This window comes from Triticum dicoccoides, chromosome 3A (assembly GCF_002162155.2).
Source record: "Triticum dicoccoides isolate Atlit2015 ecotype Zavitan chromosome 3A, WEW_v2.0, whole genome shotgun sequence".
NCBI lineage: Eukaryota > Viridiplantae > Streptophyta > Magnoliopsida > Poales > Poaceae > Triticum > Triticum dicoccoides.
In genome coordinates this window covers 491076001-491148089 of record NC_041384.1, presented here as the reverse complement: position 1 = coordinate 491148089, position 72089 = coordinate 491076001, and positions in this window count along the sequence as shown.

The following is a 72089-nucleotide window of genomic DNA, read 5'->3' as shown; positions in this document are numbered from 1 at the left end:
ATGCTAAATTCGGGGTGCCGAACTATACTGTAAAAGTGTTCAGAATTGTTGCCATAGTGTGGGGCGCAATAATGCCCCTAGTGGATTACAACGTACCAAGGTGTATGAATGAAAATTAAAATAGCAAAAATAAAAATAAAGAAGAAGAAAGTGTCCTGTATTTCACTACAAAAAAAATACACATCCGTGACATTTTGGGCCAAACGAAAAAAAATATGTCATACATATGACACTTCTATGACGATAATTGTGACAAAACCCGGTATCATCATAGATGTGGTGGGCTCCTACTTCTATGACAAAAAATCATGACAGAAAATGGGCTTTTCGTCCTGGGCGGGCCGGAGACGCAGCTGCATGACATTCTTTGGGCTGTTCATGATAGAAAAAACCATGGTAGAAGTGAGGGGGAGGAAAATTTTGGGGAGTTCCCGGCTACGGTGGGAGGTCGGGGGCCGAGCGATGGGCGTTTCTCTCATACACGTACGCGCATGTGTGCGAGGCGTTGGCCCTAACTGAACCCGAGCGAGGCATTGGGCTCTAACTGAACCCGAGCGATTGCACTGCAGGCTACGTGTTACTGAACCCGAGCGATGGATCGATGGCTGTTAACTGAACTCGATCGAGCGATTCCTTTGCTACTGCTGCTAACTGAAGCCGATCGATGCTACCTCTGTATGCACAGTGAGCGTTGGGGGGGGGTTGGATGAACAGTTCCCGGTGGAGGTGGATGAACAGGCCCCCGTGGTGTTGCCTCTGGATGAACAGGACCCCGATCGATCGAACCGGTTGGGGCTGGATGAACAGGACCCCGTGGAGGGCTGGATGAACAGGACCACCCCGTGGAGGGCAGGATGAATAGTAGACAGTGGAGGGCAGGATGAACAGTAGCCCGTGGAGGGGTGGTTGAACAAGAGCCCATGGAGAGGGCTGGTTGAACAGTAGCCGGTGGAGTAGCGCGCGGTGGAGGCTGGATGAACAGGAGCCCGTGGATGAACAGTCGCATGTGGCGGCTGGAGGAGGTCGACGGTGGATGAACAGTAGCTCGTGGAGGCTGGAGGGGGTCGACGGTGGAGATGAACAGTATCCCGTGGAGTCCCATTTTGCGGTACGCCACACCCCTCCCGATGAACAGGACCCCCGTTTCAACCGTAGCGCTCCAACACAAGTCCGTTTCGTCCGTTTTGCGGTACGCCACACCCCTCCCGATCAACAGGACCCCCGTTTCGACCGTAGGAGGTCCGTTTCCTCCATTTTGTGGTACGCCGGACCCCTCCCGATCAACAGCACCCCGTTTCGAACGTAGGAGCTCCGTTTCCTCTGTTGTGCGGTACGCCAGGCCTCGTTTCCATCGCCTGTTCCGTCCAAGCCCTCCCGATGAACACGACCACGCATTCCGTTTCGACCCAACCGGTTGGCTCCCACGCGTTTCGTTGCCTCCCCATGAACACGACGCATTCCGTTGCCTCCCCATGAACACGAGCATTCCGTTGCCTCCCCATGAACACGACGACGACGCTGTTTCTCCGTTCCGACCCAGCCATGTACACGAGCCCTGGCCATACGTATGCGTGAGTAGGCGTTCGAGACCCCGCCCGTATGTACACATACGTGGCCGTATTTTCTTTCTTGCACCCTGGCCGCTGTACGAACGTGTACATGCTACGTGCATGCCTCTACATCGACCAGTATGTACGAACACGTTCGCGACCAAAATGAGAACGCTACGTACGCTTCGACCAGGTGGGTCCCGACTGTCACGCACTTCCTTGCCTGCGAAGATGTAGCTGGTGGGTCCCAGCAGTCAGGGGCGAATCAATTTTTTTGCCCGGACGCACTTCCTTGCATGCGAAGATGTACCTGGTGGGTCCCAGCTGTCAGGGGAATCGTTTTTTTGCGAAATACGGTGGCCCGTCCATTGGGTCTCGCTGTCAGGTGGAGGAATAATTATTTTGCATGTAATAAGGAGGCACTTCCTTGCTACGACCGTGGACCCAACTGTCAGCCTCTCCACGTATAGTCCACGTCCCATGGAAGCCGTTCCTTGACCACGTTGACCACGCCGCGCCGAGAGCACCAAGGAAGTGGATGACGGCGAGGCCTAGGAAGGGGACGACGTGGAGCCGGGGAAGACGCGGCAGTGGATGCCCACGCGTAGAGGAGTACAAGGGTTCACTGGTTCGCTGCGGTGTGAGGCTGCCGTCGCCACAGAATAACAGGGGGGTGTGGGTGAGTAGAGGGATGGCCTGGCCAGCGGTGGGAGTAGTAGGGGGCGGTGAGGCCTCCGACGCATCGCAGCCGGCCACGGGAGGCAGGAGCACGAGGCATGACCGGCGCTGGTTTAGGCGGCTGGAGCAAGAAGACCAGAGGTTGAAGAAGCACTACGGCCGTTGGATGGACATCGTACGGTCACTGGAGCTAGAATCGTGCATATTGACTAAGTTGACAAAGCCCTCCGTCCCCGCCAACTTAGTAGGCCCACAAGTCAGCCTGCCACTATACTGGGTCCCAGCTAACAGGGGGAGTATTCATTTTTTGTGCGTAATAAGGAGGCACTTCCTTGCGTGCGAAGATATAGCCGATGGGTCCGAGCTGTCTGCGGCGGTAACATTTTTTTCGCGAAATACAGAGGCCCTTTCGGTGGGTCCCTGATGTTAGGTGGAGGAATCATTATTTTGCGCGTAATAAGGAGGCATTTCCTTGCGTGCGGCCGTGGACCCTGCTGTCGACCTCTCCACGTAAAGTCCACATCAGATGCATGTCGGTCATTGACCACGTTGACCAGGCCGCGCCGAGAGCACCAGGACGGTGGACAACGGCGAGGCCTAGGAAGGGAATGACACGGAGGCAGGGAAGACTCGGCAGTTGTTTCCCACGCGAAGGGGAGTACGACTGTACGAGGGTTTACTGGTTCGTCTGCCGTCGCCGGAAAATAATAGCAGGTGTGGGTGAGTAGAGGGATGGCTAGGCCAGCGATGGGAGTATGGTGGGGCGGTGAGGCCTGCGCGGCAGCAGAGCCGGCCGCTGGGAGGAGGGAGCAGGCACTCCCGTAGGCGCCTGTTTGAGCGGCTGGAGCAGGAAGAGCAGAGATTGAAGAAGCACGACGGCCGTTGGATGGCCATCCAACAATCACTGCTTGTGCGTCAACCTTTTTTTAGGAAAGCCTCAAATCTGTGGAAAACAGCATACAAACCATCTGCCATTATTTCTAATAATTTACAGCCCATTTGCTAATTATTAAGGTTTTTTTGGAGCCCATATTATTTTTGTTAGCATTACAGCCCATATTGTGGCCACGGTTAAAAAATTATACGAAATTTTGCATATTTCGGTTCGGTCCGAACTGTTTTCAATCCCGAAATTTCGACTCACATTGAAACTGATTTTAAAAATAAATGTATATCAATATAAAATCCAACAAATTCTCCACGCCTAAAAATTAATGTAATTTCAAATCTCGAAATGAAAAAAAGATATTTGAAACTAATTGCCGGTTTGATGTGTTTTAAAAATGTACAACCCATTTCTCATTACTGATGGGCCATTTTCTTGGCCAGCCGAATGAAAGCTCTCCTCGTCTTGAAAGATTTGCAGCCCAACGGGCCTGACAAAGCGACTTACTTGGCAAATCACAAAAAAAACTGGGTTGTGGCCGTGGACCCAGCTGTCAGCCTCTCCACGTACAGTACTCTTCCGATGGAATGTCGTTGACCACGTTGACCATGCCGCGCCGAGAGTACCAAGGCGGTGGACGACTGCGAGGCCTGGGAAGGGGACGACGCGGAGCCGGGGAAGACGCGGCAGTGGATGCCCACGTGGAGAGGAGTACGAGGGTTCACTGGTTCGGCTGCGGTGTGAGGCTGTCGTCGCCGTAGGGCTTGGCTAGCGGTGGGAGTAGTAGGGGGCGATGAGGCCTCATCGGCAGCACAGCCGGCCACTAGAGGCAGGAGCAGGTGGTCTCCCCGGGGCTGGTTTGGGCGGTTGGTGCAAGAAGAGCAGCGATTGAAGAAGCAGCAGGACCATTCGATTCAAATCCAACGATTACTGCTGCTAGAATCGTTTGTTGACTAAGTTGACAAGCCCTCCGTACGCGTCAACTTAGTAAGCCCACAGGTCAGCCTCCCAACCGGTGCGCCCCAGATGTCAGTGGGAGGAATCATTTTTTTCGCGTAATAAGAAGGCAGTTGATTGCGTGCGGCCAGGCCAGCGGAGGGAGTAGGGTGGGCCGGGGAAGCCTGCGCGGCATCATGGCGGGCCACAAGAGGAGGGAGCAGGCAGTCCCGCCGGCGCTAGTTTAGGCGGCTGGAACAGGAAGATGAGAGATTGAAGAAGCACGTCGGCCGTTGGATGGACATCCAACACTAACTGCTGCTAGAATCGTGTGTTCACTGACAAAGCCTTGCGTAAACAAGTCAGCCTCGAAATCTGTGGTGTGTACAACCCATTTGCTATTATTTTTATAATTTTTACTCATTTTCTAATTCATATGGAATTTATTGCAGCCCATTTTCCATTTTATAATTGCTGGCCATTTTCTGGTCAGTACCAGGGTCAAAAAATTAATTAAATATGTGGGAAATTTTAAAAATTCGCAAATTTTTGCTGGGGAACGAAATAGTCTTAATCCAAAAATTAATAGCCATACTAAAACAAATTTAAAAATAAATTAGTACTATGTCATGTTAAATCCAATGAAATACATATAAGATATCAGTGAAGAACAAAAACAAAAAAGAAACTTATATCCCATTTGCTATAATTTTTTTGGAATTTTCAACCCCTTTTGATATTACTTTTAACAGACGTTGACCATAATATTAAGCTAGGCCAGAATGCATCCCTCCTTGTCTTGACAGATTTGCAGCCCAGTAATTCGGAGAAAACAAATAGGCCTAGCTTGGGTATTCTTCAAAAAGAAATACTGGGCTACCTATTTTCCCAAAGAACTGGTGCATGAGCATTTAGCTTTAGTTATTTATTTACTTATTTATGTTTAGGGGACCATGAGCATGTACCTGGGCCGGATTCATGTGAGAGCCTCCCTTCCAGTTAATTACGGGCTTCTCTATTGGGCCTTCACCAGTGGGCCGCATGTTGTCAACAAGTTGAAAATGTGTTCCGAGTTTCAAAAAAATGTGTTCTGTATGATAAATAGTATCCGCTACGTACGGTACGGGGCACTAAAGGATCGAACCGTGCAACGACTTCCAAAACATTGTGTTTATCGTTTTAACAACACATTTATTCAACCAACAGACGAAATGTACTACTGATTGTACATTGAAAACAGCAGCAGCAACATCCAGGGCTGGGGGTGCAACAGAAGCAGTAAGCAGGCCAGAAGAGTGAAGACGCAGCTCTCTCTTCCAAACCAAACATCAGCCATCATGACAAAAGGGCTACCAAAAAAGAACAAGTGTATGCATCAAACTAAATAAAGATCCTACTACACCAAGTGTATGCATCTAACTAACTTTCTTAGTTAGACGTTACTATTTATTAAGCTGTGGAGATTGGCTGACGGCTTGAACCAGATGGGTGCCTGGAGGGGGAAACTCCAGCCAACAGGTCGAAGTCTGATACTTGCGACCCTCTCTCCTACTTTGGGCTGCAGAGCGTGGCGGCACATATCAGGGTATGGTGCATGCAGAGACGCATGGTACGCTGTGTACACACATTTTTGCCTCATGAACAAAACCGCACTGCCATCATGATCCTTGCCGTGGGTTATCTCCTGGTTAATCGGATAATTCAGTCTGACAAACAGAGAGCGTGTACCAAGGCTACTTACCAGCCTCCAGTCAAAAATTCCTGAAGGCCCAGAGAAGCTGGGATCCTGCTCAAAGACCTTGTAGTGACTGTGATTGTATTCCGCGAAACAACACGTCCGGTACGTGCGAACGATCATCAATCTTTTGCCGTCGTCTGATCGAGCCAGGAACGACCTGCAACTGCCATGCCGCTTTTCTTTGAAAGGTTCTGGGATTAGGAAGGGTAGGGACACCAGGGGGCCTACAACATCATATCAAGTTGGAGTCAAATAAAAAAGGGCTCTTGGTTTAGTCAATCTTAAGAACAACATGTTATGAGCATGAATATTTTTTCAGAAAATGTTGACAGTAATATAAGAAAGCCATCATGATATCATAGGAAAGTAACATACTGTTGTAACAGCCGTTTGAAGCGATGACTGGAGTAGGCCAGCAATACGTCCAGCCATAGAAGGAGTCGACAGCGTAAATGAAGCCCTTGTGTTCAATGGCATCAGAGAACCATGGAGGATGTATGATCCTGCAATGGACGTGCAGATTTATCCACTTACCGCAGTGACCTGTCAGATAGGCGAGACCCCGGTTCAAGAATGCAATTAGCCCGAAGTCTTTATAATTCGCAAATCTTGTGGGCACTTGGCAGATTACAACCTTGAGCAAATCAAACTTGGTATCATGTTGGCTACTGTAAGATTCCGAGTATTCTGGGCCGCGGTGCCAAAGCAGTGCAGTGTTAATTGAAGGAAGGGGGATCAATCACCAGGTGTAGACCTCCACGAGCATCTAGCTGCCGCGACCATCGACGAGCACCATCCAAGACGTGTTCATGCCGACCCAGTACATACCGTTAATGTAGTTGAGGCTGACGGGGATCGAATCACAGTCAAGGGGTTGATGCTCGCCACCCTACGATCGTTATGTTGCGTGACACGCCGTTTCTGAAGATCAGGCGACATCAGCAAGCAAGGAGCTGGCTTAAAAAGCTCTGGCCTGAGGGCTTTGAGTAAACAGTGCAGCCCCGACGAGCACGCGGTGAGCGGCATGGTACTGAGATTGTCCACACGCGAAACAATGAGCTTGATTACCTCTATGGGGAGCGAATTCTAGCCACTCTTTTGGCGGACGCTACTCGGTTCTGCCATTGTTAGTGCTTGGGTTTCGGACGAGGGGGGAGGCGCCTTAGCGAGGATGGAAGATTGGACGAGATTATGTGCGGAAAAAGATGGAGAAGCGAATATGTGCTGCGGGAAGTGGACAGGTGATGATGACTATAGCACGCCGCTTGACTTACGAGACACATACCAGCAGCGTAGGGTCATGTCGATGCGAGACAACTTGCTTGAGTGATCACAGTACTGGTACTCCCTACAATGCTATGCCCTAACTTGCTTGAGTAGAGTAGTAAAGTAGGACTCTGCTCTACTACTAGCACCGGAGGAGTAGTATATTCTAATCTAAAATAGTTACAAACTTCAATGCCCAAGCGTGGAACGACCAGGAACCGTGCTCAAAGACCGTGTCTATATGGTGTTTGGACATGGGCGACAACCTCAACGCCAACAGTGCTGCTCCCGTTGCACTGTATGTGTTTCTGTCCTTCCTGTTTGAAATCGTGGTAGAATTCATGTTTCTACTCTGTATCCTACTACTATGCTAGTCCACATGATTAGTTTCATCTCTGTTATAGCCGTCATGATTTATTTTGTGCTTATTCAGATTATATCTCATAGTAACTTGCTCATATATTCAACGCAACTTCCCCTACAGCCACTCCCGTTTCATGGACGGCCTGGTCGATGTTGGAATTTTGCTAGTAGGCCTTTATAAGGTGACCTCTTCTACCACTTCTATGAGCATGAGAAGAGGAGACCTACACGCGTGCTCTTCCTCCTCGCTCGCCTCGCCACGCCACGCCTCGTCACGATGCGCCGTGGGTTGCGGGATTGAGCCGAGCCGAGGACAAAGCTATACTCCCATGACCTACCCGGCCCGCACTATATAGTTTCTCACCACCGTTCCAGATCATTGCGCTGCCAAGCAAGTCTTCTCCATCCCTCCTTTCGGTGTGCACCGGGAGAAGGGACAGCAGGCATCCGGAACCCCGCTTCTCGTGATCCTGTACGGGAGAGGGGCGATTAGGTTTTTGGGGAGCGCACTCGCGCGACTTCTGGCAGCGATGACTTCACGAATGACGACTTCTTCCCTGACCTCGGCAACCTCATCCTCGACGACATGGGCGATAACGTCAATGCCAGCAACCAGTGAGATACAGGGTGTAGGAAGCGGTTTGGGAATTTGCATGCCTTTCCAACCAGTGAGATACTCCGTACAAAGTACGACAGAGAAATAACCACCGAGAAGGAAGCTAAAAGTAAACAATCAAACGAGCATTTTTGCATTTGTTTTGCATTGAATCGTTTCACAAGCTTGACTAGTGTTGTTTTTCTACTTTTACAAAAACCGCATCGTAATGTTAAAACATGCATTTGCACGTACATAAGTAATAGTAGTACTCCCTCCGTCTAGGTGTATAAGTCTTCCCTCCTGCTTGGTCACGGTGCACAACCGAAGATGACTTATTGACCTGGACGGAGGGAGTAGCACAGTCTGCAAGCATATATCGAGAGAGACGTGTAGTGCGATAGTATATAGTAAAGTTTGTGCTATATGCATGTACTTGCAAAATGCGTACGAATACACAAGGTTTCCAAACTTTCCCTTTTACATATTTAATTAAGGATGCTAAAAATTCCTGAACGTTCGGGATTTATCGTTTGCATCCCAAAACTAATAAGATCGCCTTACGGAACAAAAATTATACTCCTCCTAAAAGCCACGACGCTCGCAGGAGCGCTTGCGGCGCGCCACGAGTGCCCTGGTGCACGGCCGTTTCCCAGCGCGCCGACACAACGCCTCTTCCTCAGCCTCGCAACTCGCGAGGTGCTGATTGGCGGCTTGCCGGCGGGCGAGCGCGATCTCACCGGTGTGGTGATCCGGCGCCAACAGGTACTCCTCCTCGCTGGAAGCGTGCACCCAGTCCACGTACCTCCAAGCGTAGATAAGGCGCTTGGGCCCAACTGCACTCAGGGCGCCGGCACGGGCGTCCTCCGCCACCCTCACGGCCCTCGCACGAGCCTTCTGCCAAAGAGCCAATTGCCTGACTCTCTCGGACGCGACATAGGCCTCCCAGGCAGCTTGTTCCGCGGTGCACTTCTCTTCCTCGGCCTTCTTCTCCGCCTCTATTTTGGCGCACTCCGCTGGAGGCAAAGCCTCCCACAAGGCGACATCCATTTCTTTCCAAAGCTCGTCAAGGTTGGGGGGCTCGGCGGGCGGCGTGGCGTTCTCCTCGTAGTGAGGAGCCGACGCGTCCTCTGGCGCGTGTGCTGGCGAGATTGGGAACGCCAACGCATCCATGTCGACGCATCGCGGCGAGGAGCGGAACGCCGACGCGTCCTCCTCGACTAGTGGCGGCGAGGAACGGAACGCCGATGCGCCGCGTCGCGGCGAGGAGCGGAACACCGACGCGTCCTCCTTGACTAGTGGCGGCGAGGAACGGAACGATGATGCATCGCCTAGCGGCGAGGAGCGGAACACCGACGCGTCCTCCTCGACTAGTGGCAGCGAGGAACGGAACAGCGACGCGTGACCGTCCGTGCGGTGCAGCGAGGGGCTCCTAGGGTTTGGGAGGGGTGATGCCATGGTGGTCGACGTGAGAGGGAAGGGGAGGAGATAGCGATGAACGTGAACGTGAGGGGGAGGAGATAGCGATGTCATGGGAGGGCCATTATTTATAGCGAGCAATGGCACACCTACTTAAGATATGGACTGAGCTGCACTGACTTAACTGCCGGTCCAGTTGCATCACTGACATGTGGGCCAGACCCCTGTTGGGCCCATATGTCAGTGACCGAATGCACCTGCAGTTAAGTAATAGCTATGTGGGCATATATGTTGGAGTAAATTACGGGGGAGCGAAGGGGTGGAAATATTGCTAGTCACAATGGATTGGACGAGCGTGGGGGGAGGAGAGTCATGCATGCAGATTTTTTCACACGGGGTGGAGTGGTGGGACCGCCGGAGGGAGAAGGAGAGTTTGGCAGGCATATTGTTTCCACACATGGAGAGGAAAAGATTTGGAGATGAACGGGCTTCCTGCAGGTATGGGGAACGGTGCATAATAAGTCATCTTGCATGCCGGGCTAGGTATAGTCTCAAGTCATTAAAAACAAACATGCCCCAGACATGTTCATATTTCAAGGTGCACTAAATTATTTCATGCGATGATTAAGGCTGACCATAATGGTGGTATCTTAGCTGGTATCGTGCACACGGGAATAGAAAACATGCTGATGTGGCAAAGAATTAAAGAAGAGAGGGGGGTTAGAGTAACTAGTGTTCATGCATGCATTGGTAAACACAATTTTTTGTGGATAACAACAACACTAGTTGAGTACTTTTGCAGACTTCAAAAACTATTCCACAATGTGTAAACATTCACAATGTCAAATCAATATTTTTACACTCATTATAAAACATAGTTCTTATACTCATTATAATCAGTACTCCCTCCGTCTAGGTGAGAAAGTCATCTTAGATTGTGCACTGTGACCAAGGAGGAGGGGAAAACGAGAGATCTTAATGTCTATTTGCTAATTAATAGCATTGCATGCAATGAACTAACCACTGCATGTCGTGTTTGGTAGTCTCAAGTCATTAAAAGCATGCACACCCACATCTCCTATTGGTTGATATGTCAAGAAACAAGAAACGAGGTAGAAGTTAATGCACCGCACCTAAGTGTTTTGGGAGTATTGTAGATATTGATATTTTTAGTATAAATTTGGTCGTGGGTTTCATTGATGAGTGTCAAAGCATTGACAGGTATGCTATGCGTGACCTAAAGAAGAAAGCGTGGAGCATCTCGAAGTTGATCAACAATCTTCAATTGTCAAAGATTAGCCGTTCGGCCAATAAGGTTGCACACTTAATCGCTAAGTATAGCTTTGACAATAGATTAGATGGTATTCTTGTAAATAACGTACCGCCCTGTGTGGTGAATATTGTATCGAATGAGTGTACTGGTGTGGCTGGTTAGTTAATATAAGGTGGTGTTCAAAAAAAAGTATAAATTTGGTCAAACACTTTGCAAACGGTTGACGGGAGTAAAAAGGACCAGAGGGAGTATCATGCATGCAGAGTAGGCAAAAAAATTGCTTGTCTAAAGAAAGGCAAAAAAATTGCTCATTTATAGCCAGTCGAAGTCTCAAAGGGCGCGACCGCGTGAGGGAGGCGAAGGTCGTGGGAGGCGCGGTGTTTGACGGAATTAAGTGAAGTTAATTACATCCACGCGCCGGCATGGCGTGCGAACAGGCAGAAGCTATACCGTCAGGCCTACAATATTGGTCTAGTAGACATGACATCTAGTGGGTCCCGCATAGTTCTCGAGAACTCTTTGGGGGCTTGCAGCCGTTTATCCACCGGGCAAGCCATCAACCCCACGCCATTCGCACACCCTACTCGTCCCCGTCTTCTACCTTACAACAGTTCGCTCCCAGTCATCCCGTCCTTTCACATTAGTTCGCTCCCAGTTTTTTTTGCGGGGTACAACAGTTCAACTTCTCCTAACCCTCCTCCAAAATCCATGGCCTCCCAAATCTCCATGGTCGCCGCTGAGTACCAGGTTAGAGCCATCACCGGCGATCAGTTCATCGTCATGTACATCGCTGGGCTAGATGTTGAGTACACCACAGTCCTGGGACGAGAGAAGGATCTAAAGGATGAAGAGAGGAAGAAGCCCGCCGTGATCCAGGTTTGTGTACGTAACGTTTGCTTGGTCTACCACATATGCCATGCCGACGTTGAGTGCCAGGATTTTAAGAACTTCCTCAAGGACAAAAGAGTGAAATTCGTTACTGTAGGCTTTAAGAACGACAATGACGTCCTGCGTCGGATAGGTCTCGTTGTAGGCCAGCCCTTCAATATCCAGAAGGCAAGCCTGGTGTCCTCCTCTCAACCTTCAATGTTGACCCTGGCAGCAGCCATGATTGATCCTTCGTACACTAAACTGAATAAACCTCATCACGAGTTTCATCATGCATGGGAGTCGAAGACATTAGATGAAGATCACATCCTGTACGCAGCAATGGATGCCTACCTTTGTTTAAATATCTACAAGGGTTGGATGAAGAAACAGAGCCCAATGTCTGGTTCAAGCAAAGAAGCGTCGGCGAAGAGGAAGAGGAAGAGGGACGAGGACGAAGTCGAGGACGTGGACTCGGACTCCAAGTAGGTGGCGGTGTTGTCGCTCATGCTGGTTCTACTGCAGTGTTAAGCGGACTAGTTGCTTACTACTTTATTTTCAAGGGTGTGTTGTGCTGAGGCCCCAGCAGAACTATGTTTATGTTCTTCCTCGTTATTTGAACTCTTTAGTACGTATAGTAGTACTAGTACTATGTCTTACTACTGTTCTTCTTGCAGTTGGTATTACTGCTCGTATCTTCGTGTTCCTACTGTACTTAATATGTTCGTACTAGTAGTATAATTTTGGTCAGTCGATTTGTGAAAGAAGTTCGACAGAGCGAAGCAAGAAGACGGCAGAAGAGGTGGAAGAAGCCCTTCTAGCCATCCATGTTGCATCAAACGGCTCACATGAGTCGACTGACCCAAATTGCTCCTTCAGATTGCAGGGTCCACGTGGCATTCAAGGTCACGAAGGTAGATTCCGCGTCCGCACTCGATTTGCGGGCTCGACGCGCGAACGACCAGCTTCCGCCGCGACAGCCACCATGCGCGCCTCCTCCGCGCGGGCGGAGACGACAATAACATGCTAGTTCCTCCTCGCCGGCATGCTGGAGCACGCGCTCGTCCTCCTCTTCGTACGCTGCGTGCATAGACGCAGCTCCACCAGCTGCTCGCGTGCTTGGCAGTGCGGCGACATCGCGAGGAGGGACTAGAGACGATGTGAGCGGGCGAGCCTTCGGCTTCTTGGCATAGGGATGGCGGCGACACGGCGGTGGTGGGCGAGAAATTGTTGGCTGGAGCAGGCAGGCGCCGGCATGCGCAACGGCGGCGGCGGCATATTGATGAGTGCGTGTGTGGGAGCTTACTTTAGTTTTATATATAAGGTTGGTCAAACTTAAAAGAAAACCGTACTTGTACACGTAAACATTAGACTTAGGCAGCACTTTTATTAGTTACTAGCTTATGTTCTTGCCCATTGTGACCAGCCTTAGTACCATGGCCACGATACGGAATCCTGTGCAAGCGCGTGAACCGCGGCCGCGCGGTCGATCGAACGGTGCGTCACCGTGTCGCGCTCGAAGGACATCGACCGAACCTTTTTGTGTGTGTGAAAAAAATCCTCGAATCTTACTCAACTTTTTTTCCTGTGAAAGTTCTTGACGCTGCAATATTTCCATATATTTGAATTTAGCTCCAGTTCGTGTTTATTTGGATTTGGACATTTTAGGTGCGCCCTAGTTTTTAATACTAATTTTGTGTGTGTGACTGAGAGAGAACGTGTGTATGTGTCCATATGTGTGTTGTGGCGGAAGGGCAATGTGGAGACGGTGTGCGTGTGATACAGACATAGAGAGGTGTGAATGTGCAAATGATCGTGCATGAGTGAGACATAGACAGATGCCGATACGTTGTGTATACATGAGAGAACGGTCTTCTAATTTAATTGTGTGTGTGAGAGAGAGAGAGGAGCATCCGTAACACAACAACCATCTCTCTCGATTCGTCTGTCCCTCGCACGGTCGCATGCAACACATGCATCAACGCACACATTTTGACACCCTCACCCGGCCCCTGCCCACCTCAAGGCCCGCACAATCTCTTCGTGAATACCCATTTCTCTCCTTAGGTTTGTTTTCTCTCAATATCTGACACACACACACAAAGAGAGAGAGAGAGAGAGAGAGAGAGAGAGACACGCAGCACAACACACACACACACACACACTCCCCCGAGCACACAATTCATCCCCATCCAAGGTTATACAGCGACCACTCTCGCTTGTGCTTCTTTGCACCCCAACATGCACAACACCTCAATCTTTAAAGAGGGCAACGAGCAGATCGAAGACGGCGACCACACCGCGCTAGAGAATGCGGGGTCATTTGGAAGCAGGGTGATGTGATGACGGCTGACTGACTCCTCCCCCCACCCTCTCTCTCTTGCACAAAATTACCAATCCTTCTCTCCCCTGCACAAAATTGTCAATCCCTCAAGCCACGAGATCCTTCCCCTCTCGTCCAAGTTTTTCCTGCTCTCTGATCAAACATGTTGTCTCTTCTCCTTCCACGTATACAGAATCTAGATGCACATGCATCTCATGTATATTACATGTATGCATCTTTCTCACAGACCTAACTTCTTCCTCTCTCTTTCTCTCTCTCTCTCTCTATATCTCTCACTCTCTGTCTCATTAGGTTTGTATCCTACTCTCTTGTCCACATACATACAATCTTTCCCGCCCTATCTGCGCCATCTTCAAAAGCTCTCTCTGCACGTTTCATTCACACATTGGGATATGTCACAATGTTGCTTCTATAATGGCTGATGTAGAGTTATGGTTGTTCTTGTTGCATCCTACAAAGTAATAACTATGAAATGCATTTAGATTCTCATTTGACTGGAATTATGTGAGTTTGAGCATGTTGTGAAGTACTATAGACCTTGTATACATCTCGGGATTCGACAATGATTGTAACTATTGAATTGTATAGACCATTACATTCGAAGTCAATAGCCTAATATATTTATTTCACAATTTCAACAAATGATTAGTTCACTACAAACTAAGAAAACAAATGTGTACTCCCTCCGTTTTTATTTAAGTCCGCGTATTAGCATTGGTCAAAGTGAAGTTTTGTAAACTCTCAGAAAGCTTATAACAAAAAATATTAACATATACAATAACAAATAAATACCATTAGATTCATTATTGAATGTACTTTCACATCATACATATTTGTTATGGTAAATGTTTATATTTTTCTATAAACTTGGTCAAACTTTAGGAAGTTTGACTTCGGTCAAACCTAATATGCAGAGTTTACTACTACTACTCGCTAGTTGCTTAGCCGAATCACTCAACACGCCACACGGGGAGTCCAGTGTCACAAAATTTTGATGTCGGCGGGAAAATCTCCTGCGACCCTGATTCGAGCAGTGGGAAGTTACCATCATGGCCTTCGTAACAGGCCTACGGATGACGCTTGGTAGAGGGCTGTTTTCTTAACTTCAGGTTCACCCTACCCAGCCAACCCCACCCCGGCACCCAGAGTAGTACACCTGAATACTCCCCAATTTCTATCCCCACCGCAAAATAGACTTCTCCACGGCACCGCAGCCTTCATGCTCCTCCCCTTTACATCGGCGCACTCGTCCACCGCAGCTCATTTGCCTCATCGACGACCTCGTACGCCGCACTAGAGCCGGTCCACCGTCGTTGTCGTACACGGAGCCTCTTCCCCGGCATCGTCTTCCACGATCTCGGATCTGCTTCTCGGAAGCCGACGCCAAGCGTAGAAGTACCATCGTCGTGGACAATGAACTGACTCCCGTTGCCGACCATGACTCACAGAGGTCACCACGACCATCGTTCTCCTCCTCGATTGGTAATGTGTGTATTGAAACACTTAGCAGTACATGTGAAGTTCCAATTTTGTTCATACCTACCCTTCAAATTTCCTGGGTGCTATTGTTCCCGTAAAAGTAATTGGTTATAGCCTCCATTGTCCAACAGAATATCAGCTTGTAATTGTGCGTCGCTCCTGTATCGCGCTGTGCTTGGGTAGGTTTTTCATCTGCAACCAATAGTGTGGCAAAATGATGGAAAGGTTTTTAGAACTAGCAAAATGCCCATGCGTTGCACGCATCAAGATGCATTTGTATGAGTAGTTTATCTTGTTGGAGATGCTCTAACATGGCAAACGAGTGCTTTAATGTTGCCCACAAGATGCGCGAGTATTACTAGTCGTATATTTTTCTTGCCATGTTGATATTGTAAAACCACGAGTGTGAACATGCAGAGGAGCAATGAAGACCAAACACAGGATACTCGGGACATCTTCAAGGAGTGTGGCAAGTTAAAGAGGAGTTGCACCGAACCTGTAAAACGAACTTTGGAAAGTAACACCCTTTCAATTACTTTCGTGTAGCCTCGTGTTCTTCGATGTGTGTATGTTGTAGTTTCTGTTTCTCTTAAGTGTGGTGTTCTTCGATGTGTAATAAGAAGAGTCTTAATCGTCCTAATGCTTTCGTTTTTGGCTTGATGTAGGAAGTGGGTGTTCTCACCTTGTAGTCTGTTTTTATTTATTTTTTCCTTTTGAATTCACTTCTCCGAGTTCTGTTTATCTGGCTTCTACTAAATGGATCTAGGTTGCTCTGAGTATTGATCTAAAAAAGAAGTAACTTCATGTCAGGATGCAGTTCCTGCAAGGAGGGAAGTATGGTCAACCTCGAGATCATGTTTCCAAAATGAGGCTAGATTACACACAAGGTGCCAGTTCCCTAATGATGCTGGATTAGACACAAGGTGAAAATTCCCAGATGATCCTGGATTACACACAAGCCAGGTGGAGTCGTCAGCTGTTCGTGTCCTCGTGGCATTAGTAAAGGCTGAAAGAAAGCATGCAACAGCCCTTGAGAATGTAGCTGAGTTCCTGAAGAAGCGAAAAGAGCAATCAGATGCTCTCTTCCCCCAAGCCAAAGAAGATATGGAAGAAGCCAGAAATAAGCTAGCATAGGCAGAGCAGGCTAGGCGTCTCCTGCTATCTAAAACTGTTGTCAATACAAAATTTCCTTCATAATAGCTAGGTTCAAATGTTTATGCAGTCAGCATGCCTATTGTGATGTCCGTGCATCTACTGATGTGGCACAAAATGTTTTTTTGGGTCATGTAATAATAGCAATTACTTTCCAAACAATAACAGACGAAGCATTGGACATGGTATAGTTCACGCGCAAGCCCGACATTCCAAGTTCAACTTCCACATCAAACTCATGTTCACAGATATCTGCACATTCATACATAATGTCCACAACCATGATTCACTTCAAAGACAAAAAAATGTGAGGAGAGTTATAAAGAAAGAAAATCCTCTACTAGTAACTGCTACCAGTGCGAGCACAACAAATCAAGACCATGCGGAAATTAATTATATTTTAGTCATTTTTTGTGTCGTAAAATTCCTGCCGGCTCGCGGAAGTACGTGTTGCCGGCACACGCGCGGATTCAATGAAGGCAGGCGGGGCAGTCTTAAGCTGGTTGCACACGGCGAGGAGGCATGCTCAGCCGGGCCTGCAGCGAGTGCGACCCTCTTGGCCGGCGCGCCGGTTCAATGCTTGCGCTATGAGAGGTCGCGTCCGTGTCAAGGCAATCACTCCCTCCAGTCCTTTTTTGTTTGGGTATAACAAAATCTCGTTTTCCATTCACATTTTACAAGTAAACTTCGTGGACAAACTTTGACCCAAAGTACGATGGGGACTAGTAAACCAGAATGGAGGTAGTAGTTTTTTTTAATCGAAGAAGGGTTTCCCCTTCCAATTTTCATTAAAGAAAACCAGCATCTAAATCTAAACCATAGTATTTTCCCTAGAACTACCAGGTTCAACATCTCGCAACATAAACCCATACAACCTCCATCGCAAAAAAAACAAAATATACAACCATACGCCAAGGAGGTACGTAGTACTATGAATTCCATTTTCGCTCCATACCAATCGTTCTAAAAACTACTTAATGCTTATAACGCGCCATTGAAAATCGGAATTCTTATCCCCGCTAAAAACGATATTTTAAACGTGGTTACTCGATCTGTGGGAACTGGGAAGCCACCGCGCTCCAAGTCGTTCACTTGTGGTCCCGAACAACAACTCCTACGGATCAAATTATCACGCGAGCTGACTATTCCTACAAAGGAGCTCTACCATGTACCCGGTACCCACGAATGCAGGAATCGTGCCCTTAGGGTTTTAGGGTTTATTTGTTAACATCGCCTTTACATAACACTCATGTGTGCGAGACAGCGAGAGGCCGACTGCGTGCGTGCGCCTCTTCTCTTCGTATATGTACTCCACCGTTTGTCTGGCGTCCAAAAAATTATAATAACTACTAGCAATGTGCCAATGCGTTGCCACACGATCAAAGTAGATTAATACAGTGGCGGAGCTAGATGCAGACTACGCCTGGGGCTGTGCTATGTTGAGTGATAAACTTCTTTGATTTTCTATGCTTTGCATGAAGAAATTACAAAGGAAGTTGTTTCTTGGCCTGGGGCTATAGCCCTAGATGCCCCAGGCCTGTCTCCGCCACTTGATTAATACATATTCACCGATTTGATAGAAAAAAAAGTCTAGCTTTGAAATACGTATATCACTAAAAATATGTTATGTTTCACTCAAAATATATTCGTTTGGCGGATTTGATGAGATAAGGGAGGAATATTGTTGGTTTCAAGATTCAAGAAGTGGTATATGTCTAATTTCTACTCTTACTAGCAAGATGCCCGTGCATTGCACGGAACATCAAGATCTTGTGGGAGAAATGGATGAACGAGGGAAGGCCTTGTCTGCAAATGTGGTGAAGAGTGTGGGTAAATTGCCATATTTTCCTTCCTATCCGTCAGATATAAATCAGACGACCTACATTGCAGGATGACAGGCCCACCATCATCACCAACTCTATTTTTTATCCCTACTTTTATAATAAGCATTGTCGGTGATGATCTTGTTCCTGCCATCCTGCAATATAGGCCGTACGATCTATATCTAACGGATAGGAAGGAAACTATGGCAATTTTGCAAAAAGATACCCACACTCCTCTCCACATTTGCAAATAAGGCCTTCCCTCATTCATCCTTTTCCCCCACAAGATAAACTACTCATACAAATGCATCTTGATGTTCCGTGCAACGCACGGGCATCTTGCTAGTTGTTGCAAAAAGCCCATGTGTGTGTGAGAGAGGGTGAGTGGAGGAGGACGGAGTGCATGTGTGACAAAGACACAAGGAGTGTGTGTGCGATAGGTATCAGCTTAAAATGAGGCGATAGTGTGTGTGTGTGTGTGTGCACGATCGAGAGGGCGTGTCTCAAGAAGGGAAGAAAATCTACATAGATACAAGGAGCGGGAGAGAGACATGTATGCGATGGTGGAAGCACGAGTATGCGGGTGTATAAACCTATCTAGAGGCTAGCTAGTCGATAAATGTTTGTGAGAGAAATACGAGTGGGGGTGCGAAAGCGAGAGTTTTGTGTGTGTGTGAGAGAGAGACGGTAGTCGGGAAGGGGAGTGGAAGCAGGTGTTGTGCGTGTGTGTCTGTGTGAGAGAGAGAGGAGACGGTAGTCGGGGTTGTCTGATCGGTAAACAAATGAATAATGTCAGTCTGGGATGGAGACGAAAAGGAGACCGCAACAAATGTTGTGTCTACAGGAGAGATAGAGAGAGTAATTTTAGTGGTATGAGTCATATATAGAGACATATAGGGTGTGTGAGAGAATCCCATAGAGAGAAAGACAAAGTGAAAGACGAGTGGAGACTGTGTGTTTGGCGGTGAAAAAGAAAGCTTAGGTACCGAGTGATGCCAGAGAAAAGTAGAGACGTGAGAGATAATGAAAACCGTGTAATTTATAATGATAGGGAGAGTGTGACACTTCTCAAGGGAGACGTCGAGAGACCATGTTTGCGAGGATAGGAGCAACATGAAGTGAGCGTGCGGGTGAGCTGGAGAAAAGAGAGTGATAGCTACCTGAAGGAGCATGCATGCGAGAGAGATGGGCGTGAAAGGAGTGAACAAAAAAGGGACTCAAATATTTGAATTCGAGATGATGATACATGTAATCCATACTCGAACCAAAATTGATCTATCAAACATGCATACTCATATGAATTCACGCACATCTATGTTATTTAATATGTAGATATTACTGATCCATACATTTTAGTAGAACATAATTTGGTTAATTTTTTTTGAATTCAACCTTAAGATTTCGAGATCGTTGTATTTGTAAATCATATTATACATATAAAGGAGCAGAATTCTTTGTTGTGCTTTTGAAAGTATATATAAAAATGATGTATATAGAATGTAATTCCAATTGAAAATGGATCCCGCCCGGAAAAAAAGAATACAAACGGGATTTGAATTGAGTTGGCATGGTAAACGTGCACTCTGCAAAATTTGAACGAAGCGGGGAAAGTCGCAGTAACCGCCCGAAACCAAAATCTGCGAGATGGAAATCACTACTGCCTATCCCTGCCACGCAAAGCCTATATGCTGGATTTCTATAGGTTTCGATAGGGGTAGGTTTGTAATTTCACCCAAACGTGACGTAACCGCCTCTCACCCGGATTCATACACGGTGGGCGCCAAAACACAGTGTTTCCTCAGCCGAAATCGACTCCCTCCCCGATTCATATTCATACACGGTGGGCGCCAAAAACAAACTCTCGTCGGCAAATATTCGGTGTATGCGAGATTACCGTCCTATCCCCAACTGACTAGTGTTGCTGTGATGTAGTAGAAATTTGAAACGGGGGCTAAGTTTGTAAATTTCCTCACATTTGAGACAAGCGCGCCCTGAATACATGGTTCCCCCCTTCCTCTCTACCTCCCTTTTTCCCATTCGTACTCCGTGGGCGCCAAAACACCCTCTCCACCCCACCCTCCTCTGTCCGCCGCCGTCTGCCACCCCATCCACTGCCGTCCTCCTCCACCATGCCGGAGCTGATACCCCAACGCCACCGTCCTTACAAGAGATCGACCTCTCTCATCCACGGCTTCGGACCGGGATCCTTGCATCCCGTCCTCTCGCTTCATCCCCGCCGTCGTCCACCTTGCCGGCGCCGCTCCTACGACCATCTCGTCCACCGCACCCCGCCGCCACTGTCTACCCTCCTAGATCTGCTTCCATGCCGCCGACAGCCATCGCTATCGCATCACCGTCAAATTCTCAGCAGATGCGTACACGGCGCCGCACGAGAGGCGATACTCTTTAGTATCTGCTCAACTTATTTATCGCAGCAAGAAAATAGATCGCCACTGCTTTACTCTGATTTCTTGTCTTGGTTGCGAAGTTGCCTTTGTCCGGTTTGCACCTTCAGATCCGCCATGGCATGCTCAACACCATACTCGCAATGCTTATGGTTTTCCCCTTTTATATTCCACACTAGTTAAATCACAGTAGACTAAATTTCAAAATTGGGTCAGTCGATTTTTCAGAGCTCGCCGGAGTTCGCCGGTGCGATCGAAGGGGCTCGGGTGGGGACGGTGGTTCTGGGGGGCGATGGTGGGGCCTCGTCGAATGAAGAAAACTCGACGCGGGTGGGGGCGGGGTGGGGGTGGCGGAGTAACACAGGCGGTGGGGCCGGTGGTTCGGCCGGCGGCCCGTGCGGTGTTCTGTATGGGAAGCATAGTATGTTCCTTGTCAGGAAGGGGAGGAGGGACATCTGCAGTCAACAGCTGATAGAGCTGGCCTGTACGTGATCGATAGGCTTTCAATTACTAGCGGCAATACAACACCGTAATTTCCAGCCAGTTCCACTTTCCCGATTTATATATCCTGGTTATGGTGTACCCCTGTTATGTACACTATGATCTGCCTAGTTGTTGTGTGCTCTTATTATCATGGTTTGGCAATAAACTCTCTATACAGTATATTATGAACCTATCATCTGCCATCTATCCTTACTTCTGGAGCCTATTTTTTGTGTACTTGTGCCAGATTATATAAATGCACGCACCATATTACAGCACGCATGAGCTCTCTCATCAGAATCCAGTGATAGCACACAAGTGTTTACAGGGACGACCCTATATTAGAATATCATATGCATTACAAAGGTAATCTCACAACTATTTATGTTTTCATGGTTCTCAGATATTATACGCAATTACAGTGAATATCAGAATCCGCACATCAGAAGAATATTGTGGAACACTGCAATGACTTACAAAATTGGCAGCAAGGCATTGAGTGCCATTCTGGAGGATTTGGCAACCTTGGTAGTAGGAGGATTTGGATTATTTTTTACGGATGAAAATTCAAACCCTAAATTGGTAATAATATCCTCAAGTTTACCAATTCTTGTGGAATCTTGATCTATTCTTTCATTAACAATAAGTTCTTTTTCTTTAAAAAAATTCAGAGTAACTTCTACCTTAGATCCACATTGGGTGATTTGGTTGTGGATCTTTTTTATCCAAATTTTCAATCAACTCCATAGAGGCAACTTTATTTTCAATAATTTCAAGCCTTTGCATCACATTTTCCAAAGTTAAAATAGTTCCATTAACCAAAAGAGGTGGTGGGCCAAACAAATATATCATAGCATTATAAGAATCAAAAGTATGGCTACCCAAGAAATTCCCTCCGGTAATGGTATCAAGAATATATCTGTTCCAAGGAGTGATGCCTACATAAAAATTGCGAAGAATATATCTATTCTGAGCATTGAAAATTCTATGCCAAGCATCTTTTAGATTTTCTCCCTCCCTTTGTTTGAAATCAAGAACTTCATGATTGGGAGTACTAACAATGATAGAAGGACTAGCGCCATGATGACACACGACGACACAAGAAGCAAGCGAAAAGGAGGCAAACAGAAAAAGAGAGCGAATGGAAAAGAGGGCGAATAAAAGGGCAAGGGTGAAGTGGGCGAGAGGAAAACGAGAGGCAAATGGCAAATAATGTAATGCGAGGGATAAGAGTTTGTGATGGGTACTTGGTATGTCTTGACTTGACTTGACTTGGTGTAGATCTCCCCGCAACGACGCCAGAAATCCTTCTTGCTACATCTTGAGCACTGCGTTGGTTTTCCCTTGAAGAGGAAAGGGTGATGCAGCAAAGTAGCGTAAGTATTTCCCTCAGTTTTTGAGAACCAAGGTATCAATGCAGTAGGAGACTACACGCAAGTCGCCTCGCACCTACACAAAAAATTAAGAACCTTGCAACCAATGCGATAAAAGGGTTGTCAATGCCTTCACGGCCACTTGCAAAAGTGAGATCTGATAAAGATAATAAGATAAATATTTTTGGTATTTTTATGATATAGATTGAAAGTAAATATTGCAAAGTAAAATAGATTGGAAACTTATATGATGGAAAATAGACCCGGGGCCATAGGTTTCACTAGTGGCTTCTCTCAAAATAGCATAAGTATTACGGTGGGTGAACAAATTACTGTCGAGCGATTGATAGAAAAGTGCATAATTATGAGAATATCTAGGCATGATCATGTATATAGGCATCACGTCCACGACAAGTAGACCGAAACGATTCTGCATCTACTACTATTACTCCACGCATCGACCGCTATCTAGCATGCATCTAGAGTATTAAGTTCATAAGAACATAGTAACACATTAGGCAAGATGACATGATGTAGAGGGATAAACTCAAGCAATATGATATAAACCCCATATTTTTATCCTCGATGGCAACAATACAATACGTGCCTTGCTGCCCCTGCTGTCACTGGGAAAGGACACCGCACGATTGAACCCAAAGCTAAGCACTTCTCCCATTGCAAGAAAGAACAATCTAGTAGGCCAAACCAAACTGATAATTTGAAGAGACTTGCAAAGATAACAAATCATACATAAAAGAATTCAGAGAAGAACCTAATATTGTTCATAGATAATCTTGATCATAAACCCACAATTCATCGGATCCCGACAAACACACCGCAAAAAGAATTACATCGAATAGATCTCCAAGAAGATTGAGGAGAACTTTTTATTGAGATCCAAAGAGAGAGAAGAAGCCATCTAGATAATAACTATGGACCCGAAGGTCTGTGGTAATCTACTCACACATCATCGGAGAGGCTCTGATGTTGATGTAGAATCCCTCCGTGATCGATTCCCCCTCCGGCGGAGCTCCAGAAAAGGCCCCAAGATGGGATCTCTTGGGTACAGAATGTTGCGGCGGTGGAAATAGGATTTCGTGGTGCTCCCAGTATATGAGTATATATAGGCGAAAGAAGTCGGTCAGGGGAGCCACGAGGGGCCCACGAGGGTGGGGGGCGCGCCTGCCCCCTGGGCGCGCCTCCCTGCCTCGTGGCCTCCTCGATGCTTCCTTGACGTCCACTCCAAGTGTCCTGGATTGCGTTTGTTCCAAAAATCACTCTCCCAAAGGTTTCATTCCGTTTGGATTCCGTTTGATATTCCTTTTCTGCGAAACACTGAAATAGGCAAAAAAACAGCAATTTGCATTGGGCCTTTGGTTAGTAGGTTAGTCTCAAAATAATATAAAAGTGTATAATAAAGCCCATTAAACATCCCAAACAGATAATTTAATAGCATGGAACAATAAATAATTATAGATACGTTGGAGATGTATCAGAAACATATCCTTAGTCCTTTTCAGGTATTTAAGGATGTTCTTGACCAGTGTCCAGTGATCCACTCCTGGATTACTTTGGTACCTCCCTGCTAAACTAATAGCAAGGCACACATCGGGTCTGGTACACAACATTGCATACATGATAGAACCTATGGCTGAAGCATAGGGAATGACTTTCATTTTCTCTCTATCTCCTGTAGTGGTCGGGCATTGAGTCTGAATCAACTTCACACCTTGTAACACTGGCAAGAACCGTTTCTTTGCCTAATCCATTTTGAAGTTCTTCAAAACTTTATCGAGGTATGTGGTTTGTGAAAGTCCAATTAAGCATCTTGATCTATCTCTATAGATCTTGATGCCCAATATGTAAGTAGCTTCACCAAGGTCTTTCATTGATAATTCTTATTCAAGTATCCTTTTATGCTATTCAGAAATTCAGTATCATTTCCGGTCAACAATATGTCATCTACATATAATATCAGAAATGCTATAGAGCTCCCACTCACTTTCTTGTAAATACAGGCTTCTCCAAAAGTCTGTATAAAACCATATGCTTTGATCACACTATCAAAGCGTATATTCCAACTCCGAGAGGCTTGCACCAGTCCATAAATGGATCCCTGGAGCTTGCGGACTTCGTTTGCACCTTTTGGATCGACAAAACCTTCTGGTTGCATCATATACAACTCTTCTTTAAGATATCCCTTAAGGAATGCAGTTTTGACATCCATTTGCCAAATTTCATAATCATAAAATGCGGCAATTGCTAACATGATTCAGACGGACTTGAGCATCGCTATGGGTGAGAAGGTCTCATCATAGTCAACTCCTTGAACTTGTCGAAAACCTTTTGCAACAAGTCGAGATTTGTAGACAGTAACATTACCGTCAGCGTCAGTCTTTTTCTTGAAGATCCATTTATTCTCTATGGCCTGCCGATCATCGGGCAAGTTAACCAAAGTCCACACTATGTTCTCATACATGGATCCCATCTCAGACTTCATGGCCTCAAGCCATTTTGCGGAATCTGGGCTCATCATCGCTTCGTCATAGTTCGTACGTTCATCATCGTCAAGTAACATTTCCTCCAGAACAGGATTACTATACCACTCTAGTGCGGATCTTACTCCGGTTGACCTACGAGGTTCGGTAGTAACTTGATCAGAAATTTCATGATCATCATCATTAGCTTCCTCACTTACTGTGTAGGGATCACTGGAACTGATTTCAATGATGAACTACTTTCCAATAAGGGAGCATGTACAATTACCTCATCAAGTTCTACTTTCCTCCCACTCACTTCTTTTGAGAGAAACTCCTTCTCTAGAAAGGGTCCATTCTTAGCAACGAATATCTTGCCTTAGGATCTGTGATAGAAGGTGTACCCAACAGTCTACTTTGGTATCCTATGAAGACACATTTTCTCCGATTTGGGTTCGAGCTTATAAGTTGAAGCTTTTTCGCATAAGCATCGCAGCCCCAAACTTTAAGAAACGACTACTTGGGTTTCTTGCCAAAGCACAGTTCATAAGGTGTTGTCTCAACAAATTTAGATGGTGCCCTATTTAACGTGAATGCAACCGTCTCTAAAGCATAACCCCAAAATGATAGCGGTAAATCAGTAAGAGACATCATAGATCGCACCATATCTAGTAAAGTACGATTACGACGTTCGGACACACCATTACGCCGTGGTGTTTCGGGTGGCATGAGTTGCGAAACTATTCCGCATTATTTCAAATGAAGACCAAACTCATAACTCAAATATTCTCCTCCACGATCAGATCGTAGAAACTTTATTCTCTTGTTACAATGATTTTCCACTTCACTCTGAAATTCTGTGAACTTTTCAAATGTTTCAGACTTATGTTTCATTAAGTACATATACCCATATCTTCTGAAATCATCTGTGAATGTGAGAAAATAACGATATCCGCCGCGAGCCTCAATGTTCATTGGACCACATACACCAGTATGTATGATTTCCAATAACTCTGTTGCTCGCTTCATTGTGCCGGAGAACGGAGTTTTAGTCATCTTGCCCATGAGGCATGGTTCGCAAGTACCAAGAGATTCATAATCAAGTGATTCCCGAAGTCCATCAGAATGTAGTTTCTTCATGCACTTTACACCAATATGACCCAAACAGCAGGGCCACAAATAAATTGCACTATCATTATCAACTCTGCATCTTTTGGCTTCAATACTATGAACATGTGTATCACTACTATCAAGATTTAGTAAAAATATACCACTCATCAAGGGTGCATGGACATAAAAGATATTACTCATATAAATAGAAAAACCATTATTCTCTGATGTAAATGAATAACCGTCTCACATCAAACAAGACCCTGATATAATTTTCATGCTCAACGCTGGCACCAAATAACAATTATTTAGGTCTAAAACTAATCCCGAAGGTAGATGTAGAGGTAGCGTGCCGACGGCAATCACATCAACTTTGGAACCATTTCCCACGCGCATCATCACCTCATCCTTAGCTAATCTTTGCTTAATCTGTAGCCCTTGTTTCGAGTTGCAAATATTAGCAACTGAACCAGTATCAAATACCCAGGCGCTACTGCGAGCATTAGTAAGGTACACATAAATAACATGTATATCAAATATACCTTCTTCTCCGCCAAATACTTGGGGCAGTTCCGCTTCCAGTGACCAGTCCCTTTGCAGTAGAAGCACTCAGTCTCAGGCTTAGGTCCAGATTTGGGTTTCTTCACTTGAGCAGCAACTGGCTTGCTATTCTTCTTGAAGTTCCCCTTCTTCCCTTTACCCTTTTTCTTGAAATTGGTGGTCTTGTTGACCATCAACACTTGATGCTCCTTCTTGATTTCTACCTCCGCAGCCTTTAGCATTGCGAAGAGCTCAGGAAGCGTCTTATCCACCCTTTGCATATTATAGTTCATAATGAAGCTCTTATAGCTTGGTGGCAGTGATTGAAGAACTCTGTCAATGACACTATCATCAAGAAGATTAACTCCCAGCTGATTCAAGTGGTTGTGGTACCCAGACATTCTGAGTATATGTTCACTGACAGAACTATTCTCCTCCATTTTGCTGCTGTAGAACTTATTGGAGACTTCAAATCTCTCAATCCGGGCATTTGCTTGAAATATTAACTTCAACTTCTGGAACATCTCATATGCTTCATGACGTTCAAAACGTCATTGAAGTCCCGGTTCTAAGCCGTAAAGCATGGCACAGTGAACTATCGAGTAGTCATCAACTTTGCTCTACCAGGTGTTCACAACATCTGGCGTTGCTCCTGCAGCGGGTTTGTCACCTAGCGGTGCTTCCAGGACGTAATTATTCTCTGCAGCAATGAGGTTAATCCTCAAGTTACGGACCCAGTCCATGTAGTTGCTACCATCATCTTTCAACTTAGCTTTCTCTAGGAACGCATTAAAATTCATCGGAACAACAACACGGGCCATTAATCTACGACAACATAGACATGCAAAATACTATCAGGTACTAAGTTCATGATAAATTAAAGTTCAATTAATCATATTACTTAAGAACTCCCACTTAGATAGACATCCCTCTAATCATCTAAGTGATCATGTGATCCATATCAACTAAACCATGTCCGATCATCACGTGAGATGGAGTTGTTTTCAATGGTGAACATCACTATATTGATCATATCTACTATATGATTCACGCTCGACCTTTCGGTCTTAGTGTTCCGAAGCCATATCTGCATATGCTAGGCTCGTCAAGTTTAACCCGAGTATTCTGCGTGTGCAAAACTGGCTTGCATCCATTGTATGTGAAAGTAGAGCTTATCACACTCGATCACCATGTGGTGTCTTGGCACGACGAAGTGTAGCAACAATGCATACTCAGGGAGAACACTTGTATCTTGAAATTTAGTGAGAGATCATCTTATAATGCTACCGGCATACTAAGAAAAATAAGATGCATAAAGGATAAACATCACATGCAAACCAATATAAGTGATATGATATGGCCATCATCATCTTGTGCCTTTGACCTCCATCTCCAAAGCAGCATAGTGATCACCATCGTCACCGGCTTGACACCTTGATCTCCAATGTAGTATCGTTGTCATCTCGCCAACTATTGCTTCCATGACTATCGCTTCCGCTTAGTGATAAAGTAAAGCAATTACATGGTGATTGAATTTCATTTCATAAAGCGACAACTATATGGCTCGTGCCAGTTGGCGATAACTATGTTACAAAACATGGTCATCTCATACAACAATTTATATAATCACGTCTTGACCATATCACATCACAACATGCCCTGCAAAAACAAGTTAGACGTCATCTACTTTGTTGTTGGAAGTTTTACGTGGCTGCTACGGGCTTAGCAAGAACCGTTCTTACCTATGCATCAAAAGCCACAATGCGGTATAGTGATTGCTTTTTGATCTTTAGAAAGAACCCTGTTCATTGAATCCAATTCAACTAAAGCTAGAGAAACAGACACCCACTAGCCACCTATGTGCGAAGCACGTCGGTAGAACCAGTCTCACGTAAGCATACACGTAATGTCGGTCTGGGCCGCTTCATCCAACAATACCGCTGAATCAAGAATCAACTAGTGACGGCAAGCAAAATGTATATACCCACGCCACAGCTCCTTTGTGTTCTACTCGTGCATATAACATCTACGCATAGACCTGGCTCAGATGTCACTGTTGGCGAACGCGGTAATTTCAAAAAAATTCCTACGCACACGCAAGATCTATCATGGTGATTGTTAAGGAACGTAGTAATTTCAAAAAATTTCCTACGCACATGCAAGATCATGGTGATGCATAGCAACGGGAGGGGAGAGTGTGATCTACGTACCCTTGTAGATCGACAATGGAAGCGTTTGGTTGATGTAGTCGTACGTCTCCACGGCCCGACCGATCAAGCACCGAAACTACGGCACCTCCGAGTTCTAGCACACGTTCAGCTCGATGACGATCCTCGAGCTCCGATCCAGCAAAGCATCGGGGAGGAGTTCCATCAGCACGACGGCGTGGTGACGATCTTGATGTTCTACCATCGCAGGGCTTCGCCTAAGCACCGCTACAATATGACAGAGGTGGAATATGGTGGAAGGGGGCACCGCACACGGCTAAGGAACGATCACGAAGATCAACTTGTGTGTCTAGGGGTGCCCCCTTGCCCCTGTATATAAAGGAGCAAGGGGAGGAGGCCGGCCGGCCCCTATAGGCGCGCCAGGAGGAGTCCTCCTCCTAGTAGGAGTAGGACTCCTACTAGGAGGGGGAAAGCAGTGGGGAGGGAGAGGGAAAGGGAGGCGTTTCCCCCCCTCTCCTAGTCCAATTCGGACCAGGGGGAGGAGGCGCGCGGCCCACCTCTGGCAGCCCCTCTCTCTCTCCACTAAGGCCCATATGGCCCATTACTTCTCCCGGGGGGGGGGGTTCCGGTAACCCTCCGGCTCTCCGGTTTTCTCCGAAATCACCCGAAACACTTCCGATATCCGAATATAGCCGTCCAATATATCAATCTTTATGTCTCGACCATTTTGAGACTCCTCGTCATGTTCGTGATCACATGCGGGACTCTGAACTAACTTCGGTACATCAAAACTCATAATATAACTGTCATCGAAACCTTAAGCGTGCGGACCCTACGGGTTCGAGAACAATGTAGACATGACCGAGACACGTCTCCGGTCAATAACCAATAGCGGAACCTGGATGCTCATATTGGCTCCTACATATTCTACGAAGATCTTTATCGGTCAGACGCATAACAACATACGTTGTTTCCTTTGTCATCGGTATGTTACTTGCCCGAGATTCGATCGTCGGTATCTCAATACCTAGTTCAATCTCGTTACCGGCAAGTCTCTTTACTCGTTCCGTAATACATCATATCGCAACTAACTTATTAGTTGCAATGCTTGCAAGGCTTATGTGATGTGCATTACCGAGAGGGCCCAGAGATACCTCTCCGACAATCGGAGTGAAAAATCCTAATCTCGAAATACGCCAACCCAACATGTACCTTTGGAGACACCTGTAGAGCACCTTTATAATCACCCATTTACGTTGTGACGTTTGGTAGCACACAAATTGTTCCTCCGGCGAATGGGAGTTGCATAATCTCATAGTCATAGGAACATGTATAAGTCATGAAGAAAGCAATAGCAACATACTAAACGATCGGGTGCTAAGCTAATGGAATGGGTCATGTCAATCAGATCATTCACCTAATGATGTGATCCCGTTAATCAAATAACAACTCTTTGTTCATGGTTAGGAAACATAACCATCTTTGATTAACGAGCTAGTCAAGTAGAGGCATACTAGTGACACTCTGTTTGTCTATGTATTCACACATGTATTATGTTTCCGGTTAATACAATTCTAGCATGAATAATAAACATTTATCATGATATAAGGAAATAAATAATAAATTTATTATTGCCTCTAGGGCATATTTCCTTCAGTCTCCCACTTGCACTAGAGTCAATAATCTAGATTACACAGTAATGATTCTAACACCCATGGAGCTTTGGTGCTGATCATGTTTTGCTCGTGGAAGAGGCTTAGTCAACGGGTCTGCAACATTCAGATCCGTATGTATCTTGCAAATCTCCATGTCTCCCACCTGGAATAGATCCCGGATGGAATTGAAGCATCTCTTGATGTGCTTGGTTCTCTTGTGAAATCTGGATTCCTTTGCCAAGGCAATTGCACCAGTATTGTCACAAAAGATTTTCATTGGACCCGATGCACTAGGTATGACACCTAGATCGGATATGAATTCCTTCATCCAGACTCCTTCATTTGCTGCTTCCGAAGCAGCTATGTACTCCGCTTCACATGTAGATCCCGCTACGACGCTTTGTTTAGAACTGCTCCAACTGACAGCTCCACCGTTTAATGTAAACACGTATCCGGTTTGTGATTAAGAATCGTCCGGATCAGTGTCAAAGCTTGCATCAACGTAACCTTTTACGATGAGCTCTTTGTCACCTCCATATATGAGAAACATATCCTTAGTCCTTTTCAGGTATTTCAGGATGTTCTTGACCGCTGTCCAGTGATCCTCTCCTGGATCACTTTGGTACCTCCCTGCTAGACTTATGGCAAGGCACACATCAGGTCTGGTACACAGCATTGCATACATGATAGAGCCTATGGCTGAAGCATAGGGAACATCTTTCATTTTCTCTCTATCTTCTGCAGTGGTCGGGCATTGAGTCTTACTCAATTTCACACCTTGTAAGACAGGCAAGAACCCTTTCTTTGCTTGATCCATTTTGAACTTCTTCAAAACTTTGTCAAGGTATGTGCTTTGTGAAAGTCCAATTAAGTGTCTTGATCTATCTCTATAGATCTTAATGCCTAATATGTAAGCAGCTTCACCGAGGTCTTTCATTGAAAAACTCTTATTCAAGTATCCCTTTATGCTATCCAGAAATTCTATATCATTTCCAATTAGTAATATGTCATCCAAATATAATATCAGAAATTCTACAGAGCTCCCACTCACTTTCTTGTAAATACAGGCTTCTCCAAAAGTCTGTATAAAACCAAATGCTTTCATCACACTATCAAAATGTTTATTCCAACTCCGAGAGGCTTGCACCAGTCCATAAATGGATTGCTGGAGTTTGCACACTTTGTTAGCTCCCTTTGGATCGACAAAACCTTCTGGTTGCATCATATACAACTCTTCTTCCAGAAATCCATTCAGGAATGCAGTTTTGACATCCATCTGCCAAATTTCATAATCATAAAATGCGGCAATTGCTAACATGATTCAGACAGACTTAAGCATCGCTACGGGTGAGAAGGTCTCATCATAGTCAATCCCTTGAACTTGCCGAAAACCTTTTGCGACAAGTCAAGCTTTGTAGACAGTAATATTACCATCAGCGTCAGTCTTCTTCTTGAAGATCCATTTATTCTCAATTGCTTGCCGATCATCGGGCAAGTCAACCAAAGTCCATACTTTGTTCTCATACATGGATCCCATCTCAGATTTCATGGCTTCAAGCCATTTTGCGGAATCTGGGCTCACCATCGCTTCTTCATAGTTCGTAGGTTCATCATGATCTAGTAGCATGACTTCCAGAACAGGATTACCGTACCACTCTGGCGCGGATCTCACTCTGGTTGATCTATGAGGTTCAGTAGTATCTTGTTCTGAAGTTTCATGATCATCATCATTAGCTTCCCCACTAACTGGTGTAGGTGTCACTGAAACAGTTTTCTGTGATGCACTACTTTCCAATAAGGGAGCAGGTACAGTTACCTCGTCAAGTTCTACTTTCCTCCCACTCACTTCTTTCGAGAGAAACTCCTTCTCCAAAAAGTTTCTGAATTTAGCAACAAAAGTCTTGCCTTCGGATCTGTGATAGAAGGTGTATCCAATAGTTTCCTTTGGATATCCTATGAAGACACATTTCTCCGATTTGGGTTCGAGCTTATCAGGTTGAAGCTTTTTCACATAAGCATCGCAGCCCCAAACTTTCAGAAACGACAACTTTGGTTTCTTGCCAAACCACATTTCATAAGGCGTCGTCTCAACGGATTTTGATGGTGCCCTATTTAACGTGAATGCGATCGTCTCTAGAGCATATCCCCAAAACGATAGTGGTAAAATCAGTAAGAGACATCACAGATCGCACCATATCTTGTAAAGTACGATTACGACATTCGGACTCACCATTACGCTGTGGTGTTCCGGGTGGCGTGAGTTGCGAAACTATTCCACAATTTTTCAAATGTACACCAAACTCGTAACTCAAACATTCTCCTCCATGATCTGATCGTAGGAATTTTATTTTCTTGTTACGATGATTTTCTACTTCACTCTGAAATTCTTTGAACTTTTCAAATGTTTCAGACTTGTGTTTCATTAAGTAGATATACCCATATATGCTGAAGTCATCTGTGAAGGTGAGAAAATAATGATATCCGCCACGAGCCTCAATATTCATCGGATCACATACATCTGTATGTATGATTTCCAACAAATCTGTTGCTCTCTCCATAGTACCGGAGAACGGTGTTTTAGTCATCTTGCCCATGAGGCACGGTTCGCAAGTACCAAGTGATTCATAGTCAAGTGGTTCCAAAAGTCCATCAGTATGGAGTTTCTTCATGCGCTTACACCGATATGACCTAAACGGCAGTGCCACAAATAAGTTGCACTATCATTATTAACTCTGCATCTTTTGGCTTCAACACTATGAATATGTGTGTCACTACTATCGAGATTCATCAAAAATATACCACTCTTTAAGGGTGCATGACCATAAAAGATATTACTCATATAAATAGAACAACCATTATTCTCAGATTTAAATGAATAACCGTCTCGCATCAAACAAGATCCAGATATAATGTTCATGCTTAACGCTGGCACCAAATAACAATTAGGTCTAATATTAATCCCGAAGGTAGATGTAGAGGTAGCGTGCCGACTGCGATCACATCGACTTTGGAACCGTTTCCCACGCGCATCGTCACCTCATCCTTAGCCAATCTTCGCTTAATCCGTAGTCCCTGTTTTGAGTTGCAAATATTAGCAATAAAACCAGTATCAAATACCCAGGTGCTACTGCGAGCATTAGTAAGGTACACATCAATAACATGTATATCACATATACCTTTGTTCACCTTGCCATCCTTCTTATCCGCCAAATACTTGGGGCAGTTCCGCTTCCAGTGACCAGTCTGCTTGCAGTAGAAGCACTCAGTTTCAGGCTTAGGTCTAGGTTTGGGTTTCTTCTCTTGAGTAGCAACTTGCTTGCCGTTCTTTTTGAAGTTCCCCTTCTTTTTCCCTTTGCCCTTTTTCTTGAAACTAGTGGTCTTGTTGACCATCAACACTTGATGCTCCTTCTTGATTTCTACCTCCGCAGCTTTCAGCATTGCGAAGAGCTCGGGAATAGTCTTATTCATCCCTTGCATATTATAGTTCATCACGAAGCTCTTGTAGCTTGGTGGCAGTGATTGGAGAATTCTGTCGATGACGCAATCATCTGGAAGATTAACTCCCAATTGAATCAAGTGATTATTATACCCAGACATTTTGAGTATATGCTCACTGACAGAACTATTCTCCTCCATCTGGCAGCTATAGAACTTATTGGAGACTTCATATCTCTCGATCCGGGCATTTGCTTGAAATATTAACTTCAACTCCTGGAACATCTCATATGCTCCATGACGTTCAAAACATTGTTGAAGTCCCGATTCTAAGCCGTAAAGCATGGCACACTAAACTATCGAGTAGTCATCAGCTTTGCTCTGCCAGACGTTCATAACATCTGGTGTCGCTCCAGCAGCAGGCCTGGCACCCAGCGGTGCTTCCAGGACGTAATTCTTCTGTGCAGCAATGAGGATAATCCTCAAGTTACGGACCCAGTCCGTGTAATTGCTACCATCATCTTTCAACTTTGCTTTCTCAAGGAACGCATTAAAATTGAACGGAACAACAACACGAGCCATCTATCTACAATCAAGCATAAACAACCAAGATACTATCAGGTACTAAGTTTCATGATAAATTTAGGTTCAATTAATTTACTTAAAGAACTCCCACTTAGATAGACATCCCTCTAATCCTCTAAGTGATTACGTGATCCAAATTAACTAAACCATGTCCGATCATCACGTGAGATGGAGTAGTTTCATTGGTGAACATAACTATGTTGATCATATCTACATATGATTCACGCTCGACCTTTCGGTCTTCGTGTTCCGAGGCCATATATGTATATGCTTGGCTCGTCAAGTATAACCTGAGTATTCCGTGTGTGCAACTGTTTTGCACCCGTTGTATTTGAACGTAGAGCCTATCACACCCGATCATCACGTGGTGTCTCAGCACGAAGAACTTTCGCAATGGTGCATACTCAGGGAGAACACTTCTTGATAATTAGTGAGAGATCATATTATAATGCTACCGTCAATCAAAGCAAGATAAGATGCATAAAAGATAAACATCACATGCAATCAATATAAGTGATATGATATGGCCATCATCATCTCGTGCTTGTGATCTCCATCTTCAAAGCACCGTCGCGATCACCATCGTCACCGGCGCGACACCTTGATCTCCATCGTAGCATCGTTGTCGTCTCGCCAATCTTATGCTTCCACGACTATCGCTACCGCTTAGTGATAAAGTAAAGCATTACAGCGCGATTGCATTGCATACAATAAAGTGACAACCATATGGCTCCTGCCAGTTGCCGATAACTCGGTTACAAAACATGATCATCTCATACAATAAAATTTAGCATCATGTCTTGACCATATCACATCACAACATGCCCTGCAAAAACAAGTTAGACGTCCTCTACTTTGTTGTTGCAAGTTTTACGTGGCTGCTACGGGCTTAAGCAAGAACCAATCTTACCTATGCATCAAAACCACAACGATAGTTTGTCAAGTTGGTGCTGTTTTAACCTTCGCAAGGACCGGGCGTAGCCACACTCGGTTCAACTAAAGTTGGAGAAACTGTCACCCGCAAGCCACCTATGTGCAAAGCACGTCGGGAGAAGCGGTCTCGCGTAAGCGTACGCGTAATGTCGGTCCGGGCCGCTTCATCCAACAATACCGCCGAACCAAAGTATGACATGCTGGTAAGCAGTATGACTTATATCGCCCACAACTCACTTGTGTTCTACTCGTGCATATAACATCAACATATAAAACCTAGGCTCGGATGCCACTGTTAAGGAACGTAGTAATTTCAAAAAAATTCCTACGCACACGCAAGACCATGGTGATGCATAGTAACGAGAGGGGAGAGTGTGATCTACGTACCCTTGTAGATCGACAACAGAAGCGTTTGGTTGGTGTAGTCATACGTCTCCATGGCCCGACCGATCAAGCACCGAAACTATGGCACCTCCGAGTTCTAGCACACGTTCAGCTCGATGACGATCCTCGGGCTCCGATCCAGCAAAGCGTCGGGGAGGAGTTCCGTCAGCACGACGGTGTGGTGACGATCTTGATGTTCTACCGCCGCAGGGCTTCGCCTAAGCACCGCTACAATATGACCGAGGTGGAATATGGTGGAAGGGGGCACCGCACACGGCTAAGGAACGATCACGAAGATCAACTTGTGTGTCTAGGGGTGCCCCCTTGCTCCCGTATATAAAGGAGCAAGGGGAGGAGGCCGGTCGGCCCCTATAGGCACGCCAGGAGGAGTCCTCCTCCTAGTAGGAGTAGGACTCCTACTAGGAGGGGGAAAGAAGTGTGGAGGGAGAGGGAAAGGGGGGCGCCGCCCCCTCTCCTAGTCTAATTCGGACCAGGGGGGAGGAGGCGCGCGGCCCACCTCTGGCAGCCCCTCTCTCTCTCTCCACTAAGGCCCATATGGCCCATTACTTCTCCCGGGGGGGTTCCGGTAACCCTCCGGCTCTCCGGTTTTCTCCGAAATCACCCGGAACACTTCCGGTGTCCGAATATAGCTGTCCAATATATCAATCTTTATGTCTCGACCATTTCGAGACTCCTCGTCATGTCTGTGGTCACATCCGGGACTCCGAACTAACTTTGGTACATCAAAACTCATAAACTAATAATATAACTATCATCGAAACCTTAAGCGTGCGGACCCTACGGGTTCGAGAACAATGTAGACATGACCGAGACATGTCTCCGGTCAATAACCAATAGCGGAACCTGGATGCTCATATTTGCTCCTACATATTCTACGAAGATCTTTATCGGTCAGACCGCATAACAACATACGTTATTCCCTTTGTCATCGGTATGTTACTTGCCCGAGATTCGATCATCGGTATCTCAATACCTAGTTCAATCTCGTTACCGGCAAGTCTCTTTACTCGTTCCGTAATACATCATCTCGCGACTAACTTATTAGTTGCAATGCTTGCAAGGCTTATGTGATGTGCATTACCGAGAGGGCCCAGAGATACCTCTCCGACAATCAGAGTGACAAATCCTAATCTCGAAATACGCCAACCCAACATGTATCTTTGGAGACACCTCTAGAGCACCTTTATAATCACCCATTTACGTTGTGATGTTTGGTAGCACACAAAGTTTTCCTCCGGCAAACGGGGGTTGCATAATCTCATAGTCATAGGAACATGTATAAGTCATGAAGAAAGCAATAGCAACATACTGAACGATCGGGTGCTAAGCTAATGGAATGGGTCATGTCAATCAGATCATTCACCTAATGATGTGATCCCGTTAATCAAATAACAACTCTTTGTTCATGGTTAGGAAACATAACCATCTTTGATTAACAAGCTAGTCAAGTAGAGGCATACTAGTGACACTGTTTGTCTATGTATTCACACATGTATTATGTTTCCGGTTAATACAATTCTAGCATGAATAATAAACATTTATCATGATATAAGGAAATAAATAATAACTTTATTATTGCCTCTAGGGCATATTTCCTTCAGTGATGCATAGCAACGAGAGGGGAAGAGTGTTCTCCATGTACCCTCGTAGACTGTAAGCGGAAGCGTTATGACAATGCGGTTGATGTAGTCGTACATCTTCACTATCCGACCGATCCTAGTACCGAAAGTACGGCACCTCTGCGATCTGCACATGTTCGGCTCGGTGACGTCCCATGAACTCTCGATCCAGCTGAGTGTCGAGGGAGAACTTCGTTAGCACGACGGTGTGATCAGGGTCATGATGAAGCTACCGGCCTAGGGCTTCACCTAAGCACTACGACGATATGACCGAGGTGGATTATGGTGGAGGGGGGCACCACACACGGCTAAGGGATCAATGATCAAATTGTGTGTCCTAGGGTGCCCCCTACCCCCGTATATAAAGGAGCAAGGGGGAGGCCGGCCGGCCCTTGTGGCGCGCCTGGAGAGGAGGAGTCCTCGTCCTAGTGGGAGTAGGACTCCCCTTTCCTAGTCCTACTAGGAGGGGGAAAGGAAGGAGGAAGAGGGAGAAGGAAAGGGGGGGCGCCCCCCCCCTTCCCTAGTCCAATTCGGACTAGAGGGGGAGGGAGCTTGTCCTGAGTGGGTGAGATGAGCACTGCTCCAGCCCTCGCGCCCTGGCGCGCGAAGGCACCATCAAAATACATGACCCAGCTGTCAGGCGCCTCGCTTCCCGGTGAGAGGGACTGGTCTTCGCCTTCCTCAAGCGCCGGGGCGTCTGTCCATTCTGCCATGAAATCAGTGAGCGCGGCTCCCTTGATGACCCTGGTGGTACTGAACTCCAACTGGAAAGCTTGTAACTCGACGTTCCATTCAGTGACTCTTCTGGCAGAGTTGGGGCTCCTGAGCACTCGCTCCAATGGGTAAGCTGAGACGACCTTGATGGGGTGGCCCAGGAGTTTGAGCAGGAGCTTCTGAGGCATGGGGTACCGTGCTCTTGCGTCCCACAACACCGTGCTGACAAAGTATACCGGGTGCTTGACGAGGGTAGGCGCGCTGATGAGGCTTGCGCCCTCTTGGAGTTGGGGTGCCTCCTGAGGAGAGGGAACCCCTAATGCTTTATTGCTAGTCGGGGGCGGGTTCGGGGGCGTCGTCCTACAGAGCCGGATCCTGTGCCGCTGCTGCTGCGGCCCTTGTGGCGCCCTTCTGGTCTTGCGTCGTCTCCGCTGGAGGCGTGGCATGGCGCGATGCGCCCTTAGCTTGGTGTTCTTCCCAAACCGCCACCAGAGCCATGCTGGCTGAGTACGGGGTGGCGGCGAGATAGAGCACTAGGGGCTCGCGAGGTTGCGGCGCCACCATCACTGGAGGGCTGGTCAGGTATCTCTTGAGGTATTGAAAAGCTTGGTCGGCCTCTAGGGTCCACTCGAATGGGCCCTTCTTTTTCATCAGCTTGAAGAAGGGTAGGGTGCGCTCTCCCAGCTTGGAGATGAAGCGCCCCAACGCAGTCACCCGACCAGCCAACTTCTGCATTTCCTTGAGGGTCTGCGTTGGACTCATGTCTTCAATGGCTTTGACCTTCTCTAGGTTGGCCTCAATCCTCCTGTGGGACACCAGGAAACCTAGTAGCTTGCCAGAAGGGACGCCAAACACGCATTTCTCTGGGTTGAGCCGCAAGTCCACCTGGCGAAGGCTTTCAAAGGTCTCCTCCAAGTCTTGGATCAAGATCGCCGCCTCCCGAGACTTCACCATGATGTCCTTGACGTAGGCTTCTGTGTGTTCTCCCGAGCTGCCACCCTAGGGCGATGTGCATGAGCCGTTGGAAGGTTGCGCATGCGTTGCGCAGCCCGAACGGCATGCAAGTGTAGTAGTACACCCTACACGGGGTCAAGAAGGCCGTCTTCTCCACATCTTCTACCGCCATCTTGATCTGGTGATATCATGAGAATGCATCTAGGAAGCATAGCAAGTCGCACTCGGCGGTGGAGTCGACGATCTGGTCGATGCGTGGAAGCGGGAATGGATCTTGGGGGCAGGCCTTGTTGAGGTTGGTGAAGTCGACGCACATCCGCTCCTTCCCGCCTTTCTTGGAGACGACGACGGGGTTTGCTAGCCACTCGGTGTACCGAACCTTGCGAATGACTCCCGCAGCCTCCAACTTGCGGGTTTCTTTAACGATGAAAGCTTGTTTCTCCGTGGACTGCCGCCTCGCCTTCTGCTTCATGGGGCATACGTTGGGGCACACCTTCAGGTGGTGCTCTATTACCTCTCTTGGGACCCCTACTAGCTGACCGGGCTCCCAGGTGAACACTCCCTTGTTTGCATGCAAGAACCTCATTAGCGCCTCCTCCTGATCAGGCTCAAGGTTGGCGCCTATGGTAAAGGTTGCCCCTGAGGACCCGTCCTCCTCGACCGACACTTGCTTGGTTTCTTCCTTGTCCTGAGTGAAGAACTGCTTCTTCTTGGTTGATGCGGCTCCCTTGGCGGTGAGGACACCTTTGCTCCCCAGAATCTTCATGAGGTTGTAAGCAGGATGGGTTGCTGCCATGAACTGGGCCAGAGCTGGGTATCCGAGGATGGAGTTTTATGGGAGGCCGATGCGGGCGATGTCAAAGTCGATGAGCTTGATGCGGTAGTTGTCGCGCGTGCCGAAGGTCACGGGGAGGCGGATCTGCCCCAGGGAGCGGGCGGAGCCTCCACCAACCCCTAAGAAAGGCTTGCTAGGGCGGAGCTGCTCGAGCGGTACATGAAGAAGGCTGAAGGCCTTGACGGAGAGCACGTTGAGGCCGGCACCACCGTCGATGAGCGTCTTGCTGATGGATACGTGGCAGATGGTGGGCACGCACGGCATCGGGAGTGCGCCCGAGCCGACGGTGGAGGCGGGATGATCCTGTGAGTCGAAGGTGAGATCGGCCTCAGGCGCGGCCCAGCCAGGCGGAGCCCCCGGGCGCTTGGAAGCGGTGACAATCTGGCAAAAGTACGGCTTGACATGTCGATTTGTGGGTGGTGCTTGCGAACCGCCGAGGGGAGCTGCGACGATGGGGGCCGCCGGTTCCCCGAAGCGAGTGATGAAGAGGTTGCGCAGCTCCTCCCAGGTGGCAACAGAAGACTCCGGCAAATGGAGGAGCCAGGCGCGCGGCGCGCCTACAAGGGCCATTGGGAACCAGTTGGCCATGATCTTGTCGTCGCCCCCGGCTTCCAGGACGGCCTCCTCGTACACCAGCAGGAAAGCCGACGGGTACACCGCGCCGTCATAGCGCGACGGCATCTCCGGCTTGAACTTGGGTGGCCACTACACCTGCCACAAGGTGGGGGCAAGGGCTCGGAGCCCTCGAGCACCGCTATGGGTATCGGTAGATCCAGCTAGGGGGTGCCCGCCATGGGGAAGCGGGCGTGGAGATGGTGGAGCTTGAGTCCACGGAAGAGAGACTCCGGCGCACCCCTACCTGGCATGCCAAATGTCAGATCACGGGTTCCGGCAAAACCCTTAAGGTTCGAACACTGGAGTGCGTGCGAAGATCTCCCCCCTACCGATCCACTCTCTAGCTCAGCTAAGATCTTACGAACTAACTTGAAGACCTCGTAGCACAAAGGACACAAGATTTACATTGGTTCAGGCCACCATTGTGGTTTAATACCCTACTCCAGTGTGGTGGTGGTGGATTGCCTCTGGGGCTGAGGATGGATAGTACAAGGGGGAAGAACAGCCTCCTGAGGTTGAGGTGTTCTTGTGCTTGGCGAACTTGTGTGTGCTCTGGTCTTTCTCTCTCTGTGCGTCTGCGGTCCGGTCTCTCTAGCTATGGTGCTGGCTAGTCCAATTTATAGAGGCCCTGGTACTCTCCCCAAATATTGAGCAGGAAGGGAGCCAACAATGGCCAATTTGAAAGGGGACGGCTAGTACAGCTTATCCTGACAAAAGTGGTCTTCGCCTGCAAAAGGCTCTGGTGGTGACGCCGCCTTGGGCTCCATGGTGACCTGCGTCTTGCCGTCCTTCTGGTCCTGGTCTCGTTGCACCGATATGTAAACCTTTGCTTGATGCCTCGGTATTCCGCGCCTGCGGTTGCCCCCTTAGCACCAAAGAGGAAACAAGGACGCTGCGCGCACTGGCGCCCGCCTGGTCTCGATCGTCATGGCTCACGTCACGAGAACCTCGCAAGGTTTGCCTGGCCTTGAACTCTCCGCTCCTCACAAGCCAGCCTGGTGAGGCCGCTCCTGAGGAGGTCTTGAGTCGTCCACCTCGCGAGGCTTGGCCCCTCGCGAGGGTCTTGAATGCCTTGTTGATGAAGATGGGCCATACAGGCCTGCTAGCAAAGCCACACCGTGGGCCGCAGGCAGGCAAGTGTGGGGACCCCCATTCCCAGAACACCGACACAGGTCCTCTCACATGATCAAGAGCATCACATTTATCTAACTTTTGTGGGCACTTTGCTTTTGTCTCTATCACAGAGCCCACTAAGGTAGATGAAGCTTTTCTAGAGCCCGAGTGGATTCAAGCTATGCAAGAGGAATTACATCAATTCGAGCTCAACAACGTCTGGGAACTGGCAAACATCCAGATCCTCACAAGCACAATATCATCGGCACAAAGTGGATCTACCGCAACAAGCAAGATGAAAATGGCCTTGTGGTGAGGAATACGGCACGGCTTGTAGCTCAAGGCTACACACAGGTTGAAGGAATTGACGTCGATGAAACTTTTGCACCTATTGCTAGACTTGAAGTTATTCGCATATTACATGCTTATGCTAACCATCATGATATCATCTTATATCAAATGGATGTGAAAACTGCATTCCTCAATGGTAAGCTTGAGGAAGAAGTATATGTTGCTCAGCCCCCAGGTTTTGAAGATCCAAAGCATCCTGACAAAGTCTTCAGACTCAATAAGGCCCTCTATGGCCTCAAGCAGGCCCCACGGGTGTGGTATGATACTTTGAAGGAATTCCTCATGAAGAAAGGCTTCAAACCCGGTTCACTTGACTTAGCTCTTTTCACTAAATCTTATGATGCTGAATTGTTTGTGCGCCAAATTTATGTTGATGATATCATTTTCGGCTATACTGACCAACGTTACAGTGATGAATTTTCCTATATGATGAGTGAAGAATATCAAATGCCTATGATGGGAGAATTGAAATTCTTCTTAGGTCTTCAGATTTATCAACAGCGCAATGGCATATTCATATCTCAGGAGAAATACCTCAAGGATGTACTGAGGAAATTCGTCATGCAAGATTGCAAAGGAGTCAAAATCCCTATGCCCACAAATGGCCATCTATGCACTGATGAAAATGGTACGAACTTCGATCAAAAGGTATACCGCTCCATGATTGGTTCTTTATTGTACTTATGTGCATCTAGGCCAGATATTATGCTTAGTGTTTGCATGTGTGCCGGATTTCAAGCTACGCCGAAGGAATAACACCATAAGGCTGTGAAGCATATTCTTCGATATCTAGATCACACACCAACACTCGGATTATGGTACCCCAAGGGCTTGGATTTTGATCTCATTGGATTTCCAGACTCTAACTATGCTGGTGATCGTGTGGACCGCAAGTCAACATCTGGCACATGCCATTTCCTCGGACGATCTTTGGTTTGTTGGTCCTCGAAGAAACAGAACTGCGTATCACTGTCTACTGCTGAAGCTGAGTACATTGCTGCTGGTTCTTGCTGTGCTCAACTACTATGGATGAAGCAAACTCTCAAGGACTACGGCATCAACGTGAAGAATGTGTCACTCTACTGTGACAATGAGAGTGCCATCAAGATTGCTCATAACCCAGTTCAGCACTCGAAGACAAAGCACATTCAGATTCATCATCATTTTCTTCACGATCATGTGTTGAAGGGTGACATCTCTATTGAGCATGTGAAGACTGAAGAACAGCTAGCTGATATCTTCACTAAGCCCTTGGATGAGAAGAGATTTAGCAAGTTGCGGTGTGAGCTAAATATCTTAGAATCTTCAAATGTTCTTTCAAAAGGACACACATCCTAACACTTATGCAAAATTGATGACTTAGATGTGCAACACATGAAGAAACGTTTTTCTTCAATCAATGAAGATTAACACTCTAAGTGTGAAGAAATTAACAAAGAATTTGATTCTCAGAACCCTACAAAAATTGTACGCGGTATCTGAAATCATCATTCTTATACGGTGGGTCACGCCACCACCAAAAGTTGAAAATCTTCAATTTGAGTTTTTTTCCTCAGTTTTGAAATTCCTTAGTTGGTCTTCAACTTGCATTGTCTTCACTCTTTCTGTCATCTTTTTCATTGGCTATATATATGTGAGTTTATGTCCTCTACAACATTCACTTATTGCTAATTCTTCAAGTTGCTTGTTCTGCTAAGTGAATGTGATCGGACCCTTTCCCCCTCTATGCTAAACTCAACCTAGTCTATTCACAAATTCTTCATGTGCGTTCTATTTGAAACTCGTTCAAAATCTTCACCGTGTCCTTGTCAGCTAAAGAAATTGCGAACGGAACTTTAAACATATCTTATCTGAATTTTCAGCCTTTGCCGCTCAAACTGTTACACATTCCACGATAATACTTATCCTATTGACCCACGATCACACACGATCGTCACCTCTTAGTACGTGGGTGACACATGTCACACGAATGAGAAGGGTCAGGGGCGCGTTCGTCCAGTTTCCTCGGGCGAGCAGTTTTTCACTTCGGCTATAAATACCCCTCTCCCTTCCTCACTTCGTTTTTACTCTGCTCAACCTCACTCTCTCGCTCGAGCTCTGAAACCCTTGCGCTGCCGCTACTTCCATCGTCGCCGGTGAGGAAAAGCTTCACTGCTTCGACCTCGTCGCCGCCGTACTCAGGCCGGCCGCAGATTTCTTCACTCCACCGCCACCGTAGCTGTTTTCCTCAGCCAAATTAGGGTGTGGAAGATCTGAACCGACGAGCTTCAAATCTACACTTCATAGTTCGTCGTGTTCTTCGTCCAGGGTAATTAAAAGTTACTTTTACTGCCCTCTTTGATTCAAATGTTCTCTACAAAATCTTCAAAAGGTGTTTATTCTTCAAATCTTCACACATTGGACACCTCCCATAACATCTGTTCTTGATCTATTTCTCTAAGCAAATTTTTCTTCAAGATTCCTTAGTTGTGTGGATTTTTCAATCTGTACAACTCTGGAACCTAAGTCAAAGAACGCTTAGTGAAATTCTTGAAGACTCAACTTGTCAAATTCCTCAAACCTGTTCTTATTGCAAAACCTTCTGAGAATGCATATGACCTCTCCAAATTCCTCGCAACTATACTCTGTTCACACGTACACATGTCCGCTGCTGAATCTGTAGGTTCTCATCAACTTAACTCATTTGCAGCGTTCCTCGAAGAAAAGGTGCACACCTCTTTAGAGAATTCCATTGCTCAAATTCCTCAGCTGAAGAAAATGGCAGATGGCAAGAAACCTCAGAAGGGAGGCAAGAGACTGACGGTCAACACTGCGTTTGAAATCCCTAAGGATATCTACGAGGATTATTGCACGCCTGATGAGGGCAAATTTGGCAAGGAGGACAAAAATCAGCGCAAGGTGCGCATACAAAGGATAGAGAGGAGATGGGCACGGGAATGGAGGGAGTACAAATATGTTACTCCAAAGTATATGAAGAAATTCGCTCTTAATCCTCCATGCCCAAGACCTCCATTGGCACCTGGCCAAGAAGTTGATCCCACCAGCCTCAAGCGTGGTGAGGACTATCCTGATGAATGGGCCAAGCGCCAGGCCAGGCTAGCCAAAGTAGGTAAGGAAGCAGTGAGGAAATTTAATGAAGACTCTGCTGCTGTTGGCACTGCTGAGGCCTCTGCTAGCAAGCAGAAGAAGTCCATGCCTAAGAAGCCCGCACATAAGCCCAGTGCTCCTTCTTCTTCAATGCCCTCATGACCAAGCTCCTCAGCAATTCCCTCACGGCCAACTTCTGCTAAGCCCTCACGGCCAATTCCTGAAGCTGCTCTAGCTCCTCCAAAGTCCTCAGCTCCTCCGTAAAAATCCTCAGCACCTGTGCATCTCGCCACGTGCCAAAGGACAACAGGCATCTCTATTGCCTCAGGAGCTTCTGCTAGTTCTTCAGTTGCACCAAATTCTTCCACTGGCCCCTCTCCACTTAAGACAAAGGCCACTGCTGGACGAGGCTCTCGACCAAGTCCTCATGAGAAGCAGGTCGCCTTTCAAGTAACGTCCGAAGATAACAAAGCTGATGACGAAGAACTCACTGAAATCATCAGAGATAGACAGCACATGGCCGCTAGAGCCAAAGGCAGCAATGTGCCATTGATACTGGATCCGAAGTTGATCCTAGACTTCATTGACTTGTGGCACAAGGACCCCAACACACCTCTGCATGAGCTGAACCTCACTCCTGGTCAAAGTCATGTGCTGACTCACTTCATTGATGGGGAAATGGAAATTTGAACATGGAAGGAGGGTGAAGAAAGCGCGGTACAAGAAAGAGTGCTTTCTCAAGCAAAACGTTCTGAAGCTTTCACCTAAAGAACTTGTTGCTCTTCAATCTGAGATCAAGAAACTAAGTGATGAATTTGATCACTACTATGCTGACTGTCTTGGAGCCAAAGTCAGATTTGTAAAGATAACTGAAAAGTTCACTTCCACTGTAGCAGCCCCAACGCAACAAGAAAATCCTCAGGCTGAAGCATCTGCTCAGCCTACTGAAGAAAATGCCAGCACCACTGATGATACTTAGGCTGCTAAAGAAAATGCTTGTACCAGGGCTGATGACTGCATTCCAGCCGCTGATGAAACTGCCAGGGCAACCACTAGTGTTGCGCTTGAAGAAATTGCCAGGCTAGCTGAGGCATCAACCGATGTGCCTGAAGAAACTGCTTATACCAGGGCAACTGCATCAGTTGTGCCTGAAGGAACAGAACCAATTTCCTATGCTCCTCCTGCACCAAGTCCAATTCTTCCTTCTGCATCAGAAGCTAAGAATACCAAGGCTGCAGAGCGTGCAGGTGTGAAGAAAAGGAAAGCATCAACTTCATCAGACTCTTCAGCTCCGAAGAAGATGAAGAAATTGACTAGCTCATTTGGAAATCCTATTGATGATGTTCCAGTCTCAAGCATGCCATCAAAGGAACCTGTTCCTTTTGCTGAAGAATACGTGATCCCAAGCGGATCCGATGAAGACGTTCCTTCTACTGCTTCCTCAAAGCAGTTGGATGAAGAAATTGAAGTGGATGCAATCCCTTCAACCCCAGTTGTTTCATCGCCCATGCCTCAGTTTACTGCTGAAGAGGCCGACATTGAAGAAATGAGTGGAGAAGATGAGGATGTGGACATTGGGTGCACAATGCCAGTTCTGAATGATGACTTTTGGGAAAGTCAGCACCCCAATTCTCCGTTGTTCACTCCTCTACAACAAATTCCTCAGTCCCTAGTGACTACTGAAGTTCAAATGGGTTATGAAGAACCACACCCCACTCCATCCATCCATGAAGAGATTACAGCCACTAGCGCTAATGACATTGTTGCTGAAGAATTGAAGTCCCAGGCCGCCACTGAAGAAGAAACTGAACTTCCTCAGCCTGCGGAACCTGAGATTGCGATCCCTGAGGTTGTGATGCAATTGATTGACACTCCTCACTCCAAGCCAAAGGATCCCTTCTCGAAGAAGAACAAATTCAAGGCTGATGACTTCTGCGGCGAGCATGTGTTCTTCATAGACTATAACCCTTATGACTCTGCTCATCTTAGAACGAAGCGCTTCTGGACTACCAGCCAAGCAAACTTTCATTCTTCATTGCTTGTCAACAAGGACAAAGTCTTCGACCATGAGCCTATTCCTCACGTGGACATCGAATCACTGCCTTGCTTCACCCCAGTCCTCAGTGTGCTTCATGATGCAGGACTGCTCAACTTTTGCACAGATATTTGCGATTGGAATGAAAAGCTCATTCTTCAATTCTATGCAACTCTGCATATCACAGGCGATGCTGACGATGTGAACTCTTGGGTTTTGGACTAGATGACGGAAACTACACATTTCAAAGCACTGACCTCTGAATTACTTCATGCCCTGCCTGTCAGTCCTCCCCTTGAAGGCGCTCATTGCATCTATCATGAACCTGAACTCACTGCCCATTACATGCAAGTGCTAATGAAGCCTCTGAAGCCAGGTCAAGCTCCAAGGACCAAATTCCTCGTGAAGGAATTGCTATTTGTGCCTAGAACTGTCTAGCGCATCCTGATGAAGACATTGAGTCCAATCAAAGGCCACGATTCAAATGATGAAGAAGTTGTTGGCATCATGAAGAATCTGCTATTCAATATCATACATGGCATTCCTATCGACTACCATGATTTCTTCATGAGGACTCTGGCAAATGTTGCCCTCTCTCCATTTGAGTTGAAGCCTTACGCTCCCTGGATTATGAGATTCCATAGAACAAGGTCTTCACTCAACTACAAGGCTGATTTTCAGAATCATGTCAGTTACCTGCCCCCAATAGAAGTCCTCAAGCAGACATTTTCCTCATCTTATGAAAAAGACAAGGCTACTGCTATTATTGATGAAGGAATTCGTCCATTGGGTGGTTAGTTTCGCAAAGCTGCATCTTACTCCACCAATGATGATTCTGCTACTCATGATTCTGCCACTAATGCATCTAAGCCAAATCCTCAAGCAATAGCTCCCCGGGTGATGACTGACCGTGAGCTTATTCTTAGTCTTCACTAGAAGGTGGATCGAAACCACAAATGGGTTAAGTGTCAGTTTGCTTCTATTCTTCACAACATGACTGCTACACACAATGCAGTGAAGAAAAACCATTACTACCTCCATGAAGTCTTCGGTCGCACCTGGGCTATTTTGTTCCATTTGTATGGTGAAGATGATCTGAAGCAAATGGGTTTCAAGCAGGATTTTGAATGGTCTCAGCCGCCACCGGCAAAGAAATTCAGGAAGACTAAAGTTCCTTCCTTGGTGGCCAGCTCATATGATTCATCACGTGAAACCGATGAGCATGAAGACTTGGATGACACTGCGGTAGGCCCTACAACAACAAACGACCCCAACAACGCCGGCGCTCCTTCATCAACTTGATATTCTTCAGGGGCGTTAGTCCTCATTTTTCGTCCCTTTTGGTCATTTGATGACAAATGGGGAGAAATTTGAGTTAGTCTTCAAGCAGGTCTACTTATATGGGCGTATTTTTCTAAGTTACAACTCTCGTTCTTCTGAGACTTTATTCGATTGAGTTGTAAACTTAAACTCTATGGTGGTCTGATACTTCTGCTGAGTTTTTCTGCATTCTTATTCCTCATTAATGTTAATGCACGCATGATGAATTACATCAGTCACCATATTTCCTCATGCATTTCAAATTCTTCATATTATATGTTAAATGCGTGTATGGATTACAAGATATAGGGGGAGATCTCCATGATTCTACTCTTCGAAGTGTGCATTGCTTCGAAAACAAATTCCTCACTATGCACATCTTCAGGGGGAGTTCTTCTATATCTTACAATCAAAATCCTCAATATCAGTATTTACACTTCATATTTTTATCCCTGTTGTAAACTTAACCTATATTGTTATCAATCACCAAAAAGGGGGAGATTGTAAGTGCATCTAGTTCCTCTTAGTGATTTTGGTGTATTGAAGACTTATAGGTTAAGGGACTGATGCGTTTGTGAGTGTACACAGGTCTATAAGTCTATGAGGAGTTTGATATTTACAGAGAAAGTCGACCCCTAAAAATGAATTTATTTGACTGAAGACTTTGGATTTCTGAAGACTTTTTGAAGACTTTGAAAGTGAAGAAATTGGTGTAATCCTGAAAACTTGGTATTCATGCGAGGAACATGAAGCATGAAGACTTTTGTTTTCGTAGTTTCATTTTCTCTTTCTTGAGTCATAGGAAACACCGTACAGTTAAAGGGGGTCGAGGAAATACTAAGGAAAAATATCCAAGTGATGCTCAACTCAAATCTTACACCTACCCATCCCTTCGAGTGAAGCCATTGGAAATCTCATACAGCTCAGTCAATTTCTTCATTGACAGAGACGAAGTTCTTCTAGTCTATGAGGAATTTGTTTTGACTGAGGACTTAGGAATTCACCAGTGTGGATTGCCTACACAGTGAGGAAAATGATAGCCCTGAGGAATTTGATACTCAAAATTCCGACCGTTGTTGTGCTATGCGCCAGCTGTCCCAAAATATCTACCCACCTAACGGTCATATCATTGAACGGCATTTATGTCTTATCATGTCAGGCTGCTCCCTAGGCTATAAATAGCCGCCCCTACAGCCACTAGATGGTTGGCTGCTCCAAGAGAAACTCACACTTGTCATTTGAGAGCATCCCATCCTCCGAGGACTTTGAGTGAAAATCATCAAGTGAGGAAAACCAAAACCCAAACACCTACAAACCCAAAGTGATTGAGCATCACTGAAGAGATTGATCCTGCGTGGATCTGACGCTTGTTACCTTTGAAGACTGTGCATCTTCCAGACGGTTAGGCGTCATGGTCTAGAGCATCCAAGAGGAAATTGTGGATCGCTGAGTGACCGAGTCTGTGAAGATTTGGAAGTCACCTGAAGACTTACCACGAGTGATTGGGAGAGGTCTGTGTGACCTTAGCTCAAGGGGAATACGGTGAGGACTAAGTGTCTTGAGCTGCGTGTTCAGGACTGGGTGTCCGGGACTATGTGTCCTCAGGTTTAAATACCTAGCCGCCCTAACCAGACGTACAACTGTCACAGCAGTTGGAACTGGTCTACCAAATCATTGTCTTCACCAAGCCAACTGGTTCCATTTCCTCAACCCTTCCATTTCCTCATTTCTGTGTTGTGTGCTTGTTCATATCTATTTGAAGACTTTGACTGAAGACTTTCTCTATTTCCTTAGCTCAATTTCTTCAGTCTTATTGTCTTCATTCTGTTTATTCTGTGTTTACACTTTCTGTACTCTGTGCTTGTTTTCATTTCATCATGAAGACCATGATCATGTTCTGTTATGTTTACTTCTGAGTACTTATTCCACCGCAAGTAGTTCTTCACTCAGGAATTTCCTCACCCGCAAATTCCTTAGTGAAGAATTCATAAAAATCGCCTATTCACCCCCCTCTGGTTGATATAATGCACTTTCATGAAGCCTCAGCTCCCGAGAACATGTGGGGTGCAACCCCCATGGATACAGACGGCAGGGGCCCTGACCAGTCCGGCCCCCAGCCGAACACTATCCCAGAGACCCATGCGGCTCCGAAATCGATCGAGCAACCCCCTTTGAAGGAGGGGGGAGCGTCGGCTCTGACGGCGACCTCCACCAATCCGGAGGCGCCGAATACTCTAGTGGAGGCACTGCAACATGCCGCCATCGTGGAGGAGCACCGCACCCTGATGGGTGTGGTGATTCAGAAGGTTCAGTCCGCAAAGAGCGGGCTGAACGAAGCCTTCACCAGCCTGATAATAGGTTTTGAGGTATGGGACGTAATACTCTTAGACGCTTTTTCATATGAAGGAAATATGCCTGTATATAGATAGTAACCCCTGATACTCTATTCGGTTATGAAAAAAGCCGAACAGAGGATCAAGTAATAATCGCAGGAGATGACGTACTTGTATATTGGATAAACAGGCTTCCCTGTTGGCGGCGACCGCCCAGGCCGCTGAAGTTTCCGAGCTCAAGCGGAAGCTGAAGCTGGCCGACGATGATATCGACCGCATTAACAAACGGTTTGATGAGGCGCAAGGTATGTTAAAAGATATTCTTACATGCCTAAAGTGATATGCAAATTCAGAGTTTAAGCTCATGTGCTGCTATGATCATGATTGCAGGTAGCGCGGCCAAGGTCGAAACCCTCAAAAGCGCCCTTGCCCAGGCCAAGGATGAGGCGAGAGCAAGCAAAGCAGCCGTTGATAAAGCGGCTACAGAATTGAAGACCAAACAGGTCGCCCGCCGCTAGCACGAAGAGAGGGTGGCCGAAGTTGAGAAGGAGCTGAAAGACACCATCAGCAAATGCGAGACTTTGGAGGAGAATACTACGTCCCAAGCGACCAAACTCACCAAAGCCCTCAATGAGGCCAAGGAGGTGCGGACCGAGTCTCGGGCCACTCGGGAGAAAATCCGGCAGGCCGAACATATAGTGGCTGGTAAGCCATTTCTTTTGTAGAGTGTATTTGGCGGTCAAAGATATGCCTTGCTCAACCGACTGTGGAGTTCTCCAGACGCCTTTGCGGATCTTTCGAAGAGTGTTGCCGACGCCACACAGTTCTTTCGGGCCCAGGAGGGGAACATGACGGAGAAGCTCTTCTGGCCATAGTACCTGGCGCCGGAGTGTCCGGCGCTGTTGAACAACCAGATAATGCACCTGGAGGAGCTGATAGGATGTCCGGCTTGGCCATGAAGGACATGATAGTCCGGCTATCACCAACCGAACCCATTCCTAGCAGCTATTTTGGCTTGGTGAAGCGGCTCACTGACACACTGCCCCAAGTCGACGCTGTAAAGCGTTCGGCGTGAATAGAGGGTGCGCGGATGGCCTTTGCCTGTGTCAAGATGCACTAGGCGAAGATGAAGGCCACCGTCATGGAGACCGATCACCCACCTGAAGGCAAGGACCATCGCAAGCCGGAGCGATATTTCAATGATGTCCTGTAGGGTGCTCGGATAGTAAAGGGCCAATGCTCAAAGGATATCATGTTCAAGTGAATGTATCCGGGTTGTCCAGACCTTGTTTCATGAACCAAGGCTTTGTAGTATATTTATGCCTTTATTTGAAATTATTTTCCTCCTGTGCGGCTGTTTTAATTCTAAAAGTTTGCCAATCGTCGGCTTCAGCCCCCACGTAGATACTACGGGGGTGTTCGGGGCAGCACACGATCACACTTGACCCAAGGTCTTGGTCCATAAAGGAGGTGACTGCGCGGCAAACCAGGCAATCAGACTATGCGGCTTTACTACTTTCACTTAGCCATAGGAGTTTGACGGTGGGGCTAAGTAATAGCCCCTGGTGCATATGCGGCCATCTGAACTGGGATGCCATAGGCGCGTGACTGGACGAAAAGCCAGTCCTTCGTATAATACGAAAGAAAATCGGAATAGATTTATATCAAGTCACTGAATCACCGACCAGCTCTCGCCGTATCATGACAATCAGTTTTCGACTTCTCTACTAAGGTGTTTTGACCGGACGAACCAGAAACACAATCGTAGTAGTTCTCCCTTTACTACCTTAGCCGAACAAGCGGAACGTAAGGTAGTAATCACAGGAGTCGGAGAACCCAACTATTGACCAAAGACATGATTTAGAGCTGACGCATATAATGCAATATTTGGGACGATGAAGTATACTCGAGAAGTGTTCGGTCTTTTTTTGAACATATGTGTGGCCGAATAGAGCCCCTGGCATCTGCGCTGTACCAAAGTATGTATGGCAAGTTAGCGCAAGGAAGGAATACAGATTTATGAAATAAACCAATACCGAATAAGGGTTGGTAAAAAACTGTTTCCATTATAATCTAATTGATACGTTAAAACGTGCTATTACAGATAATGTCATGAGGACCAAGGCTATCTTACATGCCGAGAACTTATACACAAGGGGGAGCTGTATACAGGGCCGAAAAAAGGAAAAGGTACTCTTGAAGATTCCCTTGACACCCTGCCGCACGTCTGCGATGCTATCGCCTTGGTGCTGAATCTTTTGAGAGGAAATATGGGCGACCGTGTGCATAGGAGGGGTATGTGAAGGAGCCCTTGTGCGATCGTTGGGTGATGAGGTTTTAAGGAACCTGTCCGAGGTGTCGAGCGAGCCACTCATCGCGGACGCTATGTTTGAAGGCCGCGAGGGCTTCGGCGTCCGGACAGTCAACGATTTAGTTCTTTTTAATTAGGAACCTAGTCTAGAGCTTGCGGGCTGACTCTCCAGGTTGCTGGACTATATGACTAACGGCGTCGGCATCCGGAGGCCGGACGTAGGTACCTTGGAAGTTGTCTCGAAAGGCATCCACCAAATCTTCCCATCTACCAATGGTGTTCTCTCGGAGGCAATTTGACCAGTGCCGTGCTGGTCCTTTCAGCTTTAGGGGTGGGGTATTTGATGGTGTGGAGATCGTCACCGCGGACCATGTGAATATGGAGAAGGAAATCCTCGATCCATACCGCGGGATCCGTCGTTCCATTGTATGCTTCAATGTTTACGAGTTTAAACCCTTCTGGAAACGGGTGCTACATTACCTCATCAGTAAAGCATAAGGGGTGTGCGGTGCCTCTATATCGGGCAACGTCACGAGGGAGTTTGGATGACATCCGTGTTCGGTTTTTGGCCCGTGTGAGGTTATGCCTGTCGCGCCAAGCTTGATGGTCATCATCTCACGTTGGGGCTCGCCCCTTGATCCATAAATTGATCTAGCCTAACCGGCTCTATTGTCTAGGTCCTGGTGTAAATCATAGGTGTATCCTGGAGCCGCTACCTCTTTGCCTCGATGACGCGGCGGTGCGGGCTGGTGTTCAGCATAAGCAGCCGCTTTATCTCGCCCACGCGATGGTCGCTCTGGTCCTTCAACGCGGTTATATCTTGACGGTATTGGCTCAAGGGCCACATCATCGAATTGTGGCAGTAGCCGACGCCTCGGATAACTCTTTGTTGGGCGTTCGAGGCCATATTCCTCGGTAGCTAGGACCTGGGTCCATCTGTCGTTGAGCGTATTCTATTCATCCTGAAGTTGTTGTTGTTTCTTTTTTAGTCTCCTCGCAGTTGCGATGAGCTGTCGCTTCTAGCGTTCCTGCTCAAGGGGTTCCTATGGCATGATAAAATCTTCGTCGCCGAGGCTGACTTCCTCTTTGGTGGTTAGTAGATAGTTACTATCCTCCAAATCCTCATTCTCGACAAGTTCGTCTCGATTGACTTGTCCGTCTTCCCTATCATCCTGCTCTATGGCTGGCTCGATGGGGTGGTCAGAGTGTTCGGCATTCTCCGGAGTGTCATTGTCTCTGGCGTCGTCGTCCATATCGTCGATGTCTTTGGAGGCGTAATCTAGCATGTCGGTCAAGTCCTTGACAGTGGCTATTAAGTGGGTGGTGGGTGGGACGTAAAATGCCCTGCTCTCAGCCCCTAGTCCAGGTCGGGCATAGTTCGGAGGTGATACTTCCGTAATGGCGAGAGATTGCATTAAGTCCAAGGCCTCGTTTAAGAGCGAAGGCCGAACGAGGAACTGGGGACCTGCGGGGCCGGGCATGGTAGGTTCTACCAGGACGTGCTCACTGGCCGTAGACCCTGGGAGTTCGGAGCTAGCATCCAAAGGCGGATTCGGCTCCCTGATGACAGGGAGAGTCCTGCTTGATTCCAGGTTTTCCAAAGACATAGTTGCCTCTAGGTCTCCGGAAAAGAGCTTCATAATAGGAGAAGATCCGGTGGGGTTCAAACTCCCATCTTCATACAAGGTGGTCTGCTCTGGATCTACGGCCAGGGCAGGGATGATAGTTGGTCTTTGAGAGGTGACTGATGACGGATCCAATGGGTTTCCTTCTTGGAGATGAGGAATAGTGGTCGAGGCCGTGAACCCTTCGAAGATCAAGTCTCCTCGGATGTCAGTAATGTAATTCAGGCTCCTGAATCTGATCTGATGACCAGGGGTGTAGCTATCGATCTGCTCAAGGTGACCAATTGAATTGGCACGCAGAGCGAAGCCGCCGAACACAAACAGCTAACCGGGGAGGAAGGTTTCCCCGGAAATGGCATTGTTTTTGATGATCGAACGAGCCATTGAACCTTCTACTGACGACACAGTGGAACTCTCAATGAAAGCACCAATGTCGGTGTCAAAATCGGCCGATCTCAGGTAGGGGGTCCCGAACTATGCGTGTGAGGATCGAAGGTAATAGGAGATAAAGGGGACACGATGTTTACCCAGGTTCGGGCCCTCTTAATGGAGGTAAAACCCAACTTCCTGCTTGATTCACTTTGATGAATATAGAAGTTGCAAGAGTTGATCTACCTCGAGATCGTATTGGCGAAACCCTAGATGTCTAGCTTATATGAATTCTGATAGCCTCTACGGACTAACCCCTCTTGTTTATATAGACACCGGAAGGACCTAGGGTTGTATAGAGTCGGTTTAGAGAGGAAGGAAACTATACATCCAGATGCCAATCTTGCCATCCATGTACAGGAGAGTCCTATTCGGATACGGGGGAAGGCCCTCTACCTTGTATCTTCACGGCCCATCAATCCATCCCATATCACACAGCTCGGACACCCGAGGACCCCTTAATCCAGGACTCCCTCACCCATGTCGGTGCCTGTGCACCTGCCAGCGCATGCGCCTGCGCGTGCACTGACGCACGTGCCCATGCACAAGAATTTCTCCGACACACCGTTGCCAGTGCCTGTCCCCACACGGGTGCCAGTGCCCCCCTCAGCGGCATGGATGGCCACCGTCGACCGCTTCCTTGCACCAATGCCAGTCGCCTCCTCCCGCCAGTTCACTCGCCCCTGGAGACTGTAGTCCAAAACATTGTGGCCTTCCTTGAAGCTAGGGCCAACGTCTAGGAGTATGCCAACAATAGCGCAAGACGTCACCGTCGCCGTCATCGTCGGTTAGTGGCCCGACGACACATAGAGCATTGTAGAGGAGCCACTTCCCACTGCAAGACCCTACGCCCCGCCACCGCTGCGTAATTTAAATTTTCCATGAAAAATGTTCGGATTGCCATGCTTAACATCTGAACGTTTATCATTTCCGTTTATTTTAGATCGCTCGTTGTATGAATGTAAAATCGGAGTCAGACTGAATGAAACCTATGGTTTGATCGATTGAATGTTCTACTGGAGCCATATCAAATGAAATATAAAACATCATCAAGACACATGTATTCCTTCTCATGCAATGACCTAGACTGCTTCAATGTCGAGCGCTCAACACATTTAGCGTGCAACTAATTTCATGCCAAAAATAGTGGTAATCACATAATAACACGCAAATAATATCCTACTTAATATTCGCTTGCACGTACACATTGACTAGTACTACTAGTACGTGAAACTGGTGCCGTAACTTGTGAACGCGTCCAGATATGGTCAACGGCAACATCGCCCGCGAGTTCTTCGTGTTTGCATGTGCGTCTAAACGTAGAAGGGGAGGAGAGGGAGAGCAGACATGGAACCCACCAGTAAGTGAAGGCGAATAGTACGTGCTAATGAGTCGGTCTCACTAATGTACTATAAATAATATTACATGTTATTCATTAAATAGGTTGTGGTAATATTAAAAACATTATATGAACAAAGCGGGGTACAACAAACATTGTTGTATTACGTATGTTGCCTATTGATGTGCGACTTGAAGGCCCTGGTCGCATGTTCGATCCTCGTCCTTTTTAATTATTAATTTATATATGGGTCCAAATTTGTTTAATGGCAAGTGGGCCCCTCGATGTGTAGTTTGTAGCACTTTAGTTTGTGGGTCCAAATTTGTTCCATTACAGGTGGACTATCGGTGTGTAGTTTTGTAGATTATTTGTAATAATTAAAGAGAACAACAGAGTTTTTTGCAAAAATACCATGGTGCAACGTTGAAGGAGAGAAAGGACGTGTGAGAGAGCGATGATCGAGCTAGAGGGAAATCAATTGGGGGATGTGCGGGGGTTGCAATGGTGTTTGGAGTAGTTGTGGGCCAAATGCTATGAGAATATAATCTAAACCCACCGGAATAAATGCCTACACAAATTAATCCAAGGTTGGAGTCCCCCTCGCAATGTAAATAGCTCCGGCTTTGCGAGGGATGGAGAGGTAGCTTCAATGTGTGGAACATACGGCGTGATAAAGCGACGTCAATCGAGACACAGATAGATAGAGAGACAAAGTGATAGTGATCGGACATTCATTGAAAAGATATATGCTCTAGAGAGATATTATCCGATTGAGCTTTTGGGAAGGGTGGGGGCTGTAAGATAGATCTTGAGAGATGATCCAGTCACAGACATGTAGATATATTTTGTGCGTGGGAGGAAGCAAGGTCAATCGATTACGTATATAAGGGAGAGAGAATGAGCGAGTGTGGGTCATCGTGCGATCGAAAGAGCGAGAAGGGGTGGAGAGAGTGACCTAGATAGATAATGTGCATGAGAGAGTATACAATATGAATATGTTGAATTGGGCACAAACATGGAAATATATCATTTGTGTCTGAGAAAGAGCAAGGTCAATCAAGACACACACACACACACACACACACACACACACACAGAGAATGAGCGAGCGTTGCCTGCCATGAGGTTGAAAGAGTGGGGGCGGCTAGGATGGACTGACCTAGATAGACAATCTGCGGGAAAGAGCATAGAGTGTGTCGATCGAGGCCGAAGAGGGAGATATATCATTTGTGTGTGAAAGAAAGCGAAGTTAATTGAGACTCAAATAAAGAGAGCGAGATTGAGCGAGTGTGGCCTGCCGTGCAGAAGAAAGAGTGAGACAGTCTCGACGGAGTGACCTAGATAGACAACGTGCATGCGTGCACACGAGAGGTTGGGGGTAGATAGGCAATGCATGTATCTAGTGAGAGAGGGTGGGAGGGAGAGAGAGATAAAGAGAGAGAGATAGATAGAGATAGATAGAGAGAGAGAGAGAGCTCGACATGGGGTGCAATGGCGGGTGTGTGAGGTAGATACATTTGGTAACAGTGTGGAAAAAGGGGGGTTGTGTAGTTGAGAGAGTTAGAGATCAAAACATAGAGCGAAAGAATGAACATGTGTCAGAAACCGATAGCTTCCTAAGGTGGTTAGGAGAGGAAGATTGACCGATACAAGAAGTATGTAGTGCGTGTGCCGGGGTGTGGGGCTAAAAACAACATTTGAATGTAGATGGTACGAGACTTAATATCGATGTTTCAATTTAGTGTACATTGTAAGATTTGAACTTAGGACCATGAATATGGGTAATTATTTCAAATTCGTGCCATGCTAGGTTTGGAAAAGTTTACATTGTCTCGATTGTAGTGGTATTTTGTAAGTCATATGTTTGAATCCATCCAAAGCTTTCTCACTACCATGGTGTTCATCATGTACATATGATTTTTTATTAAAAAAAGTAGCATGGATACCGTGAAATGTGAAATCCACGTTAGAATTGGAGATCGCTATGTGACACACACTCTAATTCAAGTAACTCCTCATTAATTAATTTATAGTATCTCGTTTCGAATGACTAATTATTTGCAAGGAAAACACGGGCATGGCAATACATACAGATTCTTTTGCAAATGAAGGAAGATTTGTTTGCATTCTCAAATGTTGGCGCATCAGGCAGACCAGGGTCGTGTCGTGGTGGTCGCGTGTGTCGTACGGACGCTAGCACCCAGCCACCCACCCCCTCCCCCCCCCAAAAAAAATAACGACGACAAAATAAGTTCACGCTTCCACGTCTTGGATTGAAATATCTGGCGGCCCCAATTCTAGCCCTGCAAAATCTTCCTTCTCCACCATCCCCTTCCGCGCCCAGATTGCTCAAATCCCTAATTCACCGCCAACCCAAGAAAAGTTGGCATCGCCACTCGTCTCGTCTCTTTGCCCACCTCTATGCCGGACGACAACGACGAAGACGACGGTTGTCAGCGTTCTGGGAATGGGGGTCCCCAGCTTGCCTGCCTGCGGCCCATGGCGTGGCTCTGCAAGCGGGCCCGTACGGCCCATCTTCACCAACAAGCATTCAAGACCTTCACGAGGGGACAAGCCTCGCAAGGCGGGCGACACAAGACCTCCTCGGGAGCGGCCTCACCAGGCTGGCTCGCGAGGGGTGGAGAAATCAAGGCAAGGCAAACCTTGCGAGGTTCCAATGACATGAGCCATGATGATCGAAACCAGGCGGGCGCCAGCGCGCACAGTGTCCTTGTTTCCTCTTTGGTGCTAAGGAGGCAAGCGCAGGCGAGGAGTACCGAGGCGTCAAGCAAAGGTTTCAATATTGGTGCAATGAGACCAAGATCAGCAGGACAGCAAGACTGAGGTCACCATGGAGCCCAAGGCGGTGTCACCACTAGAGCCATTGGCAGGCGAAGACTGCTTTTGTCAGGATAGCTTGTACTAGCTGCCCCCTTTCAAATTGGTCGCTGTTGACTCCCTTCCCGCTCAATATTTGGGGAGAGGACCAGGTCCTCTATAAATAGGATTAGCCATCACGGTAGGAAGGGGGGTGTCGGTGTCAAAACCGGCGGATCTCAGGTAGGGGGTCCCGAACTGTGCGTCTAAGGCGGATGGTAACAGGAGGCAGGGAACACGATGTTTTACCCAGGTTCGGGCCCTCTTGATGGAGGTAAAACCCCACGTCCTGCTTGATTAATATTGATGATATGGGTAGTACAAGAGTAGATCTACCACGAGATCAGAGAGGCTAAACCCTAGAAGCTAGCATATGGTATGATTGTATGTTTGTCCTATGGACTAAAACCCTCCGGTTTATATAGACACCAAAGAGGGCTAGGGTTACACAGATTCGGTTACAATGGGAGGAGATCTACATATCCGTATTGCCAAGCTTGCCTTCCACGCCAAGGGAAGTCCCATCCGGACACGGGACGAAGTCTTCAATCTTCTATCTTCATAGTCCAAGAGTCCGGCCAAAGGTCATAGTCCGGCTATCCGGACACCCCCTAATCCAGGACTCCCTCAGTAGCCCCTGAACCAGGCTTCAATGACGACGAGTCCGGCACGTAGATTATCTTCGGCATTGCAAGGCAGGTTCCTCCTCCGAATACTTCATAGAAGATTTTGAACACAAGGATAGTGTCCGGCTCTGCAAAATAAGTTCCACATACTGTCGTAGAGAGAATAACATTTACACAAATCTTAATCTGCTGACACGTTTTGGCAACATGACATTATGCCATGGCCCGGTGCTTATTCGAACCGTTTTTCTTCAACCAGCTCCACACATAACGCGAGGCGGTTTCTTGACACGTCTTGTCAAAGCAGAGATCATGTTCCCCCAATTACGGGATTCTCATTAGTACGGTCTTGGGTAACCCAACCGTGTCTAGGACTCCTAGATTATAGGCATGTCCCAAACGGCTATGGAGAGGACGCTTGATATTCACCCTCTTTATAAAGGGACAAGGTTTTCGCTTTTTCCCTCTCATGCTCAATCGAACCCCTCCCCCGCCTCGAGTTCTAACACCCAAAGCCCAGGTCAGGTGCTCCGGATCTTCAATCATGCCCGGATCCAGCCTTCAAGGCCGATGGATGCCCTCCTCCGCCACGGAAGAGGATATCAAGAAGTTGAGGAAGGCCAGATACCTGACCGCCGAGGTTTCGCATCGGCTGCCTGCTCGAGGGCAGGTCGTCCCCACTCCCGAACCCAATGAGAACGTCGTGTTCGTCTCCCACTTCCTCCGAGGCCTAGGCCTCACTCTGGATCCCTTCGTCAGGGGTTTGATGTTCTATTACGGGCTAGATTTCCACAACCTAGCTCCGGACTCCTTTCTCCACATCTCAACATTTATTGTCGTGTGTGAGGCCTTCCTCCGCATTACCCCTCACTTCGGCCTGTGGCTCAACACCTTTGAAGTGAAGCCGAAGATGATCGAGGGGCAACATGTAGCGTGCGGAGGCGCGTCAATAAGCAAGATGGCAGGAGCTCCGTGGCCGAAAGGTTCCTTTCCAGAGGTGTCTGGATTATGGCAACGGGAGTGGTTTTACATCATGGCTCCCAGAAGTGCCAAGTGGGCGGCTGCCCCCGCTTTCCGCTCGGGCCCCCCACCACAACTGATGTCATGGATTAGCAGAGGACTCAGATGGGGTCTAGCCAAGGACATGCGTATATTGCAAAGCCGCATTCAAGATCTCTTCGAGGGAGATTTTAATTTGGTTGTGGTAGTGCAAGTTATGCTGGTTCGTCGAGTCCAGCCCTGCAAACGCTGGCCCCTCCGCATGTGGGAGTTCAACCCAGAAGGGCCGCGTACTATTCAGAATTTCTTCAGCCTGACGCACGAAGAGATGTACAAATCATTCTTCGAACCCCAAATAGAACGTCCGGATACTACCGAGGACGTGGGCCTGAGCAGCAACCGTACCGCCGACCAAGTAAGTAATCCTTTAGCCGAACACACCGTCTCTTATTTACCATGACGTCATTCTGAGAAATCGCTCTTTGACCAGGACTGGATAACAAAGGCGAAGATGATTCGGTGTTTGGCCCCCCTTCCTGAGGGTTTGGAAAATCCGGTACTGGAAAAGATGCTCGAGCTAGCACCTTGCCCGGAGCCCTCAAAGGAAGACAAAGGGGGGAATAATGAGGGCGAAAGCGAGCCTCCATCGCTACCTATTCCGACCGAGGGAACGAGGCCTCCGTGAGGGAGGATAACCTAGGGGAGGAATCGGACATTCCCTCACCCCGGGGAAGGAAGAGGACTACCTCTGAAGATCCGGAAAGCAAGGTTTCAAAGCGGAAGAAGAATTCTCCCCCAGAGGGTCCTGCCTTGGAGGGTGCTTTTGCCGCACAAATTCTGCGTGGGGATCAGCCCTCCAACGAGCTGTAAGTAATCAAAAAGTACTTTAATAGTGGAGATATACTACCTTACCTCTGAGGAAAATAACCGAAGTATTTATTGCAGTTCAGATCTTAGCCCTTCTCAGCAGAGCTCGTCTTCGGGGGATCTTCTTCCGGAGATGATGGAGAGCGAAACGCCTCCCCCGGACTCCTCCGCTCAAGAAGCAGGCGACCTTGAAGTGTCGTCATGGAGGGCCTCTCCGGATCCGGTGAGGCCAGAAGATAATCCTATAGTCACCCGAAGTCCCCAGCGTCTGGCTCTCGAAGAGAGCAAACAGAAGAATCCGACATCGTCTGGTATGCGGTCGGACGTACTGAGAGAGCTATTGGAGCGAGCGACCATCTCAGAAGAACACCGTACATTGATGGGTACGGTGATGGAAAGAATCTCATTCGTCGAAAGTGGGTTGCATGATGCTTTTATGAATCTACTAACGGGCTTTGAGGTACGTAAAATGATATACATTTGTGATGGTGCCACACATTTTTAGGTGTGCCCTGTGTAGATAGTAGCCCCTGAGACTCTGGTTGTCACCGAAAACGACGGCAAACAGAGGATCGTAGTCCCAGGTAATAACCATACCGCTTTGATGTGCAGGTAGCGAGAGCTCCGGTGGCTAGCCGGACTCATGAATTTGCTGGACTGAAGCGGCAACTGGATGCGGCGGATGCCGAAATCGAGCTTGTTAACAAGAGGATTGACGAGGCACAGGGTAAGTGTTATTTTCTGGTGAATGCCACATAGTAAGAGCAGCATGATGCCAGTATCTTTAATATGTTGTGACTGCAGATGGAGCTGCCACCGTGGAAACCTTGCGGGCAGAACTTGCCCGAGCCAAGGAACAAGCAAGGATTAGTAATGCGGCTGCTTTGAAGGCGGCCGAAGAGTTGAAAGCTGAGAAGGCCGCACATTGCGAGAGCAAAGAGAAGATGGCCAAGATGGCTGTAGAATTAAAAGACACTGCCGACCGTTGCTGATTCCTTGAAAAAGAAAACCGAGCGAAGGCAACGGACCTTGAAAAGGCCAGGATGGCGGACAAAGACACCCGCTCTGCTATGAGAGCGAAGAAGGAGGAGCTGCGGGAAGCCGGGGATATTGCAGTTGGGAAGCCCTTCATGCTATGGAGGAAGTTCGGAGATCCACGGTATGCCCCTCTGGATCGGCTGTGGAGTTCGGCAGATGCATATATGGACTTGGCGGCGAGCGCTGCCGATGCGGCCAAATACTTCCAAGGTCAAACAGATCGTGAAGTGGACAAGCTGTTCTGGTCGCAATTCAACGTTCCAGAGTGTCCGCTTCCATTGACTGATCAGCTAGCCGAATGGGCCGAACTAAATAGGTTGTCCGGACTTGCCATGAGGTCTGTCGTGGATCAGCTATTGCCGGAAAAGCCAAAGCTGAACAGCTATTTCAGCTTAGTGCAGCAGTTCCTTGGTGCGGTGCCGCGCATTAATGCGATGAAGAGGTCGGCGTGCATAGAAGGCTCGTAGGTGGCCCTTGCCCGTGTTAAAGCATACTGGGTGGAGATGGATGCTACCACTGTTACGGTGCAGGGTTCGGCCATAGGCCGAGTGGCTGCCGAGCACTATTTTGAAGAGGTTCTCGAGGGTGCTCGTTTGATAGAGGCCCAATGCTCGAAGAATATTATGTTTGAGTGACATGTATTCCCATTGTAAACACAATGTTTTCATGAAATTTATTAAGGCCGTGTTTATACTTTTGCCTGAGAGTAATATGATGCCTCATGTGCGGCCGTTTATGTATATATGTATATAACCTGAAAGATTGCAGTCGTCGGCTTCAACCCTCACGCATATAATGCGGAGGTGCTCGCAAAAAATGTGTGTTCACACTTAACCCAACGTCTTGGTCCTATTAAGGAGGTGATAGCGCAGCGAATGAGGCAACCGGACTATAAGCTTTAACACTTTCACTTAGCCATAGGAGTTTGACTGTGGGGCTACTAGATAGCCCCTGGTGGCTCCGCACTCTCCCGATCTTGGGGTGCGTACATGCCTGGCCGAAAAACGGCCCTTCATTAAGGCGGAGGAATTCTAACATTCCGATAGGTCATCGAGTGGTTGACCAGTCTCACGCTATATCATGACACTCAGTTTTCGGCTTTCTCTACTGAGGTGCTCGTCCGGATGAACTAGGGCACAATCGCAGTAGTTCTCCTGGTGCTGCCTTAGCTGATAAAGCGGAACGTAAGGCACCAAAATACAGGAGCTGAGCAAACCCAACATTTGACCAAAGACAATGATTCGGAGCTGATGCATATAAGGCCAAACTCGCGACGCCGAACACTCCCTAAGGTATTCGGTCTTTACGGTATAAACCGGGCCTAAATAGTGCCCTTTGTAAGAAGCCCCTTGTGTCCAGGTACGTGCATTATTCTGACATGGCCACATGCCAAGACGTCAGCATCCTTCTCAATTGTGCTGAGAATTCGAGGGATGTGTATCAACAAGAGACAGTAAAAAAGGTTTACGCAGGGTCTTAATCTAAAAAGAATCCTTGGAGCGGGTCCCTGCTGCACGTCCGCGCCTGTGTCTTCATTGTGCCATATCCTGGACGGGTGTAGCACGATGGTCATCTGTAAAAGAGAGGAACTTAGGTGAAAAAGTTGTTGTGCAAAAAGGTGGTTTTTTAAAGAAACCATGTATGATTAAAAATGAGTAAAAAATTGCCACTTGTCTACGTGCGTTGAGCCCCTTGTATTTGTAATAGGGGTGTGGCCCTCAATCCTGTATGAATTACATATAGCTGCGTCGGACTCGTCTAACCGTGTCCGTGGTCTTGACGACCTATCGAATGCTTTAGTTGGTGAGGCCGTTTTTAGTGTGCGGCTGCTAAGGCAATCGCATTCTTTTCGGCGCGCAAAGATTGCTCAATATTTTTGTTCACTGTAATGATGCCACGTGGACCGGGTATCTTGAGCATGAGGGAAGCGTAATGCGGTATTGCATTAAAGCGAGCAAAAGCTTCGCGTCCAAGTAGTGCTTGATAACCACTTTGGAACGGAGCAATGTGGAAGGTTAAATGTTCGCTACGGAAGTTATCGAGGAAGCCGAATATAACTTTTAGTAGCAGGGAGCCCGTGCAGAGAGCCCCTAGGCCTGGCTTACTCCTTTAAAGGTAGTGTTGCTATGGCGGATTTTCGTTGGGTCTATCCCCATTTCACGGATTGTATCCTGGTATATCAGGTTTAAACTGCTGCCCCCGTCCATCAGGACTCGTGTAAAGTGGTATCCGTTAATTATTGGGTCTAATACCAGGGCAGCCCATCCTGCATGCCGGATACTTGCTGAGTAATCACTATGGTCGAAAGTGATCGTTTGAGACGACCAGTGGTAGGACTTCGCTTTGATAGGCCCTTGGGCATGTCTCTCTGGGAGTGCCACTTTGCTTCCCTTGATCACGTGTAACACGTTGACTGTTTTGACTTCTGCTGGAAACTTCTTTTGTTACCCAGTGTCTTGCTTGAGAGGCTCATTCTCGTCTTCGCTTGGTGTATCCTCAACCTTGTGTACGGCGTTGAGCTTGCCGGACTGCTTGAAGACCCAACATTCTCTATGGGTATGATTAGCGGGTTTACCTGGGGTGCTATGGATCTGACATACTTGGTACAGAATTTTGTTTAGGCTGGATAGTTCGTCTCTGGCACCTTTAGAGGGCGGCTTTTGCCGACTTGGCCGAGAGCTTTTGACATCTCTAGCCGAGAACAATAGCAGCATTAACAAGCCTCATGACCCGCTTTGCGCGGGTTAGGATAGCGGGTGCTACATCTGGCTAGCTAGCTATCCTCACCCGCGCAAAAGCGGGTCATGAGGCTTTTTAATGCTACCATTGTTCTCGGCTTTTCTTGGCTGAGGTGTCTGGCAAGCCATTCGTCACGGACGCTATGCTTAAAAGTTGCCAAGGCTTCGGCGTCTAGATAGTCAACTATTTGGTTCTTTTTAGTAAGAAACCTGTTCCAAAGCTTTCGGGCTGACTCGCCGGGCTGTTGAGTTATATGACTCAAATCGTCCGCGTCCGGAGATCGGACATAAGTCCCCTGAAAATTTGCCCGAAAAGCGTCTTCAAGCTCTTCCCAGCTTCCAATGGAGTTTTCAGGGAGGCTTTTAAGCCAGTGCCGAGCTGGCCCTTTGAGTTTGAGGGGTAAGTATTTAATGGCGTGGAGATCGGCTCCTCGAGCCATATGGATGTGGAGAAAATAGTCCTCAATCCAGACCCCAGGGTCTGTTGTTCCGTCGTATGCCTCTATGTTTATGGGTTTGAATCCCTCTGGAAATTCATGGTCCAGCACCTCATCGGTGAAACATAGGGGGTGCACGGCGCCCCTGTATCTGGGCGTGCCGTGGTGTTCGGATGTTTGGTGTGTTGCATCGTGTGCTGGAGTGCGCTTGCGCGGTCCATAGATGGATCTATTTGCTCCGTCCTTTTGATGCGAGCACTTGCGTGGATCACGTATTGGCTTCTGTGCGGCGTTGCTTGCCGCTCCATGTTGGCCGTGAGGTCGTCTATCCGGCCGGGTGGCCGTTTTAATTTTTGGTTGCGGGGTTTCTAAGGCCTCCTCATCGAATTCAGGTAGCAACTTCCGCTTCGGGTAGCTCTTGGTGAGGCGATTACCGCCATACTTCGCTGCTTTGTTGAGTACTTTACTCCATCTGATTTGGAGTGTGTCTTGCGCCGCCTTGAGCCTTTGCTTCTGCCTCTTTAGACTCCTCGCGGTGTAAACAAGCCTTTCATGGGCATTTTGTTGCTCCGGGCGTCTGTCCGGTGTTATGTCCTCCGGACTATTATCCTTGACAGAGTTGGTTTGTTCGGTTTGCTTCTCCGTGTTGCCGTGGTCCAGCAGTGGTTCGCCCTGCTCTAACGCTGGGTCTATATGATCATTATTTCTGTCAAGGCGGGATTTGGGGCGGCGCTTACGCCGCCGCTTTGACTGCTTCTCGAGGGAACAGCCCTTCGTTGCGTCCTTCCGTTCCTCGTCATCGTTTTCCTTTGGTGTGTCCACCATGTATACGTCATGTGATGAGGTGGACATCCAATGCCCTGTGGGCGGTGGTTCCTATTCGCCTCCCGCATCGTCGTCCATACCGTCGATGCCTTCGGAGTCGAAGTTGAGCATGTTGGTTAAGTCATCGACAGTGGCTACCAACTGGGTGGTGGGTGGGCCTGGAATTTCTTCGTCGTCCGCATCCCAGTCCTGTCGGACATAGTTCGGCCAGGATCCTCCTGACAAGGAGAGAGACCTTAATGAGTTCAGTATATCGCCAAAGGGCGAGTGCTGAAAAATATCCGCGGAGGTAAACTCCATGATCGGCGCCCAATCGGATTCGATAGGAACGGGCGCAGGCGGTTCGGAGTCCGTGGCAGGAGAAGGATCCGGCAGTTTAACAACACGGCTCTCGTGCAAGGTAAGGTCGATGTTCGGCTCGATCGCCACTGAGGGTAAGGCCTTCGTGGCGGGGTCCATCCACCTGTCTACGGAAGGCGCAACTGGCTCCGAATTGAGGGCCGGAGCGGCTGCCGGTGCGATCTCCTTAACACTGTCTGATGGGAGAGCTAAGTCATACTAACCGTGACCTCATGGCGCACAAGGCAGAGGCTCGAATCCGTCGAAGACCAAATCTCCACGAATATCGGCAATGTAGTTTAAGCTTCCAAACCTGACCTGGTGGCTAGGGGCGTAACTTTCAATCTGCTCCAGATAGCCAAGCGAATTGGCCCGCAGTGCAAAGCCGCCGAACATGAAGATATGTCCGGGGAGAAAAGTCTCACCCTGGACTGCATCGCTATCGATGATAGTGGGAGCCATCAAGCCTAATGGCGACGACATAGAGGAACTCTCAATGAAAGCACCAATGTCGGTGTCAAAACCGGCGGATCTCGGGTAGGGGGTCCCGAACTGTGCGTCTAAGGCGAATGGTAACAGGAGGTAGGGAACACGATGTTTTACCCAGGTTCGGGCCCTCTTGATGGAGGTAAAACCCTACGCCCTGCTTGATTAATATTGATGATATGGGTAGTACAAGAGTAGATCTACCACAAGATCAGAGAGGCTAAACCCTAGAAGCTAGCCTACGGTATGATTGTATGTTTGTCCTATGGACTAAAACTCTCCGGTTTATATAGACACCGGAGAGGGCTAGGGTTACACAGAGTTGGTTACAATGGGAGGAGATCTACATATCCGTATTGCCAAGCTTGCCTTCCACGCCAAGGAAAGTCCCATCCGGACATGGGACGAAGTCTTCAATCTTGTATCTTCATAGTCCAAGAGTCCGGCCAAAGGTTATAGTCCGGCTATCCGGACACCCCCTAATCCAGGACTCCCTCAGGGGGATCCTCAGCCATCTCATCCTAGACTAGATCCAACCCATTCACACACCCACCAAGCACAAGAACACCTCGCCTTAGGAGGCTGTTCTTCCCCTTGTAATGTTCATCCGCAGCCCGAGAGGCAATCCACCACACCACACTGGAGTAGGGTATTACACCACAACGGTGGCCCGAACCAGTATAAATCTGGTATCTCTTGTGTTCCGAGTTCGTCGAGCTAAGCTTTGAGATCATGGCAAAGTTGAGGGCGTGAGTTGGTAGGGGGAGATCTTCATGCGCACCCCAATGTTCGAACCTTAAGTGTTTTGCCAGAACCCGAGATTCGACATTTGGCGCGCCAGGTAGGGGTGCGCCGGAGCCTTCTTCTTCGTCGACCCACGCTTCATCACTCCACCAAGCTCATGGAGGACGCTCGCCGAGCTCGCACTGAGCGCCGGGCCGCCCTCGTCGCCCGCGTTGCTCAAACGGCTCCCGTCAGCGGGCCACCCAGTCATTCTCCGTCGCCTACCCCCAACGCCGTCACTGGTCTGACGGCAAACGAGCAGCAAACCTCTTCGCTGCATCCCTCTATGCGCCCTGACGGCCACACCGCCACCCCGTTGCTGGCAGGCCGCGCTGCTCATGGCATGCAAGCTCCTGCGCTACCGTCCAGTCGACAACCTCTACGAGGACTGGCTGGACCGCGTCGCCGAGCTCGTCAGCACCGCGGGAGGCTCTCCTGCGTCGTCCCTCTCGCTGCCTTGCCCGCCCCCAGCTACGGGCGGCGTGGCTCATGGAGCGCCTCCACCTCTTCCGCAACAAGATGGAACCCTTGCACCGAGGTGTGTGGCTCAGGGAGCATCTCAGCCTCCCCCGCGTCAAGACGGCGCCCTCGCTCCAAGATGCACGGCCCAGCGGCGTGACCCACCGCGCCACGTGCCAGCGCATGAAGAAAGAAGCTGCCAAGAGATTCCCCGTCCACAAGGAAACGCTCCACCACTCCCAGCTCCGCTATGCCAGGACTGCTTGCTGCGACAGGGCCATGCGCCACATGCCGCGGCGACGCAGGGGCACCACAACCAAGCTCTGCCTCCACGACGACCCGCGGTGGCCACGGCGGGCTGCCGCGCCTTCACCCCCGAGATGCGTAGCGTCGCCTGGCCAGGCAAGTTCAAGCCAGACCTGCCTCCGCACTACGACGACACCCCAGACCCCGCAGAGTTCCTATAGCTCTACGAGCTGAGGATCGAGGCGGCCAATGGTGATGAGAAAGTCATGGTGAACTGGTTCCCCATGGTTCTCAAGGATGGCTCACGCTCGTGGCTCCTGAACCTACCTCCAGGATCCATCACTTCCTCGGACGAGATGCGCGACCGTTTCATCGCCAACTTCCAGGGCACTCGCGACCGCCTTCCGGCCGCGGGTGACCTGCGTCGCGTCAAGCAACAACCAGGGATAACCCTCTAGAAGTACATCCAGCGCTTCAACAACGTTCGTATCAAGATCCCCAACGTGATGGATGAGGCCATCATCTCTGCGTTCTCTGATGGCGTCCGTGACGTCAAGATGAAGGAGGAGCTCGCCATCCACAAGGAGTTGTGCACATCCCTAGAGCTGTTCAACCTGGCGACCAAGTGTGCGAGGGCTGAGGAAGGGCGCCTTTCCCTTCTCGAGCTCCCGACTGCCGACCTGGAGGAGAAGAAAGCCAAGGCCAAGGACGTGAAGCGCAAGGGAGCGGCCGTACTCATGGAAGAGCCGGACATGAAGTGCGGCAGGGACCATCCTGAGTCATCCAAGAGCAGTGGACCATTCTGCGCCTTCCACAACGTGCACAGCACAACACCAATGATTGTCAAGAGCTCAGAGCCATGTGCGACGGACGCTTCGGTCGATGTCTCTAGCGCAACGACCAGGGCTAAGGCCGTGGAGGAGGACATGGAGGAGGACGTGGCGGAGGACGCTAGGACGACCGGGGCCCATGCCAGGAGTGGCACGACCGGCCTCGTGAGGACCGCTGGCAGGATCAGCCTCGCGGGGGTGCCTGGAGTGATCAGCCTCGTGAGGACCATTCTCAGGGCAATGTTGGGCTTCCTCCACTCCGCCACCACCAAGATGGAACGAAGACCACCACCAAGATGAGGGTGCTGGGGGCTTCTAGGAATCACGTGCTATCTCCTGCATCCTGGGTAGAGCTCAAGCCCCAGCCTCACAGCGCATCTTCAAGCAGTTTGTTCGCGAGGTGAACGCAACCCTTCCCAAGCTCGAGGCTACTCGCTCGCTCAGGTGGTCCAAGTGCGCTATTATCTTCAGCTCAGCAGACCAGCTCAAGTGCGCAGCCACCGCTGGTGCTCTCCTGATGCTCTGTTCACCCGCCATCAGCAACATGCAAGTCACCAAGACTCTCATCGACGGCGGCGCATGGATTAACGTCTTGTCCGTCGAGATGTTCAACGACCTTCAAGTGCCCTACGATCAGCTTCAGCCTACCAAGCCTTTCTCAGGAGTGACCGACGGCTCCACCATCCCGATAGGTCAGGTCCGCCTCCCAGTCACCTTCGGGCAGCGCGAAAACTACCGCACTAAGCTCATCGACTTCGACGTCGCCCACATCCATCTGCCGTACAATGCCATCCTCGGGTATCCAGCCCTGGTAAGTTCATGGTGGTGACCCACCACGGCTACAACGTCCTCAAGATTCCTAGAAGCGACGGAATCATCACAGTCCCCTGCTAAGAAAGAGACGCGGTGTGCTCCCTCGAGCGCGCCTTCCAAGCTGCAGCAATCGACAACCCCAACAGCAAGGGTGAGTACCCTCCTGAGGCTATCCCCAAGAAGAAGAAGTAGCTACTCCGTGCTGGGCCTCAGGAGAATGGCACCGCAGGTGGCGCCACGTTAGGATCAGCGCCCGCACTTAGGGCGCCTCCCTCTGTTGCATAGGAATGCATGCCCGGCGCCCTCCTCGGGCAGGGCTCGGGGGCTCTCTTCTGGAGGCTCTCAGACCTTGCCAGCATTACGAGGGAGGCGCTCGGGCACCACGTGGAGGCATGCTTCATGGCATGTTCCCCTCGGGAGGTCGCCAGGCGAAGAGCACCTGGCGCTCAGGAGTTCATCGACGAGGCCACTCAGGAGCTTCAGGAGGCAAGAGCAATTCTCGACGACCGCCGCCCACCTAGCACTGCTCCCCACCCTGGCGAGGGTGGTGAACTGCGCGTTTGCATCGACATCCCAGGGCTCAACCGGGCCGCATCTCAGGAGCGCTTTTGGCCTTCGCATGCTGGACGCTGCGAAGGTCCACCCTACAACTACGTTCGCATGCCATTCGGCTTGCCGAACGTGGCTGCTGCCGTCCAGCGCAACCTGCGGAGTGTCCTGGCGGCTCAGGAGGCCAGGCATCACGCAGTCTTGGCGGAGATGGTGACGGTCCTCAAGGAACCACATGTGCCCACAAAGCCTCCCAAGGCTCGGGGCCCCGGCGGCTCGTGAGGGGCGACTTCTTCGCTACGCATACCTTTAGCTTCCCCAACATTCCTTCATCAATAGAATCACGTGACATTTTCCAAGTTTATTTAGCTGGGAGCACCCTCAGTGCTGCATCATCCCCAGGACGCGTGGGTCCGCCCCTGGGGCATGTATCCCTTCTTGTTTATGTCTTTATCTTACCTTGCTGGGGGCGCCCCTCGGGCTGCATCATCCCCAAGCCGCTTAGGCTTGACCCAGTGGGATGTCTGCTTTCCATGGTTAATCTATCTATGACTATCAC